Genomic DNA, 56,796 nt, shown 5'->3' on the forward strand with positions numbered 1-56,796 from the left:
GCCCAAGACACATGTCGAAACCCAACAGGGGACTTGATGTAGTGCGTCAGCTGATGTGATTCTTAATATTCTCTCTTCAGATTAGACGCATCGTAGACATTCTGGGCCAGCCAGCTGACCACCTCCTCAGTGCTGGGAAACACATCCACAAATTTTTTGAGGTGAACCAGCACTGGGACAACCAAAGATGGTGGATGAAGGTATTTTAACTTGGTTCAGTTGTTCAGCTTTTTTTTATCTTCCAATTAGACAACAACTCTTTTAAAATGTTTAACACATTAAGGAAGAAGTATCTAAAATGCATGTTTTGTTCCTGTAGACCCCGAGGGAATACCGGCTTGGCACTGGCATCGAGCCCAAAAGATGGCACATGTGGTTAAGAAGCCTGGATGACCTGATAAGAGTAAGTGGTCAATTTCTTGACTAAAGAATGAATTGATCTCAATTTGCTCTGTGGCAGAGAAACAGGAAGCAGTTAAACTGAACTGTCACCCACTTTGTTTTAAATACAGCATGACTCGGAGACGCAGGAAAACATTGAGGTGGAGGATCGAAGAGCATTTGTCAGTCTCCTAAAATGCCTTCTAAATACAGACGCAGAGAAGAGGATCACTCCGGGAAGGCTCTCACTCACCTTTGTCACAATGGCCCATCTGGTGGATGAAGTAGAGATCAGCTTGTAGTAAGTTACTGTGTTTTGGTTTCAGTGGGGTTGGAAATATTTGTTTACTGATTGAGTTATCATTCATTTATTGTCATGTTTTATTTAGTGTCAAGAATTCTTCAGAGAAAATGGCGGTCGTACCAATGGACAACTTTGATGAGGAGCTATCTCCTAATGGTGAGGCTGAGGAAGAGCCCAATGATGAAGAGCCTTCAGCCACACCTCATTTAAATGACGCAGCTGTTCCTCGCTCCTGTGACAGCGTAAAAAACATGCCTCATTCATCTGATGGAGCAGAAGCTGCCGCAGGAATAGACGCTGCTGGCTCAGCTGTAGAGGGACCAGCTGTTAGCCAAGGTTCAGCCGGTCCAGCTCAAGAGACATCGGCCAATGGCGGGTCACCAGATAAGTGTACACCTGCCAAAGTTAAGAAGAGCCGACTGAAGAGAATCCGGAAATTCTTTGGCAGGACAATAAGGACCTTGTTTGGAAAGAAAAGAAAGGATTAAAAGAAATCTTGACTGTCATATTCTTACACCGATCAGCCACAGCATTAAAGCCAGTAACTGCTTTTTAATGTTGTAGCTGATCAGTGTATGAATATGACATTCAACATTTGACAGTCATTGGAGTTTTTAAAGGAGGCCAAAGTGGTTGTTAAATCTCCTGGGAAAGGATTAAGGGACAGCATTACAGGTGGGGGATAAGCGGTGTTGTCAACGTTCTCCTCTGCTGAGGAGTGGTTTCTCTACTTTAACGTTGATTGCTTCTCTTTCAAACCACCTGTCCTCCCTATCCAAAATATGTATGTTGTTGTCCTCGAAGAGTGTCCCTTATCAAGGGTACATTTTATATCTGTATTTTTTTATTTCACTATATGAAAGCAAGTTTTTTTTGATGTTCAGTAACTTTGGTCATTTTATTAAATAATCTGATTATAAAAAATTTGTTAATTTGCATTTATTTCTTAAAATATTCTGAATTCTGAAGGAGTCGCAGTAATTTCAGTGTTTGTCCCAGTACAGTAACAAGTATTTTATTGATAGCAAAATGTAGTAAATATTTACAATGTAATTTATGGACTGTAATCTAAACCATTAGAAAATAATGCATAATAAAAACAACTTAAAGATGACATTTTATTGCCTTCAGTTTCATTACTGCTGACATCCAAAGAGTGTGTACTGCTCGACCATTCCCTTTATGCCAGAACAGACTGATGCCTGATTTAGAAACAGAAAGCAGGGAAACAGTTAAAATGTTTAAGTCAAGACATCCTGTGATTGAAATACAGAGGCGAGAGAAGATTCTTAAAGGTATTTTAAAAACTGGGTTTTTGGTAGCTCCGACCATCATTTCTTTCCTGTATTCACTGTGTATTCACTATTTACTGAGTTTTAGAGACCTCCAAGTTATTTGGAAGAGAAAACATGGGTGAATGGTAAAATTACCCAGTTTACAGAAAGACTTATTGGTTCAGTGTTAAACTTACTGTACTTGACATACCTGTATGATCACCTGACTGCTTGTGTTTCTTGATCCATTGGGCCTGGTTTTAGCAATGCCACTATGGCTCAAGATCTCAGAAATTACTTTGGTGAATACAATGATAGATATGATGGAAGGAGCAATGAAAATAAAACCCTTGTTGTAACAAACAATACTTTTCTTTAAAAAAACAAAACAAGCACAGTTTTCAAACATTTCTTATGAATTCTCACAAAATCCCAGTCAAATGGTGTCTAAGGGCAAAGAATTTTTCTTTTCCGGTTGGGGGGATACAAAGTGCCGATAAATTCAGAAATGGAAAGATATTTTGTATCTCACCCTCAAGGTGCTTTCGGCAAAACATCTGGGGAAAGCAAAAGTTTTGGCAGGTCAAACAGTTCAAAGTTTAAAGGAAATTAACCCACCCTCTTTGATGACTTCGAGTACCTGCACTGTGTAAATGTCAGTGGACAAACGTCTGTAAATTCTTCCAGACTCACTTTGTACACTGAGGACAGACAAGTTGCAGATTGGTACCTCACTTGCTTACTTATTCTCTCAATCTCCTACTCTCACACAAACACATACACAAACAGCAACTTACCAAAATCTATTTTGCTGTTTACTTCAGTCTCACAAGGCTTAGCTGTGTGTTCATCATTGCTGATTTTACCCTTCTTCTGCATACTGCAGTTCTCTAGAAATATACAGAGATGACCCAATTAAATAAGCACTTGTTTATGTGTGTACGGGTGCACATGGCTTGATTCTTTATGCTGCCCTGATCCTACAGGATCCTGCGGGTGCTTGTTGCCTCTGACAAAAAGTTTTGACGATCATGTTACGATCAATTATGCTGCATGACCATCTCCTTCACCAGATTTTAAAACAAGCACACAATCACAAACAAGCACAACCCCCAAATCGGTGATCAATATTGGGTTTACCTCCTCCGTCAGAAGTGTTACTTCAAGAATTTCAGGCATAACAAATTCATGCATAGACAGCTTCGTCTTGAGAGAGACATCACGTTAATTACCTTCAGCACATGTGCATTCATCATTTCTACAGAGCCTCAGTAGCTGTCCAGCCCTCCTCTGTGGATGGTAGAATTTCACACAATGAGTTTCTGCAGCAAGAAAGAAAGATATGTATAACTGTGTGTCTGAGTGTTAAAGACAGAGACAACATGTTTCTCGGTGTCTTTGAGACTCACTGTTACTGTATTGATGATAATGGTATTCATAGACAGACACAGTCGCTGGTTGTAGGACGCCCACTTTCAGCTTCTGATGGACCCTAAAAGTGATCTCCTCTGGTCGTGTGTGAGAAACCTGTGGAGAAATGTAAGCAAAGGTGTGATTAGAGATAAATGGAGAACAAGGGAGAGAGGAAAGAAAGGCTGACGCCATACCTTGTCCAGGTAGATGGTCACCGAGCCTCTTCTGACTCGGTATTCATCTTATATTTTGCAATGGTGCGGGCAAGTCCTTTAGACAACTATATATATACACACACACACACACACACACACACACACACACACACACACACACACACACACACACACACACACACACACACACACACACGCACGCACACACACACACACATTCACACAAAGAGCTGCTGTCACTGTTAATTTGTTAAAACATTTGTTTGTGTGTGTGTGTGTGTGTGTGTGTGTGTGTGTGTGTGTGTGTGTGTGTGTGTGTGTTTGTGATAGACTTACTAAATTCAGGTCTTTTTTGTTCACGGTCAAGCCAGTTAACAAGCCAATATCCAAGACTGACATGGTTGCATCGTGCTCCGTGTCCTTATACCTGCACAGACAATGAACAGAAAAATTAAAATAAGGAAGAAATTAGTAAGAAAAGCCCCTCATCAAATATATTAAAAGACATACCTGGTATAACGGAACAAACAGCTATAGAGTTAAGTAGCTATAAACTGCTATTAAGCAAATATTTCACCCTTAAACATTCCTTTTTTACGAAATTGACCCCTTGGTGAGACTATTTCGTCAACTGCTGTTTCCAAGGACAAAAATGAACTTTAAATCTCCGGCCTTAAGTCAACATGGACAAGAACTCTTTAAAGTGCTCAGAGAAATGGAAATTTAACATTATAACTGGGCAAACTCCATCTGCTAATGATTGTTTGATTCAGGTGAAAGCTCCAGACCAGCTACTGTACCAAACGGTTTGTTACTAATATGTTCAGATATGCACAAATTAAGTTAAATTAGAATGAAATTAATACTAAAAAGGAGACATAATGTCTTCAACATTTGTTGTCTTTTTTTCTTTTAAGACCACGAAAACGTTGTGAAGCGGGGATGGGTAATGAGGAAATCAGGGACGTGGGGCAACACTTTAAAGGGAACATTGGAAATGTAATTATAGACCAGAAACAGAAGGGGAGAAGTGAAATGGAGGGATTGAGGCTGGTTTTGAAAGTGTTCTCTACAAAGCCATTGTACTGTGATGTTTGCTGGTATTATTTCTACAGTTTACTTACAAAACCTCTATTCTTAGCTTGTGTATCTTCTCATCCTAATCCATTTTCTCTGCAGGATCAAAACACAAGACGAGTATAAAGTCAAGAAAAATAAAACAAGTAGAAGAACATTTAAAATGACAACCACCAAATAACTGACAGGGGGCACCTCAATACCTGGGCGGAGCTCCACTGACAGGTTAAACTTCTGACAGTCGCTCCTTCTCTACGGGCCGAGCATAATACAGCAGTAGTGAAAATAGAAAATTTTGTTTTAGCTGAACTATGATGTTCATTGGGAAATGTAGAAGGTCATAGGATTTTCAGTCAGGGAAATGCCTGTCTTCACCAACTTTCTACTCTTTAGTGTGGTACCATGGAAGATAACTCACAACTAACATATGTTTTTTTATAGCATGACATGCCAGTGACACGCAGATATAGTAAGTTGGATGTGCTCATCTTGGCCTTGACCAGAGCCAGAAGAGCGTAAGCTGTGGCCTCTAGTGTGTAAACACGTCCCTCAGGTACAGGCCAGTGGGACAACTCAAATGAAATCAAAGACACATTGTTGCATTACCATACTACACTTGTGACAAGCTAGGATTGTACTGAAGTTGAAAAAAGGGTTTGATAGAGAAGAAGTGGCTTGTGGGAGGTCTTTTTCCTCCAGAATCGCCTGAAGTGGACATAAGTGTGGTGGAGGACCATGGTGGTCCAGAGCCGCATCAAACTGAGCCGTTGGCTCCAGCCCCAGTAATGCCTGAAGCCAGAGCTCTTGTAGTCAAGCATGTAGTTAGAATAGCTCTCTATGAAAAATGCCAGTTGCAAATGTACATAGCAGTGATATTGCTATTGGGGACCTGCTACCATCTCGACCACTGCTGAGCCATATGAGGGTCTGGAGGGAAAGAATCTATTCAGGGTGCCTCTACAGCTGTCACAAGTACGAGTCTGAACCACTGCGCCAAAACTGGAAAAAATACTAAGTAGAGGGTTAGCACATAATAGCCTAACTCCGTGAGCGATGAGTCTCGATCGGTTTATATTCACTCAGTATGAGTGCGGTTTTATAAAACCCACCCACTCAGGGCGAGTGATGGAGGAGGTGGGCCACCCATATCTGATTAGAGGGTGTTAACATTTTTAAACAATATATAAATTTCATGACGTACATAAATCCAAAACAGTTGACTCTCGTCAGCATTGACCCTGCAAGTTTCAGAATGATTTAAAACATAATATGGCCCATGAAATGCCGAGTTTTATTTTTTATAAGAAATGTCTACATCAACAGCATTGATGTAGCATAGAGGCCGTCAAAAGCATTGAAATGAACAATTTGTCTGTAAATGAAGTGATTGTTCCTCATTTCTCCCATAAAAGACTTGAATAGAATCTTAGAATAGAATGTTATGACATCATAATACTGATGCCCTGCTGTGATGTCATGAAGAGTCCTTTAATGTTTGGAACTGGTCAGTTTGCCTTCAGCTGAAAACACTTCACGACTTACAGAACAGAGTTAGTTGAAGCACTTCCCTACTTACAGAACAGAGTTAGTTGAAGAATTAACAATGAAGAAGAGACAGATTTTCAGAAACATTTGCTGTGACGAAGTGACTCTCAGTACTCATGCAGGCCGATGTTTGACAGCAAAAAAAACTGGTAGGGAAACTCAACACATGTACACACACACACACACACACACACACACACACACACACACACACACACACACACACACACGCAAGTATCTGAATTTTATTCTACTTTATATGTCGACTCCACTACATTCCAGAGAGACGTGTTTTTACTACACTGCATTTAACTGACAGTTGAAATGTGATTACTATGCAGGTTAAGAGTTTGAAAAAGTGCTTTAACTTTCGATACTTTAATGACATTTTTCTGATAATACATACCTGTACTTGTCATCGAAGATTTTTACACTGTGGTATTGCTTCTTTTACTTAAGTGAATTATCTGAATAACGAAGACCAGTGTAGCATTTGATCAAATGTTTCCCCTCATTGAGTGTATTTTGTTCTTCTCATTCTTTGGGAATTCCACTCACTCAAAATGGACATGATGCCATATTTAGTATCTGACATATTCTTTTTCTTCATGTGGTCGTAGAATGAAAACCAAATGTTTATTTACATGGGGATAATGAATAGTTCAGCTACATCTGTGCATGTTGTGTTGACTTAATGAGCCCTGCTGAGTCCAAGTTGTAACCTTCACGTGTACTCCTTTTCTCTTCATGTTCTGCTTTTCTGTCAGTGGTCAAAAATGAGAAGAAAAATTCAGAGAGCTCTGAGGTGCTAGTAAAAGACATATTGTCAGGCAGCACATGTCGCTACCTCTTGAAGGATTTCATCGGTGAAGGGAGCTTTGGCAAAGTTGCCAAGGCTGTGAATTTAAACACATCGGAGCCCATGGCCCTCAAGATCCTAAAAAGTGAGGCTGCCGCTGAAAGAGAGGTAGATCATTTAATTTGTTTTGACAGTGAAGTTTTTTCACATCTTCTTGCCTAAGTTTTGTTTCTTAAATGAACTGCTGATACCATGCTCTGTCACTTACAAGTACCTATGTCATTTTCTACACAGATCCAAATGCTCGAAGTAGTGAGCGTTCTTGACCCAGTCAAGAAGAACGTGGTTCAGTTCTTGGAGAAGTTTGAGCACAAAGGACATACCTGTCTAGTGTTTGAAATGCTGGACAGGAGTCTTCATCGACTGCTCATAGAACGAAATAAGCCACTGTCTCTCAGTGAGCTACGACCAATAACGCACCAGGTAAAGACTATGTAGCTTTGATCAATCTTTCAACAAGTAATAGCATTATTCTAAGCCAGCTGAGAAAGAAGTTACATGCTTAAGTAATAGCCTGCACCTTGGTCAATGGTATCTTTAACTGTCTACATTGTGTCCTCTGTCTCTGCAGTTGCTGACGGCCTTTGACGCTCTGAAGGGCATTGGTGTCGTTCACTCGGACCTGAAGCCAGACAATATAATGCTGGTAAACCACCGGCTCAGCCCTTCCGAGTAAAACTTATAGATTTTGGCGTGTCCTTCAATGCCTCAGAAGACAGACAAGGGATGAGAATTCAGCCTCTGGGTTGCAGGTAAATTCAATCCGCAAAGCTCATCATTTAACACGTTTGCAGTTGTGTGTTTATGCTGTAAATTATCCAGCGGATGCTGTGTCAATCTTCAGTACACATGCTGCATTTGACAATGTATTTAATAGCTCTTGTTGTTCTTGTATGCTATGCATAGGGCACCTGAAGTCTTCCTGGGTCTACCCGTGTCCGAGGCCATAGACATGTGGGGTCTTGGTTGTGTGCTTGGGTTCCTGTACCTCAGAAAAAAGCTGTTTGCGGCACACTGCGAGTACCAGTCAGTAAGTAGCCAAATATATTTAGATATATATTTAGATTTGAATGCAAAGACTGTAACATTCTGCCCAAGACACTTTTCCAAACCCAACAGGGGACTTGATGTAGTGTGCCGGCTGATGTGATTCTTAATATTCTCTTCAGATTAGAGGTATCGTAGACATTCTTGGCCAGCCAGCTGACCACCTCCTCAGTGCTGGGAAACACACCCACAATTTTTTTAAGGTGAACCAGCACTGGGACAACCCAAGATGGTGGATGAAGGTATTTTATCTTGCTTCAGTTGTTCAGCTTTTTTTTTTATCTTCCAATTAGACAACAACTCTTTTAAAATGTTTAAGACATTAAGGAGGAAGTATCTGAAATGCATGTTTTGTTCCTGTAGACCCGAGGAATACCAGCTTGGCACTGGCATCGAGCCCAAAAGATGGCACATGTGGTTAAGAGGCCTGGATGACCTGATAAGAGTAAGTGGTCAATTTCTTGACTAAAGAATGAATTGATCTCAATTTGCTCTGTGGCAGAGAAACAGGAAGCAGTTAAAATGAACTGTCACCCACTTTGTTTTAAATACAGCACGACCCAGAGACGCAGGAAAACATTGAGGTGGAGGATCAAAGAGCGTTTGTCAGTCTCCTAAAATGCCTTCTAAATACAGACGCAGAGAAGAGGATCACTCCGGGGAAGGCTCTCACTCACCCCTTTGTCACAATGGCCCATCTGGTGGATGAAGTAGAGATCAGCTTGTAGTAAGTTACTGTGTTTTGGTTTCAGTAGGGTTGGAAAGATTTGTTTACTGATTGAGTTATCATTCATTTATTGTCATGTTTTATTCAGTGCCAAGAATTCTTCAGAGAAAATGGCGGTCGTACCAGTGGACAACTTCGATGAGGAGCTATCTCCTAATGGTGAGGCTGAGGAAGAGCCCAATGATGAAGAGCCTTCAGCCACACCTCATTTAAATGACACAGCTGTTCCTCGCTCCTGTGACAGCGTTAAAAACATGCCTCGCTCATCTGATGGAGCAGAAGCTGCCGCAGTGATAGACGATGTATTTTTTACAGCTTTAGAGGAACCAGCTGTTAGCCAAGTTGCAGCCAGTCCAGCTGATGGAGAAGCTCAGGAAGAGCCCAAAGATGAAGAGCTTTCCGCACCACCTCTGAAAAATGATGCCGGCTCAGCTCTTTTTCGCTCCTGTGACAGCGTTAAAAGAATGCCTCATTCATCTGATGGAGCAGAAGCTGCCGCAGGAATAGACGCTGCTGGCTCAGCTGTAGAGGGACCAGCTGTTTGCCAAGGTGTAGCCGGTCAAGCTAAAGAGACATCGGCCAATGGCGGGTTACCAGATGAGTGTCCACCTGCCAAAGTTAAGAAGAGCCGACTGAAGAGAATTCGGAAATTCTTTGGCAGGACAATAAGGACCTTGTTTGGAAAGAAAAGAAAGGATCAAAAGAAATCTTGACTGTCATATTCTTACACCGATCAGCCACAGCATTAAAGCCAGTAGCTGCTTTTAATGTCGTAGCTGATCAGTGTATGAATATGACATTCAACAAGCCAAAGAGGAGGCAAAAAATGGTTGTTAACACTCCTGCAAAGGGATTAAGGGACAGCATTGCAGGTGTTTCTCTCTCAACCCAACCGGTCGAGGCAGATGGCCGCCCACCCAGAGCCAGGTTCTGCTCAAGGTTTCTTCCCGTTAAAAGGGAGTTTTCCTTGCCGCTGACATCAAGCTTGCTCATGGGGGAATGTTGGGTCTCTCTAAATATAACTATTAAGAGTCCGGTCTAGACCTGCTACATATGAAAAGTGCCCTGATACAACTTCTGTTATTATCCCTCCCTAACAACCATTCACACTTGGCCTCATGTGACCCCAACGACTCTAACAACTGATGTTACAACAACCAGGAGCACTAACAAACCAAGTGACATCAATGGCTTTCAAGTATCTACAGCCAAGTCCAGTTGCCCTTGATTCAGTCCTTCTTTGATAACCATGACCTGGATGACCAAGAATCTTCAAAGACGTCATATTCTTTATTTTCCCTGGTAAATTGTTTCAAAGAAACTTTGAATTTTTGACCTGATGTCAATAAACAACAAATTCACTTGAATTCCTTCTTGTGTGTTCTTTGGAGATGACACCACAATTGTTTGATTAATTCAGTTATATCACAGATGCTGAAACAATGGTTAAAAGATAAAATAGTTACTGATCATCCAAAAAACAATGGTCATTTTAATTTCCTGAAGTGCAAGGTGACACTTTTTGTTTATTTAACAATCCATAACCCAAGGATACACTTTTTTAATAATATAAAAAAAATAAAAATAAAAAAATACAAGTGCTCACATAGTTGCCTATTAATTTGACGGTGATTGTCTAATTGTTGGTCTGATTTGTTTACAGTATTTACAGCAAGTTGTCATAGCTACACAATTCTTCAATCTTTTGAAAACCTTAACAGACTGCACTTCACTCTTTCCATCAGGCTGTCCCTTTGGTCAAAATATTAAAACTACTACACAGCAACTGCTAAACAGATTTCCATTAAATTTGCTCTGAAATTCATGGCGCTGCAGAGGATGAATATGTATTTCTTAGTAACTACGAAACCTTTTCTTTAACAACATCATGTCAAAATTTCCCATTTAATGTAGGACACTGAAAATCTAAGGGGCTACTGACATCTAGAAATTTCGCTTGTTTTGTTTTCACATGTTCAAACATAAGGGATGTCCCTGCATGGAAACAGTGATCAACCTGTTTCCAATAGCATTACCTGTGACCCTGCTCGCCACTGTAAAGTTAGAGAAACGCTGAACACTTGGTCATGATGGATCTGAGGATCTCCCAAAACCCCCCAGAGCTGTTTACGTTAATGCCTATGGGTTTGATAGAGAAGAAGTGGCTTGTGGGAGGTCTTTTCCCCTCCAGAATTGCCTGAAGTGGACATTAGTGTGGTGGAGGACCATGGTGGTCCAGAGCCGCATCAAACTGAGCTGTTGGCTCCAGCCCCAGTACTGCCTGAAGCCAGAGCTCTCGTAGTCAAGCATGTAGTTAGAATAGCACTCTATGAAAATGCCAGTGTCCAATGTACATAGCAGTGATATTGCTATTGGGGGACCTGCTACCATCTGCGACCACTGCTGAGCCATATGATATAGTAATAGACATATTGTCAGGCAGCACATGTCGCTACCTCATGAAGGATTTCATCGGTGAAGGGTGCTTTGGCAAAGTTGCCAAGGCTGTGAATTTAAACACATCAGAGCCCGTGGCCCTCAAGATCCTAAAAAGTGAGGCTGCCGCTGAAAGAGAGGTAGATCATTTAATTTGTTTTGACAGTGAAGTTTTTTCACATCTTCTTGCCTAAGTTTTGTTTCTTAAATGAACTGCTGATACCAAGCTCTGTCACTTACAAGTACCTATGTCATTTTCTACACAGATCCAAATGCTCGAAGTAGGGAGCGTTCTTGACCCAGTCAAGAAGAACGTGATTCAGTTCTTGGAGAAGTTTGAGCACAAAGGACATACCTGTCTAGTGTTTGAAATGCTGGACAGGAGTCTTCATCAACTGCTCATAGAACGAAATAAGCCACTGTCTCTCAGTGAGATACGACCAATAACGCATCAGGTAAAGACTATGTGGCTTTGATCAATCTTTCAACAAGTAATAGCAATATACTAAGCCAGCTGAGAAAGAAGTTACATGCTTAAGTAACAGCCTGCACCGTGGTCAATGGTATCTTTAACTGTCTGCATTGTGTCCTCTGTCTCTGCATTTGCTGACGGCCTTTGACGCTCTGAAGGGCATTGGTGTCGTTCACTCGGACCTGAAGCCAGACAATATAATGCTGGTAAACCACCCGGCTCAGCCCTTCCGAGTAAAACGTATAGATTTTGAGTGTCCTTCAATGCCTCAGAAGAAACACAAGGGAAGAGAATTCAACCTCTGCGTTACAGGTAAATTCAATCCGCAAAGCTCATCATTTAACGTGTTTGCAGTTGTGTTCTTATGCTGTAAATGATCCAGCGGATGCTGTGTCAATCTTCAGTACACATGCTGCATTTGACAATGTACTTAATAGCTCTTGTGGTTCTTGTATGCTACACATAGGGCACCTGAAGTCATCCTGGGTCTACCCGTGTCCGAGGCCATAGACATGTGGAGTCTTGGTTGTGTGCTTGGGTTCCTGTACCTCGGAAAAAAGCTGTTTGCGGAACACTGCGAGTACCAGTTGGTAAGTAGCCAAATATATCTAGATTTGATTGCAACTACTGTAACATTCTGCCCAAGACACATGTCGAAACCCAACAGGGGACTTGATGTAGTGCGTCAGCTGATGTGATTCTTAATATTCTCTCTTCAGATTAGACGCATCGTAGACATTCTGGGCCAGCCAGCTGACCACCTCCTCAGTGCTGGGAAACACATCCACAAATTTTTTGAGGTGAACCAGCACTGGGACAACCAAAGATGGTGGATGAAGGTATTTTAACTTGGTTCAGTTGTTCAGCTTTTTTTTATCTTCCAATTAGACAACAACTCTTTTAAAATGTTTAACACATTAAGGAAGAAGTATCTAAAATGCATGTTTTGTTCCTGTAGACCCCGAGGGAATACCGGCTTGGCACTGGCATCGAGCCCAAAAGATGGCACATGTGGTTAAGAAGCCTGGATGACCTGATAAGAGTAAGTGGTCAATTTCTTGACTAAAGAATGAATTGATCTCAATTTGCTCTGTGGCAGAGAAACAGGAAGCAGTTAAAATGAACTGTCACCCACTTTGTTTTAAATACAGCACGACCCAGAGACGCAGGAAAACATTGAGGTGGAGGATCAAAGAGCGTTTGTCAGTCTCCTAAAATGCCTTCTAAATACAGACGCAGAGAAGAGGATCACTCCGGGGAAGGCTCTCACTCACCCCTTTGTCACAATGGCCCATCTGGTGGATGAAGTAGAGATCAGCTTGTAGTAAGTTACTGTGTTTTGGTTTCAGTAGGGTTGGAAATATTTGTTTACTGATTGAGTTATCATTCATTTATTGTCATGTTTTATTCAGTGCCAAGAATTCTTCAGAGAAAATGGCGGTCGTACCAGAGGACAACTTCGATGAGGAGCTATCTCCTAATGGTGAGGCTGAGGAAGAGCCCAATGATGAAGAGCCTTCAGCCACACCTCAGTTAAATGACGCAGCTGTTCCTCGCTCCTGTGACAGCGTAAAAAACATGCCTCATTCATCTGATGGAGCAGAAGTTGCCGCAGGAATAGACGCTGCTGGCTCAGCTGTAGAGGAACCAGCTTCTAGCCAAGTTGCAGCCATTCCAGCTGATGGTGAAGCTCAGGAAGAGCCCAATGATGAAGAGCCTTCAGCCACACCTCATTTAAATGACGCAGCTGTTCCTCGCTCCTGTGACAGCGTAAAAAACATGCCTCATTCATCTGATGGAGCAGAAGCTGCCGCAAGAATAGACGCTGCTGGCTCAGCTGTAGAGGGACCAGCTGTTAGCCAAGGTTCAGCCGGTCCAGCTCAAGAGACATTGGCCAATGGCGGGTCACCAGATAAGTGTACACCTGCCGAAGTTAAGAAGAGCCGACTGAAGAGAATCCGGAAATTCTTTGGCAGGACAATAAGGACCTTGTTTGGAAAGAAAAGAAAGGATTAAAAGAAATCTTGACTGTCATATTCTTACACCGATCAGCCACAGCATTAAAGCCAGTAACTGCTTCTTAATGTTGTAGCTGATGAGTGTATGAATATGACATTCAACATTTGACAGCCATTGGAGTTTTTAAAGGAGGCCAAAGTGGTTGTTAAATCTCCTGGGAAAGGATTAAGAGACAGCATTGCAGGTGGGGGATAAGCGGTGTTGTCAACGTTCTCCTCTGCTGAGGAGTGGTTTCTCTACTTAATGTTAATTTGCATTTATTTCTTAAGATATTCTGAATTCTGAAGGAGTAATAATTTCAGTGTTTGTCCCAGTACAGTAACAAGTATTTTATTGATAGCAAAATGTAGTAAATATTTACACTGTAATTTATGGACTGTAGTCTAAACCCTCAGAAAATAATGCAAAATAAAAACAACTCAAAGATGACATTTTATTGCCTTCAGTTTCATTACTGCTGACATCCAAAGAGTGTGTACTGCTCGACCATTCCCTTTATGCCAGAACAGGTAGGTTTGTATTCATCAGTCTGACACTCTGCTTCTGTGGGCCAGTACTCGATCCAGGTTCTCGCACCGAGCACAGACTGATGCCTGATTTAGAAACAGAAAGCAGGGAAACAGTTAAAATGTTTAAATCAAGACATCCTGTAATTGAAATACAGAGGCGAGAGAAGATACTTAAAGGTATTTTAAAAACTGGGTTTTTGGTAGCTCCGACCTTCATTTCTTTCCTGTATTCACTGTGTATTCACTATTTACTGAGTTTTACAGACCTCCAAGTTATTTGGAAGAGAAAACACAGGTGAATGGTAAAATTACCCAGTTTACAGAAAGACTTACTGGTTCAGTGTACTTGACATACCTGTATGATCACGTGACTGCTTGTGTTTCTTGATCCATTGGGCCTGGTTTTAGCAATGCCACTATGGCTCAAGATCTCAGAAATTACTTTGGTGAATACAATGATAGATATGATGGAAGGAGCAATGAAAATAAAACTAAGAAATGTCTACATCAACAGCATTGATGTAGCATAGAGGCCGTCAAAAGCATTGAAATGAACAATTTGTCTGTAAATGAAGTGATTGTTCCTCATTTCTCTCATAAAAGACTTGAGTAGAATCTTAGAATAGAATGTTATGACATCATAATACTGATGCCCTGCTGTGATGTCATGAAGAGTCCTTTAATGTTTGGAACTGGTCAGTTTGCCTTCAGCTGAAAACACTTCACGACTTACAGAGAAGAGTTAGTTGAAGCACTTCACTACTTACAGAACAGAGTTAGTTGAAGAATTAACAATGAAGAAGAGACAGATTTTCAGAAACATTTGCTGTGGCAAAGTGACCTCCAGTACTCATGCAGACCGCTGTTTGACAGCAGATAAAACTGGTAAGGAAAACTCAAGACATGCACACACACACACACACACACACACACACACACACACACACACACACACACACACACACACACACACACACACACACACACACACACACACACACACACACACACACACACACACACACAGAGTGATGAGGAGTAACTAAGTTAATTTACTCAAGTACAGTGTGTAGGATCCTTGTTTTATAAGTATCTAAATTTTACTCCACTTTATATGTCGACTCCACTACATTCCAGAGAGACGTGTTTTTACTCCACTGCATTTAACTGACAGTTGAAATGTGATTACTATGCAGGTTAAGAGTTTGAAAAAGTGCTTTAACTTTCGATACTTTAATGACATTTTTCTGATAATACATACCTGTACTTGTAATCAAATATTTTTACACTGTGGTATTGCTTCTTTTACTTAAGTGACTTATCTGAATAACGAAGACCAGTGTAGCATTTGATCAAATGTTTCCCCTCATTGAGTGTATTTTGTTCTTCTCATTCTTTGGGAATTCCACTCACTAAAAATGGACATGATGCCATATTCAGTATCTGACATATTATTCTTCTTCATGTGGTCGTAGAATGAAAACCAAATGTTTATTTACATGGGGATAATGAACAGGTCAGCTACATTTATGCATGTTGTGTTGACTGAATGAGCCCTGCTGACTCCAAGTTGTAACCTTCACGTGTTCTCCTTTTCTCTTCATGTTCTGCTTCTCTGTCAGTGGTCACAAATGAGAAGAAAAATTCAGAGAGCTCTGAGGTGCTAGAAATATACACAATGTCAGGCAGCACATGTCGCTACCTCTTGAAGGATTTCATCGGTGAAGGGTGCTTTGGCAAAGTTGCCAAGGCTGTGAATTTAAACACATCAGAGCCCGTGGCCCTCAAGATCCTAAAAAGTGAGGCTGACGCTGAAAGAGAGGTAGATCATTTAATTTGTTTTGACAGTGACGTTTTTTCACATCTTCTTGCCTAAGTTTTGTTTCTTAAATGAACTGCTGATACCATGCTCTGTCACTTACAAGTACCTATGTCATTTTCTACACAGATCCAAATGCTCGAAGTAGTGAGCGTTCTTGACCCAGTCAAGAAGAACGTGGTTCAGTTCTTGGAGAAGTTTGAGCACAAAGGACATACCTGTCTAGTGTTTGAAATGCTGGACAGGAGTCTTCATCAACTGCTCATAGAACGAAATAAGCCACTGTCTCTCAGTGAGATACGACCAATAACGCACCAGGTAAAGACTATGTGGCTTTGATCAACCTTTCAACGAGTAATAGCAATATACTAAGCCAGCTGAGAAAGAAGTTACATGCTTAAGTAACAGCCTGCACCGTGGTCAATGGTATCTTTAACTGTCTACATTGTGTCCTCTGTCTCTGCAGTTGCTGACGGCCTTTGACGCTCTGAAGGGCATTGGTGTCGTTCACTCGGACGTGAAGCCAGACAATATAATGCTGGTAAACCACTCGGCTCAGCCCTTCCGAGTAAAACTTATAGATTTTGGCGTGTCCTTCAATGCCTCAGAAGAAACACAAGGGAAGAGAATTCAGCCTCTGCGTTACAGGTAAATTCAATCCGCAAAGCTCATCATTTAACGTGTTTGCAGTTGTGTGTTTATGCTGTAAATGATCCAGCGGATGCTGTGTCAATCTTCGGTACGCATGCTGCATTTGACAATGTACTTAATAGCTCTTGTGGTTCTTGTATGCTACACATAGGGCACCTGAAGTCATCCTGGGTCTACCCGTGTCCGAGGCCATAGACATGTGGGGTCTTGGTTGTGTGCTTGGGTTCCTGTACCTTGGAAAAAACCTGTTTGCGGCACACTGCGAGTACCAGTTGGTAAGTAGCCAAATATATCTAGATTTGATTGCAACTACTGTAACAATCTGCCCAAGACACATGTCGAAACCCAACAGGGGACTTGATGTAGTGTGTCAGCTGATGTGATTCTTAATATTCTCTCTACAGATTAGACGCATCGTAGACATTCTGGGCCAGCCAGCTGACCACCTCCTCAGTGCTGGGAAACACACCCACAAATTTTTTAAGGTGAACCAGCACTGGGACAACCCAAGATGGTGGATGAAGGTATTTTAACTTGGTTCAGTTGTTCAGCTTTTTTTTTATCTTCCAATTAGACAACAACTCTTTTAAAATGTTTAACACATTAAGGAGGAAGTATCTAAAATGCATGTTTTGTTCCTGTAGACCCCGAAGGAATACCGGCTTGGCACTGGCATCGAGCCCAAAAGATGGCACATGTGGTTAAGAAGCCTGGATGACCTGATAAGAGTAAGTGGTCAATTTCTTGACTAAAGAATGAATTGATCTCAATTTGCTCTGTGGCAGAGAGACAGGAAGCAGATAAACTGAACTGTCACCCACTTTGTTTTAAATACAGCATGACTCAGAGACGCAGGAAAACATTGAGGTGGAGGATCGAAGAGCATTTGTCAGTCTCCTGAAATGCCTTCTAAATACAGACGCAGAGAAGAGGATCACTCCGGGGAAGGCTCTCACTCACCCCTTTGTCACAATGGCCCATCTGGTGGATGAAGTAGAGATCAGCTTGTAGTAAGTTACTGTGTTTTGGTTTCAGTAGGGTTGGAAAGTTTTTTTTACTGATTGAGTTATCATTCATTTATTGTCATGTTTTATTCAGTGCCAAGAATTCTTCAGAGAAAATGGCGGTCGTGCCAATGGACAACTTCGATGAGGAGCTATCTCCTAATGGTGAGGCTGAGGAAGAGCCCAATGATGAAGAGCCTTCAGCCACACCTCATTTAAATGACACAGCTGTTGCTCGCCCCTGTGACAGCGTAAAAAACATGCCTCGTTCATCTGAGGGAGAAGAGGCTGCCGCAGGAATAGACGCTGCTGGCTCAGCTGTTGAGGAACCAGCTGTTAGCCAAGTTGCAGCCAGTCCAGCTGATGGTGAAGCTCAGGAAGAGCACGAAGATGAAGAGCCTTCAGCCACACCTCCGAAAAATGATGCCGGCTCAGCTGTTCCTCGCTCCTGTGACGGCGTTAAAAAAATGCCTCATTCATCTGATGGAGCAGAAGCTGCCGCAGGAAAAGGCGCTGCTGGCTCAGCTGTAGAGGGACCAGCTGTTAGCCAAGGTGTAGCCGGTCCAGCTCAAGAGACATCGGCCAATGGCGGGTCACCAGATGAGTGTCCACCTGCCAAAGTTAAGAAGAGCCGACTGAAGACAATCCGGAAATTCTTTGGCAGGACAATAAGGACCTTGTTTGGAAAGAAAAGAAAGGACTAAAAGAAATCTTGACTGTCATATTCTTACACCGATCAGCCACAGCATTAAAGCCAGTAACTGCTTTTAATGTCGTAGCTGATCAGTGTATGAATATGACATTCAACAGGCCAAAGAGGAGGCAAAAAATGGTTGTTAACACTCCTGCAAAGGGATTAAGGGACAGCATTGTAGGTGTTTCTCTCTCAACCCAACCGGTCGAGGCAGATGGCCGCCCACCCAGAGCCAGGTTCTGCTCAAGGTTTCTTCCCGTTAAAAGGGAGTTTTTCCTTGCCGCTGACATCAAGCGCTTGCTCATGGGGGAATGTTGGGTCTCTGTAAATATAACTAATAAGAGTCCGGTCTAGACGTGCTCCATATGAAAAGTGCCCTGATACAACTTCTGTTATTATCCCTCCCTAACGACCATTCGCACTTGGCCTCATGTGACCCCAACGACTCTAACAACTGATGTTACAACAACCAGGAGCACTAACAAACCAAGTGACATCAATGGCTTTCAAGTATCTACAGCCAAGTCCAGTTGCCCGCAATTCAGTCCTTCTTTGAAATCCATAACCTGGATGACCAAGAATCTCCAAAGATGTCATATTCTTTATTTTCCCCGGTAAATTGTTTCAAAGAAACTTTGAATTTTTGACCTGATGTCAATAAACAACAAATTCACTTGAATTCCTTCTTGTGTGTTCTTTGGAGATGACACCACAATTGTTTGATTAATTCAGTTATATCACAGATGCTGAAACAATGGTTAAAAGATAAAATAGTTACTGATCATCCAAAAAAAAATGGTCATTTTAATTTCCTGAAGTGCAAGGTGACACTTTTTGTTTATTTAACAATCCATAACCCAAGGATACACTTTTTTAATAATATAAAAAAAATAAAAAATAAAAAATACAAGTGCTCACATAGTTGCCTATTAATTTGACGGTGATTGTCTAATTGTTGGTCTGATTTGTTTACAGTATTTACAGCAAGTTTGCATAGCTACACAATTCTTCAATCTTTTGAAAACCTTAACAGACTCCACTTCACTCTTTCCATCAGGCTGTCCCTTTGGTCAAAATATTAAAACTACTACACAGCAACTGCTAAACAGATTTCCATTAAATTTGCTCTGAAATTCATGGCGCTGCAGAGGATGAATACGTATTTCTTAGTAACTACGAAACCTTTTCTTTAACAACATCATGTCAAAATTTCCCATTTAATGTAGGACACTGAAAATCTAAGGGGCTACTGACATCTAGAAATTTCGCTTGTTTTGTTTTCACATGTTCAAACATAAGGGATGTCCCTGCAAGGAAACAGTGATCAACCTGTTTCCTATAGCATTACCTGTGACCCCGCTCGCCACTGTAAAGTTAGAGAAACTCTGAACACTTGGTCATGATGGATCTGAGGATCTCCCAAAACCCCCCAGAGCTGTTTACGTTAATGCCTATGGGTTTGATAGAGAAGAAGTGGCTTGTGGGAGGTCTTTTCCCCTCCAGAATCGCCTGAAGTGGACATTAGTGTGGTGGAGGACCATGGTGGTCCAGAGCCGCATCAAACTGAGCTGTTGGCTCCAGCCCCAGTAATGCTTGAAGCCAGAGCTCTCGTAGCCAAGCATGTAGTTAGAATAGCACTCTATGAAAAATGCCAGTTGCAAATGTACATAGCAGTGATATTGCTATTGGGGGACCTGCTACCATCTGCGACCACTGCTGAGCCATATGAGGGTCTGGAGGGAAAGAATTTAGTCCGGGGGTGCCTCTACAGCTGTCACAAGTACGAGTCTGAACCACTGCGCCAAAATTGGAAAAATATTAAGTAAAGGGTTAGCACATAATAGCCTAACTCCCGTGAACGATGAGTCTCGATCGGTTTATATTCACTCAGTATCAGTGCGGTTTTATAGAAACCCACCCTCTCAAGGACGGGTGATGGAGGAGGTGGGCCACCCATCCATGATTAGAGGGCGTTAACATTTTTTAAAAAATATATAAATTTCATGACGTAAATAAATCCAAAACAGTTGACTCTACGTCAGCATTGACCTTGCAAGTTCCAGAATGATTTAAAACATAAGATGGCCCATGAAATGCCGATTTTAATTACTTTTATAAGAAATGTCTACATCAACAGCATTGATGTAGCATAGAGGCCGTCAAAAGCATTGAAATGAACAATTTGTCTGTAAATGAAGTGATTGTTCCTCATTTCTCCCATAAAAGAGTTGAATAGAATCTTAGAATAGAATGTTATGACATCATAATACTGAAGCCCTGCTGTGATGTCATGAAGAGTCCTTTAATGTTTGGAACTGGTCAGTTTGCCTTCAGCTGAAAACACTTCACGACTTACAGAACAGAGTTAGTTGAAGCACTTCACTACTTACAGAACAGAGTTAGTTGAAGAATTAACAATGAAGAAGAGACAGATTTTCAGAAACATTTGCTGTGGCAAAGTGACCTCCAGTACTCATGCAGGCCGCTGTTTGACAGCAGATAAAACTGGTAAGGAAAACTCAAGACATGCACACACACACACACACACACACACACACACACACACACACACACACACACACACACACACACACACACACACAGAGTGATGAGGAGTAACTAAGTTAATTTACTCAAGTACAGTATGTAGGATCCTTGTATTATAAGTATCTAAATTTTACTCCACTTTATATGTCGTCTCCACTACATTCCAGAGAGACGTGTTTTTACTCCACTGCATTTAACTGACAGTTGAAATGTGATTACTATGCAGGTTAAGAGTTTGAAAAAGTGCTTTAACTTTCGATACTTTAATGACATTTTTCTGATAATACATACCTGTACTTGTAATCAAATATTTTTACACTGTGGTATTGCTTCTTTTACTTAAGTGAATTATCTGAATAACGAAGACCAGTGTAGCATTTGATCAAATGTTTCCCCTCATTGAGTGTATTTTGTTCTTCTCATTCTTTGGGAATTCCACTCACTAAAAATGGACATGATGCCATATTCAGTATCTGACATATTCTTCTTCTTCATGTGGTCGTAGAATGAAAACCAAATGTTTATTTACATGGGGATAATGAATAGTTCAGCTACATTTGTGCATGTTGTGTTGACTGAATGAGCCCTGCTGACTCCAAGTTGTAACCTTCACGTGTTCTCCTTTTCTCTTCATGTTCTGCTTCTCTATCAGTGGTCACAAATGAGAAGAAAAATTCAGAGAGCTCTGAGGTGCTAGTAATAGACATATTGTCAGGCAGCACATGTCGCTACCTCTTGAAGGATTTCATCGGTGAAGGGTGCTTTGGCAAAGTTGCCAAGGCTGTGAATTTAAAAACATCAGAACCCGTGGCCCTCAAGATCCTAAAAAGCGAGGCTGCCGCTGAAAGAGAGGTAGATCATTTAATTTGTTTTGATGGTGAAGTTTTTCACATCTTCTTGCCTAAGTTTTGTTTCTTAAATGAACTGCTGATACCATGCTCTGTCACTTACAAGTACCTATGTCATTTTCTACACAGATCCAAATGCTCGAAGTAGTGAGCGTTCTTGACCCAGTCAAGAAGAACGTGGTTCAGTTCTTGGAGAAGTTTGAGCACAAAGGACATACCTGTCTAGTGTTTGAAATGCTGGACAGGAGTCTTCATCGACTGCTCATAGAACGAAAGAAGCCACTGTCTCTCAGTGAGATACGACCAATAATGCACCAGGTAAAGACTATGTGGCTTTGATCAATCTTTCAACGAGTAATAGCAATATACTAAGCCAGCTGAGAAAGAAGTTACGTGCTTAAGTAACAGCCTGCACCGTGGTCAATGATATCTTTAACTGTCTACATTGTGTCCTCTGTCTCTGCAGTTGCTGACGGCCTTTGACGCTCTGAAGGGCATTGGTGTCGTTCACTCGGACCTGAAGCCAGACAATATAATGCTGGTAAACCACCCGGCTCAGCCCTTCCGAGTAAAACTTATAGATTTTGGCGTGTCCTTCAATACCTCAGAAGAGAGACAAGGGATTAGAATTCAGCCTCTGCGTTACAGGTAAATTCAGTCCACAAAGCTCATCATTTAACGTGTTTGCAGTTGTGTGTTTATGCCGTAAATGATCCAGCGGATTCTGTGTCAATCTTCAGTACGCATGCTGCATTTGACAATGTACTTAATAGCTCTTGTGGTTCTTGTATGCTACACATAGGGCTCCTGAAGTCATCCTGGGTCTACCCGTGTCCGAGGCCATAGACATGTGGAGTCTTGGTTGTGTGCTTGGGTTCCTGTACCTTGGAAAAAAGCTGTTTGCGGCACACTGCGAGTACCAGTTGGTAAGTAGCCAAATATATCTAGATTTGATTGCAACTACTGTAATGTTCTACTTAAGACACATGTCGAAACCCAACAGGGGACTTGATGTAGTGTGTCGGCTGATGTGATTCTTAATATTCTCTCTTCAGATTAGACGCATCGTAGACATTCTGGGCCAGCCAGCTGACCACCTCCTCAGTGCTGGGCAACACACCCACACATTTTTTAAGGTGAACCAGCACTGGGACAACCCAAAATGGTCGATGAAGGTATTTTAACTTGGTTCAGTTTTGTAGCTTTTTTTATCTCCCAATTAGACAAAAACTCTTTTAAAATGTTTAACATATTAAGGAGGAAGTATCTGAAATGCATGGTTTGTTCCTGTAGACCCCGAGGGAATACCAGATTGGCACTGGCATTGAGCCCAAAAGATGGCACATGTGGTTAAGAAGCCTGGATGACCTGCTTACAGTAAGTGATCAATTTCTTGACTAAAGAATGAATTGATCTCAATTTGCTCTGTGGCAGAGAGACAGGAAGCAGTTAAACTGAACTGTCACCCACTTTGTTTTAAATACAGCATGACTCAGAGACGCAGGAAAACATTGAGGTGGAGGATCGAAGAGCATTTGTCAGTCTCCTGAAATGCCTTCTAAATACAGACGCAGAGAAGAGGATCACTCCGGGGAAGGCTCTCACTCACCCCTTTGTCACAATGGCCCATCTGGTGGATGAAGTAGAGATCAGCTTGTAGTAAGTTACTGTGTTTTGGTTTCAGTAGGGTTGGACAGATTTGTTTACTGATTGAGTTATCATTCATTTATTGTCATGTTTTATTCAGTGCCAAGAATTCTTCAGAGAAAATGGCGGTCGTACCAATGGACAACTTCGATGAGGAGCTATCTCCTAATGGTGATGCTGAGGGAGAGCCCAATGATGAAGAGCCTTCAGCCACACCTCATTTAAATAACACAGCTGTTCCTCGCTCCTGTGACAGCGTTAAAAACATGCCTCGCTCATCTGATGGAGCAGAAGCTTCTCCAGAGAAAGACGATGTATTTTTTACAGCTTTAGAGGAACCAGCTGTTAGCCAAGTTGCAGCCAGTCCAGCTGATTGTGAAGCTCAGGAAGAGCACAAAGATGAAGAGCCTTCAGCCACACCTCCTAAAAATGATGCCGGCTCAGCTGTTTTTCGCTCCTGTGACGGCGTTAAAAAAATGCCTCATTCATCTGATGGAGCAGAAGCTGCCGCAGGAATAGACGCTGCTGGCTCACCTGTAGAGGGACTAGCTGTTTGCCAAGGTGTAGCCGGTCCAGCTCAAGAGACATCGGCCAATGGCGGGTCACCAGATGAGTGTCCACCTGCCAAAGTTAAGAAGAGCCGACTGAAGAGAATCCGGAAATTCTTTGGCAGGACAATAAGGACCTTGTTTGGAAAGAAAAGAAATGTTTAAAAGATATCTTGACTGTCATATTCTTACACCGATGAGCCACAGCATTAAAGCCAGTAACTGCTTTTAATGTCGTAGCTGATCAGTGTATGAATATGACATTCAACAGGCCAAAGAGGAGGCAAAAAATGGTTGTTAACACTCCTGCAAAGGGATTAAGGGACAGCAATGTAGGTGTTTTTCTCTCAACCCAACCGGTCGAGGCAGATGGCCGCCCACCCAGAGCCAGGTTCTGCTCAAGGTTTCTTCCCGTTAAAAGGGAGTTTTTCCTTGCCGCTGACATCAAGCGCTTGCTCATGGGGGAATGTTGGGTCTCTGTAAATATAACTATTAAGAGTCCGGTCTAGACGTGCTCCATATGAAAAGTGCCCTGATACAACTTCTGTTATTATCCCTCCCTAACAACCATTCACACTTGGCCTCATGTGACCCCAACGACTCTAACAACTGATGTTACAACAACCAGGAGCACTAACAAACCAAGTGACATCAATGGCTTTCAAGTATCTACAGCCAAGTCCAGTTGCCCGCCATTCAGTCCTTCTTTGATTACCATGACCTGGATGACCAAGAATCTTCAAAGACGTCATATTCTTTATTTTCCCCGGTAAATTGTTTCAAAGAAACTTTGAATTTTTGACCTGATGTCAATAAACAACAAATTCACTTGAATTCCTTCTTGTTTGTTCTTTGGAGATGACACCACAATTGTTTGATTAATTCAGTTATATCACAGATGCTGAAACAATGGTTAAAAGATAAAATAGTTACTGATCATCCAAAAAACAATGGTCATTTTAATTTCCTGAAGTGCAAGGTGACACTTTTTGTTTATTTAACAATCCATAACCCAAGGATACACTTTTTTAATAATATAAAAAAAAAAATAAAAAAAAAATACAAGTGCTCACATAGTTGCCTATTAATTTGACGGTGATTGTCTAATTGTTGGTCGGATTTGTTTACAGTATTTACAGCAAGTTGTCATAGCTACACAATTCTTCAATCTTTTGAAAACATTAACAGACTGCACTTCACTCTGTCCATCAGGCTGTCCCTTTGGTCAAAATATTAAAACTACTACACAGCAACTGCTAACCTAATTTCCATAAAATTTGCTCTGAAATTCATGGCGCTGCAGAGGATGAATACGTATTTCTTAGTAACTACAAAACCTTTTCTTTAACAACATCATGTCAAAATTTCCCATTTAATGTAGGACACTGAAAATCTAAGGGGCTACTGACATCTAGAAATTTCGCTTGTTTTGTTTTCACATGTTCAAACATAAGGGATGTCCCTGCATGGAAACAGTGATCAACCTGTTTCCAATAGCCTTACCTGTGACCCTGCTCGCCACTGTAAAGTTAGAGAAACGCTGAACACTTGGTCATGATGGATCTGTGGATGTCCCAAAACCCCCCAGAGCTGTTTACGTTAATGCCTATGGGTTTGATAGAGAAGAAGTGGCTTGTGGGAGGTCTTTTCCCCTCCAGAATTGCCTGAAGTGGACATTAGTGTGGCGTAGGACCATGGTGGTCCAGAGCCGCATCAAACTGAGCCGTTGGCTCCAGCCCCAGTAATGCTTGAAGCCAGAGCTCTCGTAGTCAAGCATGTAGTTAGAATAGCACTCTATGAAAATTGCCAGTTGCAAATGTACATAGCAGTGATATTGCTATTGGGGGACCTGCTACCATCTGCGACCACTGCTGAGTGATATAGTAATAGACATATTGTCAGGCAGCACATGTCGCTACCTCATGAAGGATTTCATTGGTGAAGGGTGCTTTGGCAAAGTTGCCAAGGCTGTGAATTTAAACACATCAGAGCCCGTGGCCCTCAAGATCCTAAAAAGTGAGGCTGCCGCTGAAAGAGAGGTAGATCATTTAATTTGTTTTGATAGTGAAGTTTTTTCACATCTTCTTGCCTAAGTTTTGTTTCTTAAATGAACTGCTGATACCATGCTGATTTGATCAATCTTTCAACGAGTAATAGCAATATACTAAGCCAGCTGAGAAAGAAGTTAAATGCTTAAGTAACAGCCTCCACCGTGGTCAATGGTATCTTTAACTGTCTACATTGTGTCCTCTGTCTCTGCAGTTGCTGACGGCCTTTGACGCTCTGAAGGGCTTTGGTGTCGTTTACTCGGACCTGAAGCCAGACAATATAATGCTGATAAACCACCCAGCTCAGCCCTTCCGAGTAAAACTTATAGATTTTGGCGTGTCCTTCAGAAACACAAGGGAAGAGAATTCAGCCTCTGCGTTACAGGTAAATTCAATCCGCAAAGCTCATCATTTAACACGTTTGCAGTTGTGTGTTTATGCTGTAAATGATCCAGCGGATGCTGTGTCAATCTTCAGTACGCATGCTGCATTTGACAATGTACTTAATAGCTCTTGTGGTTCTTGTATGCTACACATAGGGCTCCTGAAGTCATCCTGGGTCTACCCGTGTCCGAGGCCATAGACATGTGGGGTCTTGGTTGTGTGCTAGGGTTCCTGTACCTCGGAAAAAAGCTGTTTGCGGCACACTGCGAGTACCAGTTGGTAAGTAGCCAAATATATCTAGATTTGATTGCAACTACTGTAACATTCTGCCCAAGACACATGTCGAAACCCAAAAGGGGACTTGATGTAGTGTGTCGGCTGATGTGATTCTTAATATTCTCTCTTCAGATTAGACGCATCGTAGACATTCTGGGCCAGCCAGCTGACCACCTCCTCAGTGCTGGGAAACACACCCACAAATTTTTTAAGGTGAACCAGCACTGGGACAACCCAAGATGGTGGATGAAGGTATTTTAACTTGGTTCAGTCTTTCAGCTTTGTTTTATCTCCGAATTAGACAACAACTCTTTTAAAATGTTTAACACATTAAGGAGGAAGTATCCAAAATGCATGTTTTGTTCCTGTAGACCCCGAGGGAATACCGGCTTGGCACTGGCATCGAGCCCAAAAGATGGCACATGTGGTTAAGAAGCCTGGATGACCTGATAAGAGTAAGTGGTCAATTTCTTGACTAAAGAATGAATTGATCTCAATTTGCTCTGTGGCAGAGAGACAGGAAGCAGTTAAACTGAACTGTCACCCACTTTGTTTTAAATACAGCATGACTCGGAGACGCAGGAAAACATTGAGGTGGAGGATCGAAGAGCATTTGTCAGTCTCCTGAAATGCCTTCTAAATACAGACGCAGAGAAGAGGATCACTCCGGGGAAGGCTCTCACTCACCCCTTTGTCACAATGGCCCATCTGGTGGATGAAGTAGAGATCAGCTTGTAGTAAGTTACTGTGTTTTGATTTCAGTAGGGTTGGAAAGATTTGTTTACTGATTGAGTTATCATTCATTTATTGTCATGTTTTATTCAGTGCCAAGAATTCTTCAGAGAAAATGGCGGTCGTACCAATGGACAACTTCGATGAGGAGCTATCTCCTAATGGGGAGGCTGAGGACGAGCCCAATGATGAAGAGCCTTCAGCCACACCTCAGTTAAATGACGCAGCTGTTCCTCGCTCCTGTGACAGCGTAAAAAACATGCCTCATTCATCTGATGGAGCAGAAGCTGCCGCAGGAATAGACGCTGCTGGCTCAGCTGTAGAGGGACCAGCTGTTAGCCAAGGTGTAGCCGGTCCAGCTCAAGAGACATCGGCCATTGGCGGGTCACCAGATAAGTGTCCACCTGCCAAAGTTAAGAAGAGCCGACTGAAGAGAATCCGGAAATTCTTTGGCAGGACAATGAGGACCTTTTTTGGAACAAAAAGAAATGATTAAAAGAAATCTTGACTGATCAGCCACAGCATTAAAGCCAGTAACTGCTTTTTAATGTTGTAGCTGATCAGTGTATGAATATGACATTCAACATTTGACAGTCATTGGAGTTTTTAAAGGAGGCCAAAGCGGTTGTTAAATCTCCTGGGAAAGGATTAAGAGATAGCATTGCAGGTGGGGGATAAGCGGTGTTGTCAACGTTCTCCTCTGCTGAGGAGTGGTTGCTCTACTTTAACGTTGATTGCTTCTCTTTCAAACCACCTGTCCTCCCTATCCAAAATATGTATGGTGTTGTCTTCGAAGGAGTGTCCCTTATCAAGGGTACATTTTATGTCTGTATTTTTTATTTCATATGAGAGCAAGTTTTTTTTTATGTTCAGTAACTTTGGTCATTTTATTAAATAATCTGATTATAAAAAATTTGTTAATTTGCATTTATTTCTTAAGATATTCTGAATTCTTTACTTAAAGGAGTCGCAATAATTTCAGTGTTGGTCCCAGTACAGTATCAAGTATTTTATTGATAGCAAAATGTACTAAATATTTACACTGTAATTTATGGACTGTAGTCTAAACCCTTAGAAAATAATGCAAAATAAAAACAACTTAAAGATAACATTTTATTGCCTTCAGTTTCATTACTGCTGACATCCAAAGAGTCTGTACTGCTCGACCATTCCCTTTATGCCAGAACAGGTAGGTTTGTATTCATCAGTCTGACACTCTGCTTCTGTGGGCCAGTACTCGATCCAGGTTCTCGCACCGAGCACGTACTGATGCCTGATTTAGAAACAGAAAGCAGGGAAACAGTTAAAATGTTTAAATGCTGATAACATTATGAGGGGAATGAACACACAACAAATATAAACACAACAAACTTACGATTGACTCTGTTCGTCTGTGTAAATATCCTTGGAAATTCCCATGATGAGGTAGGTTTTTCCTATCCTCAAATCTAAAGCCACTCTGCAGTGTGGATAACTAAGGAATGTGCGCAGTTTACCCTGAGGACCCACATCAAGACTTCCTGTCATTGAAATACAGAGGAGAGAGAAGATACTTAAAGGTATTTTACAAACTGGGTTTTTTGTAGCTCCGACCAATTATTTCTTTCCTGTATTCACTGTGTATTCACTATTTACTGAGTTTGAGAGAAATTACTTTGGTGAATACAATGATAGATATGATGGAAGGAGCAATGAAAATAAAACCCTTGTTGTAACAAACAATACTTTTCTTTAAAAAAACAAAACAAGCACAGTTTTCAAACATTTCTTATGAATTCTCACAAAATCCCAGTCAAATGGTGTCTAAGGGCAAAGAATTTTTCTTTTCCGGGTGGGGGGATACAAAGTGCCGATAAATTCAGAAATGGAAAGATATTTTGTATCTCACCCTCAAGGTGCTTTTGGCAAAACATCTGGGGAAAGCAAAAGTTTTGGCAGGTCAAACAGTTCAAAGTTTAAAGGAAATTAACCCACCTTCTTTGATGACTTCGAGTACCTGCACTGTGTAAATGTCAGTGGACAAACCGTCTGTAAATTCTTCCAGACTCACTTTGTACACTGAGGACAGACAAGTTGCAGATTGGTACCTCACTTGCTTACTTATGCTCTCAATCTCCTACTCTCACACAAACACATACACAAACAGCAACTTACCAAAATCTATTTTGCTGTTTACTTCAGTCTCACAAGGCTTAGCTGTGCGTTCATCATTGCTGATTTTACCCTTCTTCTGCATACTGCAGTTCTCTAGAAATATACAGAGATGACCCAATTAAATAAGCACATGTTTATGTGTGTACGGGTGCACATGGCTTGATTCTTTATGCTGCCCTGATCCTACAGGATCCTGCGGGTGCTTGATGCCTCTGACAAAAAGTTTTGACGATCATGTTACGATCAATTATGCTGCATGACCATCTCCTTCACCAGATTTTAAAACAAGCACACAATCACAAACAAGCACAACCCCCAAATCGGTGATCAATATTGGGTTTACCTCCTCCGTCAGAAGTGTTACTTCAAGAATTTCAGGCATAACAAATTCATGCATAGACAGCTTACGTCTTGAGAGAGACATCACGTTAATTACCTTCAGCACATGTGCATTCATCATTTCTACAGAGCCTCAGTAGCTGTCCAGCCCTCCTCTGTGGATGGTAGAATTTCACACAATGAGTTTCTGCAGCAAGAAAGAAAGATATGTATAACTGTGTGTCTGAGTGTTAAAGACAGAGACAACATGTTTCTCGGTGTCTTTGAGACTCACTGTTACTGTATTGATGATAATGGTATTCATAGACAGACACAGCTGCTGGTTGTAGGACGCCCACTTTCAGCTTCTGATGGACCCTAAAAGTGATCTCCTCTGGTCGTGTGTGAGAAACCTGTGGAGAAATGTAAGCAAAGGTGTGATTAGTGATAAATAGAGAACAAGGGAGAGAGGAAAAGGTAAAGAGGGAAGAAAGGCTGACGCCTTACCTTGTCCAGGTAGATGGTCACCGAGCCTCTTTCTGACTCGGTATTCATCTTATATTTTGCAATGGTGCGGGCACGTCCTTTAGACAACTATACACACAAACACAGAAACACACACACACACACACACACGCACACACACACACACACACACACACACACACGCACACACACACACAGTCACATGAAGAGCTGCTGTCACTGTTAATTTGTTAAAACATTTGTTTGTGTGTGTGTGTGTGTGTGTGTGTGTGTGTGTGTGTGTGTGTGTGTGTGTGTGTGTGTGTGTGTGTGTGATAGACTTACTAAGTTCAGGTCTTTTGTGTTCACGGTGAAGCCAGTTAACAAGCCGATATCCAAGACTGACATTGTTGCATCGTGCTCCGTGTCCTTATACCTGCACAGACAATGAACAGAAAAATTAAAATAAGGAAGAAATTAGTAAGAAAAGCCCCTTATCAAATATATTAAAAGACATACCTGGTATAACGGAACAAACTGCTATAAAGTTAAGTAGCTGTAAACTGCTATTAAGCAAATATTTCACCCTTAAACAATCCTTTTTTACGAAATTGACCCCTTGGTGAGACTATTTCGTCAACTGCTGTTTCCAAGGACAAAAATGAACTTTAAATCTTCGGTTTTAAGTCAACATGGACAAGAACTCCTTAAAGTGCTCAGAGAAATGGAAATTTAACATTATAACTGGGCAAACTCCATCTGCTAATGATTGTTTGATTCAGGTGAAAGCTCCAGACCAGCTTATGTACCAAACAGTTTGTTACTAATATGTTCAGATATGCACAAATTAAGTTAAATTTGAATGAAATTAATACTAAAAAGGAGACATAATGTCTTCAACATTTGTTGTCTTTTTTTCTTTTAAGGCCACGAAAACGTTGTGAAGCGGGAATGGGTAATGAGGAAATCAGGGACGTGGGGCAACACTTTAAAGGGAACATTGGAAATGTAATTATAGACCAGAAACAGAAGGGGAGAAGTGAAATGGAGGGATTGAGGCTGGTTTTGAAAGTGTTCTCTACAAAGCCATTGTACTGTGATGTTTGCTGGTATTATTTCTACAGTTTACTTACAAAACTTCTATTCTTAGCTTGTATATCTTCTCATCCTCATCCATTTTCTCTGCAGGATCAAAACATAAGATGAGTATAAAATAAAGAAAAATAAAACAAGCAGAGGAACATTTAGAATGACAACCACCAAATAACTGACAGGGGGCACCTCATCACCTGGGCGGAGCTCCACTGACAGGTTAAACTTCTGACAGTCGCTCTCCTTCTCTACGGGCCGAGCATAATACATCGACACCATCTGTCACACAGAAAAAAGTGACTTTTAATACTGCATGCACTGTGATAAGATAATATAGACATCCATCTTAATAGTATTGTCCACACAAGGTTAAAGATTGTCTTTACGCTTATTTGGGATTCAGAAAGGACACATCTGTACAAAAGAAGCTTTACTTACTGTCACTGTTGCGTCTCCTGTTCCTTCAGCAGTCACTTTCACATTCTGGTTTATATTGTTGATCTGTGGGGATTTAAAATATGCACACAAACACGAATGAACAGACACACACAAGGATCAGCAGAATAAAGTAACAGCAGTGATGATATTAATGAACCAGTGCATGATTGTGTGTGTGTGTGTGTGTGTGTGTGTGTGTGTGTGTGTGTGTGTGTGTGTGTGTGTGTGTGTGTGTGTGTGTTCTCACTTTAGATGTTCTCGTGGCATAGTGGTTCTCAGTGTTGAAGTTGTACTTTTCAGGCTTTGCCCTGCCCGGCAACAAGATGTCGACATTCAGATCATACTCTGGTTCTTTGGCAGAGGCCCAGTACTCTGCTACAGCCTGATACACTATCATGGTAGCCTGGAGAGAAAAGTGATTAATGGGTTGAGCCCTACAAACAGTATGTTTGTAGGTATCAATAAAAACCTAGAGAAAGCTAACGTGTCGATATAGAGAGAGAACGAGGGTCCTGTGTTACCTGAGTTGATCCATAGCCTCCACGCACTCTCTGCTGTTTGTTGAACCATCTCACAATAGGTCCAGCTTCTTTAAAAGCCTTTATTAACAGAAAGCAATGGTTTAAAATTGTATTTGACTGTACATGGGATTTTTAAAAATTATTATAGTTAAAATAGAGAAAAAATGTTTATAGCTGAACTATGATGTTCATTGGAAAATGTAGAAGGTCATAGGATTTTCAGTCAGGGAAATGCCTGTCTTCACCAACTTTCTACTCTTTAGTGTGGTACCATGGATGATAACTCACAACTAACCTATGTTTTTTATAGCATGACATGACAGTGACATGCAGATACAGGGAGTTGGATATGCTCACCTTGGCCTTGACCAGAGCCAGAAGAGCATAAGCTGTGGCCTCTAGTGTGTAAACACGTCCCTTAGGTACAGGCCAGTGGGACAACTCTTAAGAAAACACAGACACATTGTCATACTATACCTGTGACAAGCTAAGGTTATGTACTGAAGTTGAAAAAGTAAGTAATGTTGAGCCTCATCAGAGTGATCAGCTAGGTTCTAGTATACATGTTAAAGTTGCTAGGGTGAATCTGTAGATATGCAATACTTCTATTCACCTGTAGACTCTGCTTCTGAATATGTATGTAAATACTTTTTGAGGAAACCTGGGGAAGCAAACTTGTAGAGAATTTCCTGGTTCAATTTGTTTTCATTGGCCAGGGCGTATGATGCCATGGCAATAGCATAAGGGTTGATTAAGCTGGGCAGACACTTCTCCAGGTAGGCCACTGCTTTGTCTATACTGCCTGGCAGACGCTGGAAAAAAGGAAAAGATGAAAGATAAGAGGAGGAAGGCGAGTAATGGGAGAACAGATATATACCAGGGGTTTCACTGTGTAAGAGGTCGTAAAATGGGTGCGATTACAGTAATACTATATGTTGGAGCTGCTGGAGCTTATCCCAACATGTACTAGGTGAGAGACAGGGGACTAAATGGAGAGGTCTCCAGTCTATCACAGGACTGACATACATATTAGCTCTCATATTCACACTGACTACAAATTTAGAGTGACCAATTTGGTACCTGATAATGACAGAGGTAGCACTATAAATCCTGCTTTTGACTTCTCAGAAGTATCTCTATCATTAGAAAACACTGAATGTAAGCTATGACTGGAACACCTAGAGAGTTAATATGTGCGCTTGTTTAATTACTGTAATATTAAACAGATACTTTATTGGATTTTAGTGTTATTTGGCTCTAGGACTTGACCCTGTTTGTCCCTTCTTTTACTAACGTACGAACCATACTGAACTTCATTAATTACAGTTAACCTGGGGTGCAAGGTCAGTAAATGAAGAGCTAAGAGGTAAAGGAAACCGAAAAAATAATGTGTGCAAGTGAAGCACTCACATTAAAAGCGTCAGCACATATGGTGCGTGACTCCTGCATGGCGATGAGACAGAAGGCCGTCATGGATGCATCTGAATCTGTTCCGCACACATCACCCTACACACGCACAAACACACACAAACACGTGAATATCATCATTATCACTACTACCATCAGTATCAAACATCGCTTTATTCAGACAAAATGATAGCCAGTGACATGTAATGGTTTTGTTTTTGATGTGGTCTCTTGTTTAGCATCAAGATGAAGAATTGATGTTAACAACATCATTGCACGCACAACCATCTCTCTGTTGTTCACCCTTCCAACTTCTCTAAACAAGCCATCACTTTGCTGTGCTTTGAAAATCAGAAACTTGACAGCGTCGCAGATAACTCCACTTTCCACTGCCACCAGATGGTAGGCCATGGAAAACACCTTCACAACGTAAGCTGTCAGCCTTAAAGAGAGGAGAGGGTGTAATTGTAATTAGTTTAATTTATTTATACATGAAAACACATTAAATCCTCAGAGTCAGAGTCTAATTGGGAGGATGTGCACAAATTAACATGAATTCATGCATGTTGGCAGGCCTCACCAGGTGCTGCTTTGGTGACTGGGATACACAGCAAAAGACCCATCCTTTTTACGGTAGGCAAGCTGATTATGGTAACCTAAATAACAAAAACAAAATGGAAATACAGCAGCCTTTTTACTGACAGCTATTTAAACTCTGTACTAAATCTTATCCACTGAAAGACGGTTTGAGTAGCACTTTTAGATTAGGTGGTTTGTACTGTTGTCTACCAAAGTAGCCTTTTCAGTGAGCTTCATATTTTATACACAAGAACTTTAAACAAAATTTCTGCTGTTTGTGCTAATAAATGCATTTGTGTGAGCCTACCGGTAATGATGTGTTGGAGGGCTTCGTTACGTCTATCAATGCCCACAGATTCCCACAGGATGGCCTTGTCCAAATATGTGGTCGCAATGACAGACAGGGTCATGTGGATTATGTTCTCCTCCCCAGAGCCTGAGGGCTGGTAGATCAGAGTACCCAGTGGTGTCCCACTGATGGCATTCTTCAGCCTTGCTTGCTGTCTTCCTGCAAACATTCCCACAACCAGTGAGGTTCTAATTTGCCACTGAGAACAAGGAAGTACACGTCTCTTGCAACAGGAACAACTAATGCAGAGGTAATACTACAAGCACTCTACTACATACCATGTCATTACATATCTCACCTTTCACAGAGATCTGTGTGCTAGTGGGTGTGTTTGGAAGAAAATCTTTCCTAGGAATTCCACTGTTGATAATTTCCACTTGTTTACCATCTAAAAGGTAAGAAGAGTTTGCAAGTTTTGGGATTAATTCTCAAATAATTAACAGATATTCTAACTTTTTAATTAACAGGCCATTTATTACATAGAAATGACTATGCATATATATAATTATGCATTAAACAGTGATGTATGTTATGTACATTGCCTATGCCAGTAGCCTTGTAACCCATCAGTTGGAGCTACGTTTTTGTTCTCAAGAGGCTGCATAGCCGGTGTTCATCTCTATAGCCCTGACAAAACGATGGATTCTTCTCAGGTTCCTGAGGGTCGGGGACAGGATACTGACATGAGTCATTCCGCAGTTAAACAGGCCATTCCTCCACAAGGTCAAGTTAAAAGATAACTCTGACAGCTTCCAAAAGGACATGGGTTCAGAATCTGACTGCCAAGGTCCAACCCTTGGCTGTTTCTCCCCACATAGACTCAGCCATTAGGATGCCCTTACGTCAGGCATTTGAGTTTCAACAACCCTTTCAGGATTCAGTTTTAGGGCCAGCCCCCACAGTTCAGTAGGGTCAAAATGACTGCTGTCAAGGACCCCACGAGATCCCCAGCCCTCTGGCCCTCTGAGTAAAGGATGCCATCAAGTGTGTAGACAGTCCACTTCAGTTCAGTGGGTTCTACTTTAACATCCAAGTACGAAAGTTGAAATTTTTTTGCAAATTCAAAATTTCCAAAAAAAGAAGGTGTTCCAGCATGCCATTCCTTGATATTATTTAGGGAATAAAAATATACTGTATAATGGTCCTTCTATGATTTTAAGAGGGCTGCATGGCTGCAATGCTGACTTGCTGTGTGGATTCACAGACATGGGCAGATGATGCAGTTTGTTTACCCAATGTTTCTGTTTACACAGACTGTATAGATGGACTGTACATGTTGTTTGCTAATGTAGACATGTGTACACAGATGCCCAATCGTGTGTAGACAAATGTGTAAACAAAATTGGATCCACATTTGTTGTCCACATAGTGTCTACTGTCTGCCCAGCTGTTCACTGTCTGGCAAGCTGTTGGTGTCCCTAAGCAACTGCAGTTTTATGATTTCTGGTAATACTATTCTGTAATTAACAGCCAAGGAATTCAAATGTTAAAAAAGATAGAAAAAGAAAATTAATTATTTTGTTATTTTTCACACTGCAGCTGCTTGACAGGTAAACTCACCTACGCCTTTATTTGCAGGATCCAGGGTTACAATCTGAGGCCATTGTATCAGTAAGCCTTCAGGCTGGCAGACAGTTAGGACAAACACATCAGGAATCACAACAATTTTCAAGTAAACTCTCTACACTGGTGTGTAACAAATTTAGGGCTGGGAATCTTTGGTAGTGTCACGATTGGATTTGATTGTGATTCTTTAATTCAGAAGTGTCAGTGTTCAGTTCAGAATCAATTATCAATTCAAAATCGATTCATGATTCAATAAGTAGAATCGGGCCCTATTTTCATGCTCCAACTCAAACACTTTAAGGTAATGGTCTTGATGAAGGTCACAGTCTGACCATACAAAAAAAGCAGAGAAAAGTCTGTAAGACAGAAAAGTAACTAAGTATGTGAGTATGCAGCTTTTAGCTGTAGAGCGATACCGAACTGTAGAGGACAGTTTGCCTCCACCCACACCTCCTTCACCAGCGCTCCTTGACCAGGGAGAAATGAATAAATCGGAGCACAACCCTACTCTTTTGGAAATGTCATTAAGGTTTTTCGTGACAGAGATCCAAACACACACTTTGGACCCATGCTATTGCTCTGCTAGCTACTATGACCCACGAGTGAACAGTGAAGCGTGGTTTTATAAGATGGTTGAGGTTAGATAGTCACCCAAATCATATTTGATTGGATAAATTTAGATTAACAGATTTAGATTATAATTTTTGGGATAAATTTCACACATTTAAAAGAACCAAAAGATAAATTAACATTAACAAAAGAACTCAGGAATAGAACTTTATATTTCACAGTGTCTTCAACTGCAATAAATTGGACATATGTTACATCATCTTGCCTGTAAGAAATTGATTAAATAAAAGTGTACTTTACTGCAGGCACCCTGGTAGCCTAATAGTTATGGTGCAGACCAGGTAACGGCAACGTCCACAGTTTGAATCCCAACTTTGTTGCATGTCGTACCCCTCTCTGTCCCCATGTTTCCTGTCTCTCTACACTGACTGTCCAATAAAGACAAAAAAAAAAAAGGAGAGATGACCAGCAATGGTTGGGATGTCTGGGTTCTGTTGTAGGAACAGAAGTTGGTTTATGGGCCCTGTTTTAATAGGGCAACCGCAACAACCAGCGCAAAGAGGTAGGCCTCGGACTGTGTCCGTATCTTCAAGCGCACCTTCTGTTTTGGTTCATGTAGGGGCAGCAAGGGAAAGTGTAATAGGGCTGGTCAGAGTGGACTGTAGACCAGAGGATGTGTTGATTAATAAATACATGTAGTCAACCACCCACATCATTGTCTTCATGAATAGAGAGTTATAACCGGCCCAATTGGTGTGTGTAGAGGTTATTTTGTAGGAGCCTAGTGTCCCTTCCATGTTATTTAAATAAGGTAAACAGAATGGTGGTGTGTAGTGGCCCTGCGCTTTGACATGGTCCTTCTCAACGGCTGCACATTTATCAACATATCTGTCCTGCTGCCTTTAGATGGCTGTAGACATTTAATGTGGACAATTAGATGGCTTTCTTACATTATTATGTGGCCGTGGACAGCTGAGGAAAAAAGCTCTAAACCGACTACAGGCTCTGTTTCTCTTACCACCACCCGCAGCATCTTCATGACTCCATCACTGAGTGACGAGTCTTTAACAGCTGCTTTGACCTCAATGCGGAATTGTCCCTCCCTTGTGGGAATTATGACAAAGGGTACAGATCGGCTATTTTCAGGTCCGACTTTGACCTCCTGACGATACCTTGCACGTTTAGAAGCTGCACTACACACATGCTCCTCCTCAATCAGATCCACACGCACCTTCAAAAAGACACAAAGATGGAGAAAGACACTGAGGTATGTGTAGTTGATTAAAGATTGAGAACTGCCATAGAGTTGATCAGATTCTGACAATTTCAGGCACTCTAAGCCACTCCATATAGTAATTCCTGTCTAAAAATCAGTTCAAGCGCTGACTAACGAGTGCAGCCTACACAAATCTATGGAAAAGTTGTGCATTATTTGCATCCTTTTTCTTAACCACGTTATTTGAAAGTCTAATTTGTTTTTGTCATTTTGCCCTGGATTGGTTCATAATAATAAAATATTGTCCCCTTTGCTTGCTTGAATGACCTAGACTCACAGTGGCAGGATCAGGGCTGTAGTTGTGGAGGATAGCCTTAATTTCCAGCTGCTCTCCACGGACAGCAGAGTACGGCAGTCTGAGATCAATGAAGAATTCCTTCCGGACAATTACCTCTAATGGATCAGCCACACAGATACCTTAAAACAAACAATCAAGGAAACAAACAAGGCATGAAACATAGCAAAAGAAAAAGGGGGGCAGCTTGTTTTTGAGGTTAGACAGGTACAACTAAAACACAAGACAGATTTAAGTCACTGAATCCTCACCATGGGTTCTTGACAGACTAATGCCAGTGAACTGCCAGGTTGTGATTGAGTCTTGCAAAGGAACGTTTTTCACAGATGATGTGGACTCGCTGAAACAAAGCAAAGTGTTACGACTCAGACAGGTAAAGGGAAGCTTCAAATTCTATTGGTTTCACGAATTATCAGTGTATTTTTTTGTGTGTATGTTTCAGTTTCCTCACCAGTTGGGTGTTTGTCGAGAGCAAGCAGGCAGTTTGATGTCTGACCACAGCCAACTTTCAGGGAATTTGGTGCGTGAAACAATTTCATTGCTGTCCATGTAACTGTTATCTTCTTCTTCACCTAAAGTGTCATTAAAAAGGTCACCATTTTGATTGTTTTATAACTACCAGTATGACCATAGATAACCACTCTGGCGTTTTCCCTCTTCCCCTGTCCCCGTCTCTTACTGCGAGCCAGTTGGAGGTTTTCCTCCTTCTTCTCAGCTCGCTGACTTTCAATCTCCTTGCAGCAGCGCAGGAAGGCCTCGATACAGGCTGCACCGTCTGAGATGTACTCGCTGCGAATCTCACAGCTGTATGAAGTGGGGTTTTCCCTCATGCCATCCAAACAACAGTCCCGTTGTAGTTCATCTCTATACTGACTCACTGGAAAGAAGGAGGGTTGTGGAGGAGAGACAGGTGAGAAGGTATGGAGTACCTTCTCAAGTTGTAAATAAAGCATTTCAAAATAGGGCAAATTAGAAAAAGAGATAAACTAGTCAGGTCAAGTCATTTTTATCTACATAACACATTATCACAAATTTAGACTTTTAACACTTACTAAAAAAGCAAAGCTGAGTATTGTGAAAGTCAACAACACAAGATGTCCCACTACAGGACAGAGGAGGAGACTTAATACGACTGCATGTGTGGTTATCGGGTAGGTTAGCGCCGTGGTTCTTACCTAAGCTGGTTGTAACTTCCATTATAGTAGTGGCTCGTCTCCTCCTGTTGGGGGCCGGACATTTCAATTCTGGAAACGCAACACAGATGGGATATTTATTAGAGCCTAACAAGGTTGGACCTAGACTTGAGCTTTGCATGGTATAATTTATGCGATACTCTTCTCTAAGGTAATTTAATGGATTGGACACATGTACAGAGAATAGGTGTGAGAAAAATTTGTTGGACTGTTAAAACATAATACAATAATTACAATGGTTGACTGTAAAGCCAACATAGAAATGCCTTGGTTATAAATCAAGAGTCAGTTCAACTAAATTGCAAAAAACATGTTTTCTCACTTACCCCTAGTGGTATTTGGCAATTCTGGCCAGTTTTGAGATATCTGTCTCAGACAAATTTGCCTCATCCTCAATATCAAAAAGATGAATGTAATTCTGTTTGTCATCTTCACACCATTAAAAATTACCACCTTTAAAAGACTAAAACACAACAAGCTGTTTTTGAAACAGTTAACTATCTGCATTACTAGATTTGAAATGAGCTTTTATCCTTGTGCTTTTTTTGGGAACTGACCCTTTAAAATGTAGTCCCCCTAATTTTTTTCTAGATTATTACGTATAAAAAAACCTGCATTAACGTAGGTGCACATTGTGGATAATCCTGGGGTCTTTGAGGGGTGACTAGCTATAGCTAGCTACAGACAAGTGTTCTTGTCAAGCTGCCCCTTGACTCAGCTTCCACTGTTCTGAGATCAGTTATGATATCAGCACAGGAAAGACAGGCAGCACCAATTCATGAGACAGGACAGGCCCAGAATTTAAGAAAGATTTGCTGCTACTGCTGTCATGAAAGGGTTTGTTTTAGTTTAATCCATTTTTTCATCAATGAGTAATGGGTCATAGGTAGTGCAAGAGTGCTAGAATAAATATAAGTTACTTTATGTACAGAGGTGGTTTCGTTTGCATTTATTGAGAGTATATGTACCTCATATACAGTCTGCTTAGGCTTAAATGTGCAAGAAATGGGCAAGAAAACCCGAAATGTCTCTACCCACTTCTCCTACTTTGTGATATTTCATGGGTATTATGGTAATATTACCAATGGGTAATATTGCAACCACAAGAGGGGTATATTCAGGGAAGTGTTTGATTGTTTGACAGGTGGCTGAAGAAATCATACTCAGTTATGACTGTTATCATATGCTTGCCCTGTCTCACCTTAAACCAGGCTCCATCGTGTTGCCCAAATTAGGATTTTCAAGAACAAGATTAGTAGGAGGAGGGAAAACAGTGAGACTGTAGAGTGTCACCTTGTCTGTAGGGAGTCCCAGAAGCCGTGTTGGACTGAAACAATAGCCCAGCATCGTAGAACACACTCATACTGTCCTTCCCTCCACCTGGTGTGCAGCCTGTGTCATATTTCTCTACAGTGTCCCACACCTGAGCACACAGAAATACAAACAGGAAAAGTGTAGGGTTATGCCACATGTGAAGGTACAGCATACTTTCCATTAATCCCAGGGTTTGCAGTTTGATCCTCAGTGCCCTTACATGTCCACATGTTGAAGTGTTGTTGAGCAACCCCAAACTGTAAAACTGCAAACTCCCAGTGGTTAGGCCATTGGTGTTTGTGTGTATGGTTGAATGAGAGGCGAAATTTGAAAGCACTATATAAATGCAGTACATTTTCCAAGTTAACTTAAATGACGTATCTGTTATGACATTAGAAACAATTACTAATGCAATGTATCTGCTGTTCTTATTCTGGATGTTATTTGAAGTCACGAGCTACAAACCTTTGCACACTGTGTGTTAGTTGAGCATAATAATCTGTACTTTAGAAATACTCAAAAGTGAAAATATATGAGTTGATTATATTAAATCCCTTTCCTTTCAAGTATTTTCAAAGCTGAAGATAGAATGAAGAAATTGCCTTCTTCTGGGTGAGGCGGTGCTTGTTATTAAGGACGTAGACGCCTTTGTCAACTGCCACCAATCCCACTGTGGCTTCTGGATCTCCAGTGACCTTAAGACCAAACATCTTGCGAGGCTCATAGGACGGAGCAGGTCTTGATGGTTCCAACTTCAGCTAAAGGAGGAAGGAAAAAACATGCAGAATTGAATTTGTTAAAACTGCTGGATAAAACTATGCATACTTGTATTAGGCGAAAAATTCAAATAACCTCATCAGTTTGTGTGTCGGTGTATTGTTTGTCCATTTAAACTTAATTAGTGTTGTGTGTCTCACCAAGCCCATGCAGGAGTCTTTGACATCCACCCAAACGGAGTCTGATACCACTTCATTGTCATTTGTATGGTAGTAGGCTAAGATGCGGAATGATGGCAGCATGTCTTTGGTGATGGGAAGTGTCATGGAAATCAGCACTTGACCTCTCATCATGTAACGACCATATTTTATCAGCTGACCTCTGCTCAGGATCTTGGGGAACACAGATTAGAAAATCAGTACTTATCCGACATGCATGCATACTGTGCATGCACACAGTGCTGGAAAGCAACACAAACACTCAAGCATGCGGACCAAAGAACACATACGTAGGTAGAAAGCATCTCTCACCAGGTATGTGATGTCATTTTGTGCATTTTCCTGCCTGTTGAGGTTGAGATTGATCTTCAGGTTGTCTCCTAATGTTACTACAGCCGCATCCACCCCTGCAATAACAAGATTCAAATGAGCAAAATTAGCGGTAAGCTTTTAAAAAAAATCTCATATGGTAGTTTGACAGCACTGCCTATTATTCCAGTATGTACCTATGTGGATGTAATTGTTGCTTTTGGTGCTATATGGGAGAGCTGTCATGTTGGTTGATGCTTGCCTTTCAGGTGAAATATGAGGATCATTGGTCTTTGCCTACAATTAAATACACAGGCAAGCATACAAACAGTTACACAAAGTAATGTAAATGGCAATTTACTATCAATAGCCTAGGTCAGCTATGACTCCATATAGTACTACATTCTTTCATGTGCAAATAAATCCATTAAATTGTGTTAATGTAAAAATAAGCCCCCTTTTCTTTACCTTTTGAGTTAACACCATGTCTGAACAGACTGCCACCAGCTGACAGATACACAGCCACCACAAATTTTGAGGTTACCTGTCCCATTCCCCTGCTCTCTGATAACATGAGTGAGGTCTCTTACTATGGGGAACGGTGTTATCTTCAGAGGCCTATATGCAAGTACTTCAGACCACCTAAGACCCTTATTTTGCTCAATGTAAATGTGTAGAGCTCTCACTGGACAGAGAGCATGCAGCTGCTCAGGGGAAGAAAATGTAGGTGAGGAGACCACCTACCTACCACCAGAGATAAATCCTATGAAGGGACAAATGGTTTAGACACTGGGCAGAGTCAGTGTGCTACTTTCATGAAACAGCAAACAATAGGGTGTTAGCTCACAGGACTGTGCTAAATCCACATGACAGGCTGAAATAAAAGCCAAGTAGTCTTTAATAGTGGAAAAAACCAAGGATTTCCTGATTGTCACAGGATATTGGAATGAGATAACCTTTGACCTATCACACCTCTCTTCAAACACCCGCCACTCACCCTTCAAGTAGCATCGTGGACGGGGCTCTTGCTCTCTGAAAAGTAGCAATGACAGTCTGGGAAAACCCAATCTCCCCTGTGGCCTCGGAAACAAGGTCCAACATGGAATAGACCATGGCAGGCTCTAGAGGAGCAAAACAGTTTCTTCTGTCTAGTGGTTCCTTGCCCACATACAGGTAATCAGAATCAATGAAGGACCCCTCCTTCTCACTCATCAGTGTGAGGCTAATCAGGGCCAGTTGGAAAGACACATAAAGCTGAACTGGTGGCCACTCCTGGTCCCACAGGGAAAATACACTGGGCACTTAGCAATCTCCTTTAAGGCAAACAGGTATACCTTGGATTGGCCAAGGCAATTTTGCATTACTAACGGAGGAGGGTATTTGGAACTTGAATCTCCAAATTCTGGATTCCTGGCTGTAGGTGACAGCACTGAGTGCAGCTCCACATGATCAGACTGTCAGTCAACATGTTCAAAGGGTGAAACCCTACGCCACCTAATGCTGTCGTCTGTTCTGGTGATCTCTTATTAATGGATAAATGTGCCACAGGGCCAGAAATACTGCCAGGAGTTCCAGCTGGTTTATGTGAGTGCCCCTCTGCAGCAGCCCCCAGACACCACTCACAGCTGTTCCCTCTTGAAAGGCTCCCCAGCCCATGAGGATCACACCTGAGGTTACCACCTTCCTGAGTGTGACATAGGATTAGGATTCCACCAGTGGTGTAGCCGAGCGGTGCAGTTGGCGGTCGCTTTAACACAGCAGTAAACATGGTGATGGCCTCTCCAGTGATGCCAGTCACTGCTGAAATTCTCTCATGTGCCGTCTGTCTAGTGGAATTACCACCAGTGAAGATGGTGGTAAAAAAGATCACTGCCAGCATTTGCAGACGAAGTCTGAATAAGATGTGTTTTCCCATACTTAATAAACCTACATGTGACAGCGGTTTCTTAACCCTACCTGTTGCAGGTGAGCCCTTTAAGACATGGACTTCAGGGAGATTCATAGAGAAGATATGTACTGGGTGGGGTCCAGGGCATTTGTTTCCTGGTCAGTGTCAAAGCCAGAGCTATGATTCTGATGTGTTCCCTTGTCTTACTCTGCAAGCAACACCATGTACTCTATTTAAATCGTGCCCACTTTCTTTTAAAGGAGCAATGGCTGTCTCTGCGCAATTGACCAGTAACCAGGGGCTCAGGGAGAGGGAGGGCCAGGTATTTATAAATCTTGCCACAAAATGCCGACCTCAGGACTTTCCTGTGAGGGACTACGGCACAGCTGCAGGATTTCATCCTCCTTGAGGATGATAACGGTAAGGGCCCCTCCCACAGCCTGACCCACTGCCCTGGGGAGCTGGTTGTGTTTCTGGCTAGTTGATAGTCCAATATTCACTTATAACCTACATTTACTAAACGTGCTTGAACACAAAATGTAAATAAATAAATGCAATTTTCACCGATTATCAACACTTACTGTGATTGTCAGTGGTTTAGGATTTTTTACTGTATTGATGGAAAGCCTTGCCAAGCCATTGGCGGCAGTGATGCCTTCCACCCTGTCTGCATCCATCACCACTACAACGCCTTGTGCCGGACTGCCGTCAGGTTTCAGAACTTCAATCTGCTAGCCATAACACAAACAGCTGAACGGTCAAAACACATCCAACTATCTAATGAAAAAATGTTTAAGGACAATCTAATACTGTAATGGAAATAGAAGCTGCAAACTTTAGGAGCTGTGCAGCAAACAAGTTATGACTGAGATGATAATGACCCAGAACATCTGAGTTCTAGTTTTTCTCAGGAAACTCACCTGTTTGAAGAGATTTCTATTTGGATAATACTCAAGATCCATGACAGATTTAGTCATAGCAATGATTAAAATAAATCATGGGAGTAATAAACAGTGTGTGGATTTTATTTTTGTTTTGAAAATTAACATTTGGAGAGGAGATTTATATCACTCTACAAAAATGGCACATCAATGAAATGATCTGTGTCCCTGAAGAAAAGTCAATTACTGGTTATTAGTAGCAATGATGACTGGTCAATTTCAACAGTGAAAATGTATGTATTTAAATAAATTTAACCCAATTTTTATTTTACATGCATGTAAATGTGTACATTACCACAACATCAAAGGACATTCCTGGTTTGAAATATTTGGGGGTTTTCCTGAAGTGGATGGTGTAGGGTGAGGTGACAATCTGGATACTTCTCAACTCCGCCTCCACCATTTCATGACCTGCGCACGGATATAAAGTGTGCACATGAAGACAAACACTCACAAAAATACATGCACACATAACAAATTTTTAAGTATAAGCATTTTTACATCTCCTTTCTTCCTGGTGATCTTGTTTGAATGATTTCTAACAGTGTAATTGAAAACAAACAGTTCAGTTAATTACAGAAAAAACATTCATTCCACACATTATGAACTTATCCAGATATTTTGTCTTTACTTTCCTTGTTTTTCTTGCTCGGGAAATGTCAAATACTGACAAATCTGACTGCTACTGCTCAATCAATATGATTTACACATTAACACTCTGAAGACACATGTACATATAGAGGTAAAAAATTATGTGGACTATGTACTTTTAGTGTACTATACTAACTTTGGGTATTTGAAGCATGCTATTATTTTGGATGTTATTTAATTGACAGCAAAATACAGTTTAAAGTGCTTTATTTCTCTAGCAGAACGTCTGTGTAGGCATACAGTATACTAGAAAAAAATACTGTTTCATTTGCATTTTGACATACTGCAAATAAATACAAATAATGTAAAATTATCATGCTTTAAAGATATGCTTTGATCACTTTAATAAGAGTGGATTTTGATATAGTAATTTAAAGTGTATCGTCATATATTTTTAGTATGTTTAGTTAATGGATGGCCTCAAGAATATCACTTTTGTTACACTTTTTGAAAATATCTTTTCAGCAGAGTAGTAGTATTTGTGTCCACTCCAGTCCTACTTTAATTTTAGGTTGGTGTATTGTTTCTAAATACGTTCCAAAGAATAAAAAATAATGTGAAAGTAGTGTATTATATGTACGATCAGTTGAATTATAACTACTTTTAAAGTGGACCTTACAGTTACTATGAGTACTTAGATCTACATAAATGACCACTTGGGGGCAGAAAATAAGTTGTGAACAGGACACTTACTTATAGTTTGATTGTACTCATAAGTGCTCTTACTTAAAACACACTGGGCTACACTTCAGTACACTTGACTGTGTTATTCTGAGACCCCCCAAAAGTACAACATCTACTTTGTATTTTTTTTTTCTTACAGGATTTACCTTTTAATGAGTAATGAAAATTTAGTAAATTAATGTTATATTTCAAGTATAGAGAATTTAAATACAATTTTCTTTTTATCTCTTAATAATTTCTCAAAATGTAGTCAGATATATTTTTATTTAGGTACAATTTAAATATTTTTTACATATGAATAATACTTCAATAGCACACCTGGTTTGTATTTAAATGAACTATTTTGTACCTAATGTAGACTTCTTTACTCTACTCAAATTACTCTTCAAGCTATGACAGTTAAAATTGTAAAACAGTCACAGGAATGCATACGTTAAGTTGTATTCATCATGGATGCACTTGGAAATATATTACTCAAATCAAGCAAAATTTATTATATTTTTTTCAACCAGGATGCGCGCACGCACGCACGCACATGCACACACATACACAGTCTCTTTTTCTTACCACTCTCTGTCAGCACACTGACAGCTACAAATATGGAACTCCCCACCAGGTCGAGGATGTTTTCGAAGGTCTTTGTGATTTGCTCGCTCTTCAGCAAGACCTCTCCATCACCTCCCTCGATCTAATTTGACATAATATAAAAACACATCTTGAAATAGAACACCTGGACAGGTGGCAGGTACTTTGCTAAATTTACTTGCAGATTTTGTGGCACTGAAAAAATGGCCAAGCTGTAAAACAAGGTTGAGGTTGCAAAAGTATTTACTAACCGCCACTCTCTGAAGAGAGCTGGGAAAGCTCATCTTCCGACCCTCATGCACAACCCCAAATATCCCGAAGGCTGACCCATCCACCTGTCCACCAAACAGATATCTAAAAACACAAGTAAATGGTTTGCTTATTTTAGAATAAGCTAAAACAGAGCAGACAAACCGGAAAACAGAACAAAAACCTTCACATACGTAGCTTTGATGTTGACGATGAGCTCTGGACTGTCCACGTAGAAGAAGGAGCTTACAGGTGTCAGTTTCACCTCAAAACTGGGCAGCACTGAAAATATGAAAAAAATCAATTGTGTCAAACATCAGGTCAAGAGTAAATAAAAGTGTTTGGTAAGCGTCAGGTAAAGACGACTTCTGCTCTGACTCACCATATTCTTTGACCTCGAACTCTGCGGAGTAGCTCTGCTGTGGTTTGCTGTGGAACTTGGCCACCACTTTCCACTGTCCAGTACTACACACACACAGACACACACAGACACACATACATGATTTGTATTAATAAAACTTGGCTTTTATAAAGATTTTAGGTGAAATAAGTGGCACTTTACCTAGTGGCAATAATTAGTGGCATTAGTTGCATTAGTGTACCCTATCTCCATCCTTATATTACAGTTTTCCTTAATTGCTAAAATCCCCTCTCCACTCAAACATGTGCCATTATCACTTGGATGTTTGTCCTTCACAGTGTAGAATGGTGTATATGCAGAGTTAGTGAACACAGAAGGCTAAAATTATTACACTAAAATTATTATTCAAAGCATAATTTTTAATTTAAAGTGTTAAAACATGTTTGGAGCAGATCGTTAAATTGGCTATAGCCAATGTTTTACGATGATAATGTATCAAATGACAATGTGAAAACAATGTGACAAACTGAAAGGGTTTTTTCGTAGCGATGAACCTAAAAAAATTATTCCCCGCCTTCGCAGCTTTGCTCAGCTTTACGGAGCTTTATAGTGGGATTTAGCACATTGTTTAGCTGTCCTGCAACGGTACTGTTTCGGTTCACTCATAGTGTCAGTTTCAGCTGCAGCAGGCGGCTGTTTTCTGTGAAAAAGTTCCAAAAACTCACTGTACTTTACCTGCTCAACGGAGCAATTTGCAGCAGCTATCTTGTAATTATGACTTATTATATGACTTACTTCCTGTCTGACTACAAGTCAGTCTACATAACTAAAGGTCACCATTATGAGATTTGGATCTCATACGGATTAACAAAGCTGGGACAGAACCGGCTGCTATTCACTGTGAATGACAGCTGGCTTTGCAGGCCTGCGCCCCTTGCTGAGCTTGACACACTAAAAAAGCGGCTAGCTACACTTCGGGGGAAAGTTGAGAGAGGCTTAACTTTACGCAAATATCCTCCGACTTAGTACAAGCCAAATTCAGGCGAGAGTCAATTGCAATCATCTTGATTCCAGTGAAAACAGAAGCACAGAGTTGTTTGCTGCTACCCTCCACTACGTGAAATAACGTTTTTAAAAAACTGATGGTCAACGTCTCTCGCTTCCCAGATTTGTCTTCAACGAGTTATCGGGACATGAAAAAGAAGAGTGACGTGTGGAAACAAATTGCTAACATTGTTGGTGTGTCTGGCGGCGGCGGATATGTCAGAAAACAACTGCCCTGTAGGAGCAGAGTGTGTAAACTACATGCTCGACACAACACATCCCCAGAACTACAGATTCATGATAAGCCGGATACTGCCAACAACTTTGTATCAATATGTGTGAGCGTACTCTAAGTCTTATTAAGGCCATACAACTGAACTCAGCTATGCATGCGAAACAGGGAAAATCACCATTTAAGAAAAGAAAAATGTATGAAACTGCAAGGCACTTAAATGAAATTAAATGCACACCTGACAATTTCACCAAGTTGGTAATCCCCAGAGTGGAGCCCTGATTTCAGAGAGACTGGATCAACAGGTAAAATGATGCCTTCAGGAGTCTAAAACAATGAACAATTCAACGACAGAGAAAAATTTACAAATCATTAATTTTAAGCTTGCCAAGTCAAATACTTATCTTTTCTCTAACATCTTTGACTCAGATCAGCTACTTGATTGACACTAGCTATTTCTTAACTCTCTGTTTGGCTGTTGAGGGAAAGGCTGGATTCAAATAAGCAGCTTAACTAGAGGGAGGCATGCACATCTCTTCAGTGAATGGTGAGACGGGTGTTACTAGAGATGGAGCTTACATGAAACCTTACATGGGAGATTCAGTGGCTGTGTCTTTAGCTATAGCAGCAGCATGGCTCTAGGGACGACAATATTGGTAGCCAGCTCGGCTGTAGACTGAATCTTGTTGTAATTCAGGTATTGTAGAAGCATTTGGGAGAAAAATCCATACAAAAGTATGGAAATTATATAAAAATTAAATCCTATAATTTTACATTTGATCTGTGCTTAAAAAGTTAAAATACAATACCAGAATGTTAATGGCAATAGAAGCGTCAGTTCTGGTTTCATTATCCCTCCCCACTGGGTCCATGTGGGGCGTCAGTGCAAATATCCTGTAGTGCACTGAAATAAAGACATTACTGCTGTTACTTTCCTGTTAAAGGTTGAAGTCGGGTGTACATATCAATTCGGTGTCTAGTCATGTAACTGACTTTTCCACCTATATGAACAGAAGGGTTCATTTAACACATTTTACAGGACTGCCATTCACTCTGAAAATCGAAAAATCTGATAAAGTTTGTCAACTGTGATGCGTTTTAAAGTCCACATTCTTGCATTTATTACAGAGCAAACAGGTAATGAGAGAGATGGGGGATGGCACGTAATAACAGTCCACGGTCAGACTCAAACCAGGGATGTTACAGTCACAGTGAAACAGTATCATCTTAAATCCCAAGGCCACCAGGATGCCCCAATCTTTGGATTTTGAAATAAATCAAATACTGGATGTCCTGGTTCTAAAACAGAAGGCATGATATATTTTCTACGATAATCTCTTAAAAATACACATATAATATTGAATACAAAATTAGTACCAGGTCAGAGGCATTTTGACAAGGGTCCGTGTTGTTGCCTGTGGTACTGAACTCACCTTTACTGTTTGGGGTGTAGAGGGTCTTGTCCGTCTGGATGAAGATGTAGCCGGACTGGAAAGACACGAGGACGACTTTCTCCAGTTCTACATCGGGGAACATAGCTCTCAGGTAGACATACTGCTTCATGTTGGGATCCATATTGAAGTCTCCCACAGGGATCTGAAGCCGGTACACAGAGACACAAGTGTGTGTGAGGAGCAGGATGGGCGTATATGATGCTAAATTTAAAAAATGTGTTTCATTTCTTATTTGTAGTCATGATAGACAACAATTTCGTTAGACAGGTGATACATTCAGACAAGGCTTTAAAATATTAATATTATATAATATTTCAGCAAGCAAAACCAAATTACAGTTACATATGTTTCAGTATTTCTACATTACATTAATTTGTCCAGTGTCCTGGAAATGATTTGCTCGGGTAAGGTTCACAGATGTGGATGCCAGCCTTTTGGATTTGCTTGGATACTTCAATACATTGATTACAACTCTGAAATCATTTTCATCGGTGCAGTCTTGACACTCCACGAAGATGTTTTCTGCTGTTCCTATCCGCAACACGTTGGGGGCAGACATCACCTTCCTGCAGAGCGGTGGGAAAAGACAAAGATAGAGAAGGAAGTCACTGTACAGAAAGAACCACACTGCTGTTTGTGATCCTTTCCGTACGCTGACTCTCTGACAAACTGAAGATCAATGACAAATACATTCACTGATTTGCTTTTGTCTTGCTTTTCTCAACAGTTGTTTGAGTGTGTTTAAGTTTCCATTCCCACAATTTGCAAAAAATAAATACATAAATAAATAAAACACATTTTTTCAGATGAGGATCTTCCGCTCCAGCATGGACTTTAAACACACTGAGTGATCTATTGATTATCTTGAGTAACAGCCAGCTCTGGATCAATACAGCATTTCATCGTAGCTCTGGACTCTGTTTGCTGGGGCAGGGACTGTACAAATTCCAAACAACTTTTGGGCCAGTTTACTGGCACCATTGTAACTTTATTTATCAAACATAAACTTCAAACCAGACTGCAGCTTTTCATTATGTAAGACACAGAAATCTGATTTTCCCATTACAGTTTTTTCTCAACAGTTTTGGTATATTTTCTGAAACACTGTCAAAACATTAGGTACAATATTGGTATACGATGCAGGATAACAAGTTAATTAAAATCATCAGTGACTGCATCGCTGCCACCAAAATAAAATTTCCCTCTCTGATTGCACAAGACAATAAAGACAAAAGTGCAAGGAATTATGTCAATATTATTGCATCCACTTAAATTCGAAGTTTATTTATTTCCCTTGTCATTTAGACATACAAGTAAACTCAAATGTAATCAGTAGAACAGTAGACATCACAACTCATGTTAAACTTTCTACAAAATGTATGTTCACGTTTCTCCATTGTCAGTGTAAACATTTCTAGTTTCTGCCTCTCCCGAGAAATCTTTGCTTTTTTCCCCCTAATTTCTTTCTTGGTCTTCTTGGCTTGGGTTGGACCATGAGCCTTGGATAGTGTGGGCCCTTAGGTAGAAAGTACCAAACAGTAACAGTAATGTAAATACAAATGAACGCTGCTATTGTACAGTAAAAACAAATGTCTCATTACAGCACAATCATGTAAACTGGGAACTAGAACCGGAGAGTCTTTCACTACCTCTCCCTCTTCGAACAGACACTGAAGGAACAATGTGTGAAGGTAAGGCAGGCCTACTTACATTGGAGATCCATCAGCCAGAGAAGTTAAGGAGAAAAAAGCCAGTGAGGCCAGCAGCCAGAGCTGAGTCCCACACATCCTCCTGCCTGATCCCATATCTGCTGTTATTGCAGAATCCTGCTCTGCAGCACTCTACTTTTACACACTTCCTCATTGAGTGGGTTCACTCTCACCGCTCTCATAACATTGTTTTCTGACACAGTAGGCAGCTGTTTTCAGTGAAAACCCACTATACGCTATCTGCTCCACACCAAATGGCAGACACAGTTAACAACTAGCTGGTGAATATAATGGAGCATTTATTTTGCTCAGGAGACGGTGGAGACAGTTATTGCAGGTTTAAAGTCTTTTATCTTGTCAAAGTAAAAAAAAAAAACTCTTTGAAAACACTTCCAATAAAGCATAAATCTCATCTTTGTGTGGCTTGTCCAAATCTGTTTTCGATTCTGTGATGACAGCATTCACTATGTAGTTCACGCGAGAGTAAAAGTTCTTCTTTTTACTCTTGGTTGACATTAAGCGTCATATACTAAAGCAAGCTGGGGGTGTCCATTATGCTAACGACCGATTCACACAAACTTGCACTCACTCATTCATCACAGTCTGAGCGATTTTTGACACTGATTTTGTGCGGTCAAGAGGGTTTGTTGAATCTCACTTGGAGCTCTTGTACGAGCAAACCGCACAGCGAAAGGTAAGAAAAATTTAGGTTAAGGATATGAAAATGTTATTGTTTGAGGCTCATTTGTGTGCAATTTGCAAATTTACTTTGAGAAGATATACTCGTGTGAACCTAGTTACCTTAGCAGTCTACACGAATGCATTTACACATTAACAAAACTTAGAGTAGCTAGTTAGCTAGTAGTTAGTAGAGTGCCAGTTGTTCTGTATAGTGTGTCTTTTTGTACCTGCCTGGTTAGGCATAAGATATTTTCTGAACAGGTAGTTACAGACTGGGGTTTACTGTTAATAAAACATCTGCATGATGGCTTTGTTTCACTGTGCTTTGTGTCATCAGGGGAGACATTAGCTGGTTTTAGCTGTTGTGTTGAGGGTTTTGTGGCTTTGTTGGCAATATAGTTAATACTGTAGTTTTTGTGTATGAACTTTCTGTTGTAGTTAGGTTTTCCTTTTTGTTGCTTGCATGTTAAGATGATCATTGAGTTCAAGGAAATGTATCTGTGTGCTCCTTCTGGTGTTAAAGGCTTTTGTTGTGCAACTTCAGTTTGTTGTCTTTGGAAGCTGAAGTTGTTATGTAGAGACAGCATGTGGCTAGCCTCTTTGGGTGTGGTTGTGCTACTTTGGTCAGATACTTCTGTGGTTTGTGTGGGAAATATTTACCTGTTCAAAGTATTCAGCAATTTCATGTAAGCAGTAATCATAATTCAAATTTCAAATGATCATTAAATTATTTTTTTAAATTAATCAACACTGTGAAACATTACACCATTGTTTTTCAAACGATAATATCTAGTAGTAGAATGGGAGACGATATTGCACGATTGTTTTCGAGATCCAGGAAAGTGTGCATAAAAGAAAAAGCACTGGAACCTAGGAGGAGTAAGATTGGAAGCACCACAAAGGTCAGGATAAGGGACATGATGTAAATATGAATGCTTTCACCTTCAAATTCAGTTGCTCCCAGGATGAGCTCAGTTTATTGTGTGATTTCAACCATAAGCAATAAATCTAATTCCACTAAATCAGACCAAGAGATTTCATTTGATTATTTCTGTGATTAAAGAGTTTCTTGAATTAAGGATTAAGCTGTGTAATGGAGGGGCCTAGGCCTTTTAGGCTCGGGTGTGGGCCTTCTCATTCCCCTGACATTTGTGTTTGCACGCACTAGTGTTGTTTATTGGCTAAGGTGTCATCTCAGTGTTGTTGTTGTTGTTGGAAGGTCTTTGGGGCTGAAAGCAGGGTCTTATTTGAGAGAAAGTGTGGATCTTTGGAATTTTTTTGTGGCTGCCGTTGGAGGCTGATGGCAAATACAGGACCTCAATATAAGATACAGATCATCTGATAAAGGCTGTTATACATTTTAATCAACAGAATGTACAGTAATATTGCGACCTTTGCATCTCATATCTCACTGCAATCAAACTTTTAGATAATAAGAATAATGAACAAGAAAAACTATTTTAAAAAAGGATTTTATTTTGTTCAGATTCATAACTGCTGACATATAAAGACAGTGTATTGCTCGACCACCTCCTCCATGCCCAAACAAGTGGGTCTGTGTTCCTCAGTCTGACACTCTGCCACTGTGGGCCAGTACTTGATCCAGGTTCTCTCACCGAGTGCCTACTGATACTTGAGGAGAGCAAAGAGAAGAACACAGTGGGTCTTCATCTAGCCGGGTATTTGTTATAGAATTCTTCAAAGTCACCGATACGTAGTTTATTCTTATAATCCATTCTACAATCCATAACATGTTGGTGTTTAAAAAAAGAAATCAGAAATATCATAGCAAGTAAAAATGTGTCTACTGCCTCACAAGAAAAAAAAAACTGTACATTCAGAGCTGTGTTTTTGCGTAATGCTACAGCCAGTGCAAGAAGCGACAGGTGATTCACCTTGTCTGTGTGGTATTTAGCATGTACTGTGCAGAGGTTCGATGAGTGGTGCAAACAGGTCTGAGTTTTTTTTCATGAGGACTTCATACATCAGAGACCAGAGCTGCTACGGCAAACACAGACTTTGTTCCCTAAAAATATTGGAGTGTGTCCGCTTCCAGACATGGACATGGTCGACACACACACCAATTAGAATGGCAGTGAACTGTTTCTGGCAGTCGGGATGCGACACATCCCGAGCCGAATGAGTCTCTTTAGCCCCTCTATAGTGGTTCCGTAGGAAATGATTTTTTTTTGTTTGTTTTTCCATTTAGCTATCATTACTGCGGGCGTAACATCGTCCTTACCGAATTGTGAAAATATGTAGTCTATATACCAAATTTAAAAAAAGGAAATTGTTATAACACTTTGTCAACTAAAATGTGCATCACATGGTACAACGCGCCCTGGCACCTCTTTGCTGTATTCAATAGCAGAGGCTTGCGTGGGTGTTTTCCTGAGCTGGTCATGGATTCAAAATCCATAAGAGGAAAAGTCTCATAGGGAAACAGAGTATTCAATAGTGCATAGACAGACTCCTTTGCTTCCACCACCACTACTGCTGGATTACTACTACTACTGTGGTGAGAAGTTAGCAAACAACAAAAATGTTGTGTTGAAAGACATTTCCAGAACAAGCTGAAAAGTGTCTAGCTGGGGATGAAATAAAAGGGAGTGGTTTTGGAACTGCTGTGGAAAGTAGAGCAGAGCAAAGGTCATTTAGGAAATTGATCAAAAATTGCCCCTTAGATAGTAAAGGTTGCCAACCCCTTGACTAGTGGATGTTTACTAGTGGGAGAAATGGAGGGGAAGCAGGTTAACCCCACAACGTGGCCAATTGAAAGTATATAATAGAATATTTTAAACATGAAATTATTTTCATTTATAAAGACCTTACAAACCTGCCAGGCATTAAAATGATTTTACCTCTCTTTATCATTTCAGCACCATTTAAAGCTAAACTTTAAAACACTGAATTAGTACATTTTTAAGGTGTGGAAGGGGGAACACTATCCCACACAGTCACAGGAGAATATACAAACTCCACAAAGAAAAGCCCCTCTCTGGCCAGCGGGCCTAAACTACCGTGTCAATTACGTCAACACACTGTGGTCTTAAATTAACCTTCTTTCAAAAATGTTAAGAGAAAGATAGAATAAAGAAATTGCCTTCTTCTGGGTGAGGCGGTGCTTGTTTTTAAGGACGTAGACGCCTTTGTCAACTGCCACCAATCCCACTGTGGCCTCTGGATCTCCAGTGACCTTAAGACCAAACTTCGTGTGAGGCTCATAGGACGGAGCAGGTCTTGATGGTTCCAACTTCACTTAAATCAGGAAGAAAGAGCAGACTTGTATTTGCTAAAGCAGTTACAGAAAATTACGCATATTTGTACATGTACCTTCAACATTAATCAGTTTGTGCTTGTTTATTGACTTATTTCATTTAAACTTGCTCAGTGTTGTGTGTCTCACCAAGCCCATGCAGGAGTCTTTGACATCCACCCAAACAGAGTCTGATACCACTTCATTGTCATTTGGATGGTAGTAGGCTACGATGCAGAATGATGGCAGCATGTCTTTGGTGATGGGAACTATCAGGGAAATCAGTACTTGACAGTACTTTATCTGGTATTGGCCATATTTCACCAGCTGTCCTCTGCTCAAGATCTAGGGACACAGACTTACACATATGCAAATATTGCACACCTAATATATACATATATATATATATATATATATATATATATATATATATATGATATTTATCTCTATATTATACTATATTTGCTATTTATTATATATTATACGATACATAATGTATACTCTATTTAAGATTTTTTCAAAACCTAAACCAAGGAAATGTCATACCCTTTTCACAATGAATGCAAGTTAGGGCTGGGTGATATCACAATATTACTATGGATATTTTTCCATATATATAATGTATGTACAATCATTTATAAAATAATCAAAATGTTTAATGCTAATAATTTAATTTAACAGAAAAAAACAAAACCTTCAATAGCTCATTTTTGTAGGGTTTATCCAAGATCCTGGAATGGTTTTGCCTTGGTAAGGGTTCCAGATGTGGATGCTAAGCGGTTGGTTTTGGTTGGATGGTTCATTTCAACACTGATGTTCAAGCATGCAATCTTGAATTCCTAT

General features: G+C 40.7%; 1 protein-coding gene and 1 pseudogene across 4 annotated transcripts; both read right to left on the reverse strand.

Moving 5' to 3' along the window:
* Positions 1-2,263: 2,263 nt before the first annotated feature.
* On the reverse strand, positions 2,264-5,362 carry LOC120800765 (annotated as a pseudogene).
* Positions 5,363-25,075: 19,713 nt separating this feature from the next.
* On the reverse strand, positions 25,076-52,248 carry LOC120799887 (complement C3-like). 4 transcript variants are annotated; one of them, XR_005708905.1, is made up of 44 exons: positions 52,018-52,248; positions 50,675-50,873; positions 50,287-50,449; positions 49,663-49,757; positions 49,092-49,180; positions 47,599-47,681; positions 47,411-47,498; positions 47,219-47,321; positions 46,950-47,070; positions 45,343-45,458; positions 44,688-44,834; positions 42,416-42,515; positions 42,222-42,316; positions 41,892-42,083; positions 41,577-41,732; positions 40,954-41,083; positions 39,643-39,711; positions 39,147-39,344; positions 38,919-39,039; positions 38,719-38,807; positions 38,450-38,589; positions 37,915-38,127; positions 36,321-36,384; positions 35,059-35,148; positions 34,719-34,919; positions 34,413-34,488; positions 34,115-34,274; positions 33,836-33,931; positions 33,039-33,237; positions 32,783-32,868; positions 32,426-32,503; positions 32,152-32,307; positions 31,905-31,967; positions 31,664-31,745; positions 31,508-31,556; positions 30,720-30,810; positions 30,417-30,503; positions 30,205-30,322; positions 30,028-30,117; positions 29,592-29,684; positions 29,412-29,495; positions 28,813-28,957; positions 27,566-28,710; positions 25,076-27,413 (listed from the first exon to the last, which is right to left on the reverse strand). XR_005708905.1 is itself a non-coding variant. In XM_040145371.1 (43 exons), the coding sequence occupies exons 1-43, from the start codon at positions 52,110-52,112 to the stop codon at positions 28,569-28,571; spliced, it is 5,052 nt and encodes a 1,683-aa protein (XP_040001305.1). In that variant the 5' UTR covers positions 52,113-52,248; the 3' UTR covers positions 25,076-28,568. The 4 variants fall into 4 exon arrangements, 3 of the variants coding, with proteins under 3 accessions (XP_040001305.1, XP_040001306.1, XP_040001307.1); XM_040145371.1 differs by having other exon boundaries at positions 25,076-28,710; XM_040145372.1 differs by lacking the exons at positions 25,076-27,413; positions 27,566-28,710; positions 28,813-28,957; positions 29,412-29,495 and having other exon boundaries at positions 30,028-30,085; positions 52,018-52,246.
* Between the last annotated feature and the right edge of the window lie 4,548 nt (positions 52,249-56,796).

Source organism: Xiphias gladius, chromosome 15 (assembly GCF_016859285.1).
Source record: "Xiphias gladius isolate SHS-SW01 ecotype Sanya breed wild chromosome 15, ASM1685928v1, whole genome shotgun sequence".
NCBI classification, from domain to species: domain Eukaryota; kingdom Metazoa; phylum Chordata; class Actinopteri; order Istiophoriformes; family Xiphiidae; genus Xiphias; species Xiphias gladius.

What these genes read in the sequence shown, in the direction of transcription:
- LOC120799887 (XM_040145371.1), bottom strand. Translation starts at nt 52,112, where the DNA reads ATGGGATCAGGCAGGAGGATGTGTGGGACTCAGCTCTGGCTGCTGGCC. An exon ending in TCTCGACAAACACCCAACTG is followed by an intron (nt 38,808 to 38,918) that starts GTGAGGAAACTG and finishes GCTTTGTTTCAG; the next exon opens with CGAGTCCACATCATCTGTGA. An exon ending in CACACAGATCTCTGTGAAAG is followed by an intron (nt 34,920 to 35,058) that starts GTGAGATATGTA and finishes GAATGTTTGCAG; the next exon opens with GAAGACAGCAAGCAAGGCTG.